This window comes from Danio aesculapii, chromosome 24, assembly GCF_903798145.1.
Source record: "Danio aesculapii chromosome 24, fDanAes4.1, whole genome shotgun sequence".
NCBI classification, from domain to species: Eukaryota; Metazoa; Chordata; class Actinopteri; order Cypriniformes; family Danionidae; genus Danio; species Danio aesculapii.
Genome location: NC_079458.1, coordinates 20,238,742 through 20,310,830, shown reverse-complemented (window position 1 = coordinate 20,310,830; position 72,089 = coordinate 20,238,742). Strand labels below are relative to the sequence as shown.

Here is a 72,089-nt window from a genome sequence, read left to right as displayed (position 1 = left end):
GAGTGGCAGGAAAAAAATCTAAATCTCTGAACTCTGATTCAAAGTGCATTTTAATGATTCCTCTCTAAACATCAAGCTCTTGCTGCTCATAATAAAAAATAACTCATAAAAACCCAGTAGGAGACACAATAATAACTATGTTCCACTTGATGAGCCCAACACACACACACAAAACTAAAACCACATCATTATTTTTTGCAATCAGCCTGCAAATGAAAACACCACCTTTCCATGAGAAAAAAATCCAGAGGTCAATAACACAGGTTAAGTCCAGGCCAGAGCGGGTCACTGTGAAACGCTCCCCCATTCCCTTGCTTTGCGTCTAGTGGAGCGACGCTGGGATTTGAACGGCTCCACGTCCAATTACTGCAGTCGGCAGCATCTGGAGCAAGTTAACAGACCGATCCAATCCAACCGCGCCACGCCAACACACGCCCCAGTTTTGACGACACAAGGAATAATAACAATAAAAGCATATCACACACACATACACACATACACTCTTCCATCCAGAAAAATAATAACAGCAATAATACAGCAGGAAATGAAGAGTCGTAGAGGCCAGGGCACAGGATCACATGGCTTTACTGTGGATGTACCAGCATGAAATGTGTTTTGTCAAAAGTTTTGCTGAGAGGATTGTGATTTATATGTTTTAGTAGTGTAGTAGTGTTTAGTAGTATTATGTTCCTTTGGCTTAGTCCTTTATTTATCAGGGGTCGCCACAGCGGAATGAACCACCAACTATTCTGACATATATGTTTTATACAGAGGACTCCCTTCCAGTCGCAACCCAGTACTAGGAAGCACCCATAAACTCTTACATTCACCTACGCACTCATACTCTGCGGACAATTTTGTTTACCCATTTCAGCTATGGACCATTTCAATGTGGTGATGTCATTGGTCCATGAACATTTCCTGATTGCTGTCAAACTATTTTTATAACTGTAACAAGAGGCAATTAAATCATAACTTCATGTTAAAACAGCTGTGATAACATTATTTATCAATGTGTGGCTCTTTTTAGATTCTCAGAAGCTATAGAAATTAAAAATGCAAAACAGGAAATATGTTGGAAACATTGTTATTGTTTACATCCATCAAAATGGTCTATATCGCATGTCTTTGGACTGTGGGGGAAACTGGAGCACCTGCAGGAAATCCGAAGAAACACGGGGAGAACATGCAAACTCCATGCAGGAATGCCAACTGACCCAGCCGGGACTCAAACCAGTGACCTTCTTGCTGTGATGTGACAGCGCAAACCACTGAGCCACCGTGCAGCCTATTTTGCTGTATGTTTAAATCAAATACAGCATTGGTGAACATAATCCAAACCTTTAACCTACAGTTGAAGTCAGAATTATTAGCCCCCCTTTGAATTTTTTTTTCTTTTTTAAGTTTTTGTCAAATGATGTTTAACAGAGTGGCGGCGCAGTAAGTAGTGCTGTCACCTCACAGCAAGAAGGTTGCTGGTTCGAGCCTCGGCTGGGTCAATTGGCATTTCTGTGTGGAGTTTGCATGTTCTCCCTGCGTTTGCGTGGGTTTCCTCCGGGTGCTCCGGTTTCCCCCACAGTTCGAAGACATGCAGTACAGGTGAATTGGGAAGGCTTTTTGTCCGTAGTGTATGTGTGTGAATGAGTGTGTATGGATGTTTTCCAGAGATGGGTTGCAACTGGAAGAGCATCTGCTGCATAAAACATGTGCTGGATAAGTTGGCGGTTCATTCCGCTGTGGCGATCCCGGATTAATATAGGGACTAAGCTGAAAAGAAAATGAATGAATGTTTAACAAAGCAAGTAAATTTTCACAGTATGTCTGATAATATTTTTTCTTCTGAAGAAAGTCTTATTTGTTTTATTCCGGCTAGAATAAAAGCAGTTTTTAATTTTTTAAAAGTCATTTTAAGGTAAAAATTATTAGCCCTTTTAAGCTATATATTTTTTTGACAGTCTACAGAACAAACCATCTTACACAATAACTTGCCTAATTACCCTATCCTGCCTAGTTAACCTAATTAACCTAGTTAAGCCTTTAAATGTCACTTTAAGCTGTATAGAAGTGTCTTGAAAAATATCTAGTCAAATATTATTTACTGTCATTATGGCAAAGATAAAATAAATCAGTTATTAGAAATGAGTTATTAAAACTATTATGTTTAGAAATGTGTTGAAAAAAAAATCTTAGACAGAAATTAAACAGAAATTGGGGAAAAAATAAACAGGGGGGCGAATAATTCAGGGGGTCTAATAATTCTGACTCCAACTGTATATTGCGTCTGATGTAATAATTAAGTGTATATGATTATTGCAGACATGGGATTTCATTTTTTAAATTTAGAATGGTCTTTTTACAAGTTATTAATTAATCAGATTTGGTTTTCGGAGTCAGAAAGAATAGCAATTTTAATTCAAAAGAAAAATGGAAATGTTTTTTTTTATTTACAATCTAAATAGGAAGAAAAATCCAACAAAAAAATAGTTAATCACATGTTCTTATGTATTTAATTATTTTGTAATTAATCTCATGTTGAAAATCTTATGCAATTAACTATTTAAGAAAGATCATGTGTGCGTGTAAATGACACAGACCTATAATAGCCAGCCTGATTTCATGAGGAAACATAAGTACACCGAACCCCACCCTTAACCCCAACTGTCTTTGGGTGATGAGCAAATCGTACTAAATTGTACGAAATAGATCGTATGAATTCATCCGAATTAACCACTAAATCAAAAAGTTACGAATTGCCGTGAGATTGCGTTGTAATAGCTCATAGTAACGTGTGTTAGCTACCTCAAATATTTTTGTATATATTGGTTAATTGATCCCCATCGGAAGCTCATGTCTGTGTTCCAAAGATTACACAGATGAATAAGGGGTCCGACAACTGTGACTTGGTTACTATGGTTACTATTAATGTTTGAGGGTACACTGTAAAAAATGGCAGATTTTAATGCTAAAAAACTGTACAGTAAAAAGCTGTAACCTGGTTAACAGTAGATGTCCTTCATTGTGAACTGTAAATTGACTGTTAAAGAATTCCCTGCATGAATTTGTGATTTTTGCTGGTTCTTTTAGTATTTTTCTAAATAAAATTATGTAAATAAGGTTTTTTGCAAAACGTTAATTATGTGTTATCATGATGGTGTTTAGTTGTGTAACGGACACTGAGCGCCTTCTGTGTATATATATATATATACACCACTGGTCAAAAGTTTGGGGTCAGTAGGATTTTGAAATGTTTTAAAATAAGCTTCTCCTGCTCACCAAAGCTGCATTTATTTAATCGAAAATACAGTACAAATTTTACAATTATGAAATGTTATTGCACTATAAAATAAGTGTTCAAAAGTAGTTTATCATTTAATTTAATAATTTATTCTAGTGATTTTAATGATGAATTTTCAGCTTCATTACTCCAGTTTCTCTAATATGAATTATTATTATTATTATTTTTTTATTATTATTAATAATGGTAATAGTAATAAAAGCAATACCTGGAGTAATAATTCCATTTGAAACTACATACAATAAGTAATAAATAAATATTTAATAAATAAGTATTTAACAATGGAACATTTTTTTTCATTTAATAAAAGCCGTCTTGATGAACAGAATAATTTTATTTTAAAAAATTTTAAAAACCCCGACCCCAGACCTGTGTATCTTTGCTTGTGGATAAGCGGTTTGTGATGAGCATTGGTTCATTACATGACTTTCTCATTCCCACATGGTTGGGTTTTTGTTTGTTTGTATCAAGACTACGATGTGTAGATGTTAGTACTATAAATGACTGAAATACGACAGTTCATCATACAATTGGGAAATTCTTTTGGTAAAAATTCTGGAAACCACAACTGGCAGTTTTTTTTTTACTGTTTTATTTTTTGTATTATTTATTTAGTTTATTATTTTTTTACAGTGTAGCTCATTTATTTTGAACTGTGATTGAAACTGACTGGGACTTATACCAGAGAAGAATATTATGAGAATATTATCTAATAAGAATATTATCTTATACCATGCTCAAAGAAGAATATTGCTTGATTGGAAATCAACTAAACCACCTTTAGTTTCACTTAATGATCTCATACATTGAAAAAGGCATAACACTTCCCCCAAAACTAAAACTAATAAGGAAATTAAAAGGTCTATGCTTAAAAGGTTAATGCAATCAAACTTATTGGGCAAACATTGATGCTAAATACTTCCTCACTGCACTATGTGCAAAACTCTGTGACCATGTAAATATTTTATTTATCAAACTTTTTTTTTTTGAAGGGAAAAAATGTAACAAAAAAGTCTTGTCAAATCTTTGAATGTACTATTTTACCTTGTCCTTCCTTTAATAAAATACAATTTTACAATACAATTGTAAATACAATTTCCTCCATTTGGAAATCTTAATTTTGACATTTTTACATAGGCAGGTTGAAATTCTTGATTCTGATTGGTTGAAAGGTATGTGATAGTTTGTGTGTGATTTATCAAAATTTTAAAATAAAGGTGGAAGAACCAAGCTGGATTTTCCCAGTGATGCCATAGAAGAACAATATTTTTCATAGAATCACTTTGTACATCAAGCAAAAAAGCATGTTCTAAAGAGCAGTTTTCCACTGTGAAGAACCTTTTGTGGAATGAAAAGCCAGTGAAGAAACTTTATTTTCACGAGTACAATCGTGTAAGTCATTTGTAACAGGATCTTACTATAGTCGCTCTGAGGAAGTGGCACAGCTGGTGAGGTCAGCAGTAGATGCGATGCCCGCGGGTCATTGTCACGGCAGCCATTTCCATTTCGAGTAATAAAATAAAACCCTGAGACTCTTAACATTCCTCCAAAGACACACGTGTACACACATGCACCCGAATGCTTAACACACTTTTACCAGACAAAACTGCCTTACACTGCAGTGCTTTGAGCGACGAGTGTGAAAAGCCTCAGGCCACAAGAGGCCTGCTATTTTAAACACATCCTCTATAATCACTGCAATCATCTACATATCAATCCGGTGGCCTTTATTATAAAGCTGTGAAGTTGATGGAGGTATTGGTGAGAGGGGAGCAGTGCATGCTGGGAACGGTGCACGCTGGGCCAGAGGCATTCTGGGAGGCCGCTCTCCTGCAGGCTCGGCCAATGAAACAGCAGCATGGTTAATGGCCCTTTCATGGCAAGGCCACAAAAGCTTTTGTCCGTGCCTAATTCAGCCTATGGTGCACAGGGCAAGGAGGGAAAGTGGCACCCGGGGCCTAAAATCCTCCTTTCTTTATCCACTTGTTAAGTCTGGTGTCACGTGTCACAGTTTCCGGGTTTAAATACTCTATCGGATTATTTATATTAAATGCTGGGTTATTGTAACCCAACATCTGGTTATAAAGCGTCATTTAAAATTACTTTTAAAAATGAGCCTAACATTGGGTTGTTTGTGTTTGTCCCAACTCTGGGTTACAACAGCCAAGCATTTTTTACATTGTATTAATATACATTCACAATCAATGTTGGGTAAGTTACTTCAAAAAAGTAATTAATTATTGATCACATCTTTATAATTGAATATCAATTGCTTTTCTAATTACTTTATTGTAGGGATATTTCACAGTTTGAACTCAAAAATGACCAGTCTGTCAGATGAAGACGAGCCGGAGTCAGAGATTCAATTAATATGAAAGTTTACTGAAGATAGTTTGCAGTTTCATCAAGCAGAGGCCAGCTTTAGCGCTCGCAATGAGTTCGAAGGCCGCTCTGCTTTACAATCTCAAAACATCAACAAGTATATTCTCACATAACATCATTAACTGCATCATACATATAGGTGTTTAACCTGATTAGTTAAAACACAGATAGATATAGAAAATTTCCATGTGTGTGTGTACAATATCTCAATATCTCAAGCATACAGATGTCAGAAAGCCCCTTAAGAGATGACCCCTGACCTGTGAAATGATCCAAAATAGAACATGAAATGAATAGAACACACACATACAAGGTACAATCTATTTCTTACCCAAGGCTGAGTGTACTCTCAGCAGTCAGCTTATCAAAACTGGCTAAAAACCGGTACAATCTACATCCAAACTGGCAGCTTACACACAAAGGAATTAACTTTAAAAGATTTAACACTTAAAATGGCACATAACTCAGAAAACAGTTGTATCCAATTCCTCAAATCTCCAGGTCCACTCAAGAGGTCTCCATGATCTCTGACCTGGCTGGGTAAATTCTGAGGAAACAAATCATTTGGCATACAGAAAAGCAATCACACGCATATTATTTCAGTTTTACTCTGAAGTCGGATGACACTAAGGTGATCATATAGACCATTTTGAGCAATGTAAACAATAACAATGGTCCTAATGTATTTCCTGTTTTACATTTATAATTAGCATAGTTTCAAAGGATCCAAAAAGGTCCAGATATTGATAAATAATGTTATGATAGCTGTTTTAACATGTAAATAGGATTGAATTGACTCTTGTTAGAGTTATGAAATAGTATGATAACAAGCGGTAAATGTTCATGGGCCAATGACATGACCACATTGAAATGGTCTATAACAGGGATAGGCAAACTCGATCCTGGAGGGCCGGTGTCCTGCATATTTTTGCACCAACTCTAATCAAACACACCTGCTTGTAGCTTTCTAGTGATCTTGAAGACACTAATTAGGGTGTTCAGGTGTGTTTGATTAGTGTTGGAGCAAAACTCTGCAGGGACACCGGCCCTCGAGGATCGAGTTTGCCCATGCCTGGTCTATAATCTATGTTCTTAAACATTCAACCTTATTAACAATCATGAAGACATAAGAAAGGATATGTTACTCCATCGTGGAGCAGACATCCATCAGAAAATCTATGCTATTAATATCTGCAAAGTACTCCATACTAAAAATCCCAACACCATCTCACGGTAATTCGTAACTTTTTGATTCAGTTGCTAATTCGCATGAAGTCCTACAATCTCATTCATACAATTTAGTACAATTTACTCATCCCCAATAATGGTTGGGTTAAGGGGCGGGGTTGGGTGCCACGCCTCTTTTTAAAATCGGACGTTTTCATATGACTGAATTCGTACGAATTAGCCACTAAAATGACAAGACGTAAAAGAGTTACGCGTCCTCGTGAGATCAGGCTGAAAAATCCCTATAAATCTTAATGCATAGACAATATAAAATAAACTCAATTTAATAAGTCAAACGTGGCCTTTATTAAACAATTAACAATTAAACATTTTAATAACAAACATTATTTAGTTAGTAAATAGAATTACTCTGCAAAAAAACAACAACTAAAAAAACAAAACTGTACATTTCACTCCAGCGACCTCATTTTATTATTATTATTATTCATTCATTTCTTTTATTTTCAGCTTAGTCCCTTTATTAATCAGGGGTCACCACAGTGCAATGAACCGCCTATCATTATTCCCTTTACTTAAAAAAACAAAAAAACAAAAAACATGCAATATTTTAAAAATAAACGTACTAATTTAATAACATATATTGTCATTAATTTCTTACTCGACTCATTCTTCGGTTATTTTACACAAAAGTAACCTTGTTTAGTCAAAGAATATATTTATTCTGCAAAATATCTGAATAACTACCAACAAAAACACAACTACTCTGCTTCTCTGAATTTATTCACAATAATCCGTTGTTTCTTGAGTTTGTACAATCTGCTTAATGAATATAACCTTAAATCGAAATTTTTATTAAATTGAAATCATTTTGTAGTACAAATAATTGAAATAGGTGGCTCAGTGGTTATTACTGTCACCTAACCGCAAAAGGGTCACTGGTTCGAGTCCCAGCTGGGCCAGTTGGCATTTCTGTGTGGAGTTTGCATGTTCTCCACCTGTTTGTGTGGGTTACCTCCAGGTGCTCCAGTTTCCCTTAGAGTCCAAAGACATGCGCTATAGGTGAATTGAATAAACTAAATTAAACATATGAGTGTGTGTGAATGCGAGAGTGTGGGTGTATGGGTACTGGGTTGTGGCTGGAAGGGCAGTCGCTGCGTAAAAACATGCTGGAATGGTTGGCGGTTCATTCCGCTGTGGCGACCCCTAATAAATAAGGGACTAAACCACAGGAAAATGAATGAATAAATAAAATATATGCTGCTTCTCTGATCTGTCTGATGCACAACTGTTGAATTTGGTTACATAATTTAAGGCAAGAGCTTTATACCAGTAATTAAATGACCTAAAGATAAAGAGTAACCCATTACTTTTTTCAGTCTATAAGTAATTTAATTGCAGTAACTAATTACTTTGTAAGTCATTACTCTCAAGACTCTTCACAGTTTGCTGTGAAACCATTAAAAATCTTGATCGTGATGTTCAATGTTTAATCTCAGATGCTCAGACAGTGATTCATCTCTTTATAAATCATTAAAATATTGCTGTCTCTGCCACAGCAAGTCCAGAGACACCATGTGCACATCATGGTTTTTATAATAGACGTAATTACAGTGGTCATAAATGGCTATTGATGTTTGTTTTTTTTTCATTCTAATGAGTAATAGTTTTAGTTTTTGCTACTGGAATTGATGTACATGTTGCTGAATATATAATAAATATGTTGCATTTTACTAATAAATATATAGGATTTGTGTGTACGGCAGCACATATACAAATGCTGAATTCTTTTGAGTAAACAGTCCCAGGCCACAGATGCACCCACATATATTTGCACTGTGACTGAAGCCGCGCATGCCGAACGTGAACCATAAATTCCAGCATAACGTACACACTTCCAAACATCCGCAGCTCCGTCGTCAGAGAGCCAAACCGTGTACATCACCTATAAACTTCAGAAAAACCACAAAAGACAAGCCACAGACATCGCCTTCTTCTGCTGCCACTCAGTTGTGGAATTATTTGAGTAAAAACAAACATTACAGCTTATTATAGTCTATATCAGATATCACTTATTAAAAGTTACCTGAAACGCATCTAATTAGTCAAACAGGACAGGTAGTTTGTTATCATGGTACGCCAAAATGCTGATTACAGTAATGATGCTTTTTTCACGTAAATGTTTGATTGAAAACTGTTTTCAATTGACACAAAAGACTCCAGTGATTTAAATAAAATTATTTTATTTATTTATTTTTTTTTATTAATTTTTTATCTTATTATTTTTATTTTATTTTATTTATCATTTTTGTTTTGTTTATTTATTTTTATTTTTATTTATTTTATTTTATTTTATTTTATTTTATTTTATTTTATTTTATTTTATTTTATTTTATTTTATTTTATTTATTATTTTCTTATTTTGTATTATATTATTTATTTATTTATTTTTTTTTTTTTTATATTTTTTACAATTTTATTTTATTTATAATTTTTTATTTTATTTTATTTATTTATTTCTTATTTAATTTAATTTATTTTCAATTTAGTTTAATTTAATTTAATTTTTTATTTAATTTAATTTAATTTATATTCTATTTTATTTTACTTTATTTATTATTTTAATTTTTTTTATTTTTTATTTTTTATTTATTTCTTATTTAATTTTATTTATTTTCTATTTAATTTTATTTTATTTTCTGTTTAATTTAATTTAATTTAATTTAATTTAATTTTAATTGATTTTATTTATTATTTATTATTTGATTTTATTTTATTTTGATTAGTAAGAGTTTTCAAATGACACCAAAGCCTCAAGTGATTAAAATAAAATATATTCATTTATTATTTATGTATTTTTTTTTTAATAATTTTTGAAAAATTATTTTTTGTTTAATTTAATTTAATTTTATTTGGTTTAAATTAAATTAAATTAAAAATATTGGTTTTGTTTATTTTTTTATTTTATTTTATTATCAATATAACATGCAACAATGTTTACATGTTGTTCCATCCATATTGCTGGTGTTTTCTTGATTTATGTTAATCGATCAATGAAAAAATTCTAGTCTTAAAAAAAATATTAGAATTTATTATTTAAAGTAAAAAACTACTGTTACTACAACTACTTATGATGATGATGATGATGATGATAATAATAATAATAATAATAATAATAATAATAATAATAATAATAATAATAATAATAATACTGCAAAATTATATTTGCATTTCAGATTCTACAGTTACAGTAATGTTCTTTATTAAACTTCCTTTAAAATGAAAATCAAGAGTTGACTAAACAAATAGTTTGCCTGGATTTCATGGCAGAGTAATTTATATCTTTATAATATTTTTTATATTAGCGTTAATAGCTTAGACCCACCTGCATACTAAGACTGATGACATAATTGAACAATGAGCAGTATTGAGGTTACTCTAATTACCGGAGCAATTACAGCATGTGTGCATGCCAGCAGTGTGTCTCTGTGTGTGTTTGTGTATGCGTGTGTGTGGTTGTGTGTGCGTGTGTGTAAATTGGAGAGGGTCTGATTGTTGGTGTGTCAACTGCAGCTGTGTCCACATGGGCAGAGAGCCTGCACAACTAATAAGCATGGAAGTCTAATTCATCCACTGCTATAACATCAGCTCTCATGCCAAGCAAACCAAAAGAAAAACATGTGGCTCTGACATGGCATGCAAAAAAACCAGGCAAGAGCAACCACACACATCGCCATACAGCAGACTCACACACACATCAAGCTTTCACCTGAGGAGCAACAGGTGACACACAAACACAGAGAACATTTTTATTTAGAAGTTAGTCTCGTACTGGTATATGTTTTAATGAGACTAGAACATATTTGCATGCTACAAATAGCGAATAAAACTGACAAAAACATAGTAAAATGTCTGATTCACTTAAATTTAAACTGATTTTTTTTGTATAACTGATTCAGACTAGTAATCAAAGACTACACATTAAAATAACACTGCTAGGTAGTGATTATTATTATTATTAGAGTCTGATTAATTGCAAGTAAATCAATGAAGGTGTAGACCTTTAGCACAATAGAAATCAGTAAAGAAATCCTGGTTGCCTTAAGTTGTTAAGCTGAATCAAATGACCTTATGAGTCCATTGAACTTATATTATGCTAAACTGACTTAAAACAGCTTGCGTAACTTAGAAAATTAAGTTAAAACATGATTAACTGGAGACTGGAGTACTGGAGAATGCCTTACAGGAAATCGGTAAAAACATTACTACTTTAAGAAGACGAAGTGGTAAAAAACTAACAAGATGTGGTATTATTATAGCTGGAAGTAAGGAAAGCTGTGCAGGTAACTAATAAAGAATAAATATTTGTACTTAAGGAAATAGGAAATATTAGGAAGTAGTGTTAGTACAGTATAGAGACTACTAGTAGTAGTCAAGAAAACTAATAGAAATACATTTTTGGTATAGAAAGATAAAGAGCAAGTAAGCAATAGGAAGTGATATTAGAACAGAAGCAATATATTGGTAGTAAAGGAAGCGGTAGAAATTGGTTTTACAAAATTAGGAAAAAACTACTGAGAAAACTACAGGAAATGTAGAGTAAACTGTTTAGTAGATTTCGTATTACAGTTGGAAATCAATAGGAAGTAATATTAGTAGACTAGGTTGTATTGCCTTGGCAGGAAGTGAAGAAAGGAATACATGAAAGGACTAAAGGCTAATTTATACTTCTGCATCAAGCGCACATGTATGCTCCGGCGCAGCCTATGCATGGTTGCATAGCCCTTGACGTGCTGTCACAACAACGCAAACTCTGTCACTCTAGCGCAAACTCTGTGATTGGTCGGCTTAGTAGCTGTGACGAGTGTGGCTAGTGCTTAAAGCCGCGAGCCCTACGGAGCGAGTGTTTACAAAGGTCAAGTCGCACGAAGGAGCTCCAGATGGAGACTTTTGCTTTGTGTTTATCTTATGATTAAAGTTGTTGCGCGTCTGCCGGTTCCACCTCTGAATGAGTTTGAGCTTCTTGTAGCGTTCAGAACAAGCAAAACACCCACGAAGAAACTTGACACAGAGGAACATGACCTACTGCCAGCTAGTGTTTCGGAAGTGTTATCGCAGAGCAACACAAACAGCACGCAGAAGTATAAATGCATGGCTACGGTCAAGGCAGGCGCCATGGCTCTTGCCAATCACTCAACGCAGAAGTATAAACCAATATAGTTGTTTAATTACAGTAGAAAACCAATAGAAAGTGGTGTTAGTACAGGAAGTAGAAGCAGTAGTAAAGGAAACTAACAGGAAGTACTTTTTAGTTTAGTATAAAGTGGACTAATTAGCATATGAAACTAATTAAAAGTATTAGTACAGCAGGAAACACTAAATATCCAACTGATAAGGAAGTAAGGTACAAAAGAAGAACAGAAGTAGAAGTAAAGGAGACTAAAATGAAGAATTGTTTTTGTATGAAAGAGACTAAGTAGTACAGAAAACTATTAAGATAGTATTATAGTAGGAAATCAATAGGAAGTAATATTAGTAGACGAGGATGTATTATTTGGTATGGCAGGAACTGAAGAAAGCCATACAGGAAACTAATAAGTATTATTACAGTAGAAAAATAACACAAAGTAGTGTTGGTACAGGAAGTAAAAGCAGTAGTAAAGGAAACTAACAGGAAGTACTTTTTAGTTTAGTATGAAGTGGACTAATTAGTATATGAAACTAATTAAAAGTATTAGTACAGCAGGAAACACTGTAAATATCTAACTCATAATCAAGTAAAATACAAAAGAAGAGCGGAAGCATTAGTAAAGCAGACTAATATGAAGAATTTGTAAAGTATGAAGGAGAAGTAGGACAGAAAACTATTAAGATAGTATTAAGGGATCACACACCGGATGCGCTGCTCGGCGCCGCAACACGGCGTGCACATGACAGTTGAAAGTATCACACACCAGATGCGCACATTTGCATGCTATTTAAAATTAAACTAATCAGATGGCGCTCTGTGGCGCGGCAGAAATATGAACTGTCCTGAGTCGTGGCTGGGCGCCGCCGACATGCAGCACCGGAGTGTGTACCCTGATAGAGACCTATGTTTAGAATTGTAAAATGCATGGCGCTGTGTGGCGCGTCGCCGAGCGGTGCTTCTGGTGTGTGACACCCTTTACAGTAGGAAATCAATAGCAAGTAATATTAGTAGAATAGGAAGTTGTATTGGTATGACAGGAAGTGAAGAAAACAATACAGAAAACAAATAAGTAGTATAATTACAATACAAAACCAACAGGAAGTAGTTTTAGTACAGAAAGTAGAAGAAGTAGTAAAGGAAACTTATAGGAAGTACTTTTTAGTATAGTATGAAGTGGACTAATTAGTATATGAGACTAGAAGTATTAGTAGAAGAGCAGAAGTAGTAGTAAAGGAGACTAATAGGAACAATTAGTAAAGTATGAAGGAGACTAAGTAGTACAGAAAACTATTAAGATAGTATTATAGTAGGAAATCAATAGGAAGTGATATTAGTAGACTAGGATGCATCAATGGTATGGCAGGAACTGAAGAAAGTCATACAGGAAACTAATAAGTATTATTACAGTAGAAAACCCATAAAAATAGTATTAGTATGGTGAAAAAAAAGTGGCAGTATGGAAAATAATAGAAAGTATTTTGAATGTAACAAAGAACACAGTACTACACAGTAGGAAACCAATAGGAAGTAATATTAGTACTGCAGGAAGCAGATAAACAAGTGCATGAAACTAATAGGAAGTTGTGTTTGCATAGTAGGAAAATCAGGAAGTAATAGTTTTAGTATAGTATGAGCAGTATTGGAATAGTTCGTAGGCCTAACTAAAAAGTACAGGTTGGCTTACTGATTTTATGCAAAAATATTAAATATAAATAAATAACAAATATTAATTATTGACAACGATATTAATAATAGTAATAACAACAATAATAATTAATACAAACTGTAATAATTGCGTTAGTAATTTATTTGAAATAAACTGCTGGTGTTTTTACACTTAAATAATTGTTCAGGTAAATAATGGGAGGTCTTTTACCTCCGACCGTGTCTGTAATGGTAAGATCTGTACAGAATAGGGGGTTATTGATGAACCTGGTGGCTCTGAGAGACACATGCAGGGGTCCTCATGGTGAGCTTTTCCCCGCACAACACACTGCACAGCTGCGCCTGCGGGACTGTCTCTTCAATAGACGGGGGTCAATGCAAGCCCTGCGGGGACGAGCGCATACCAAATCGGGGGAGAACCGCGAGGGGGAGGGGCTGCGGGTCCTGCGCACGTAACTTTGGGAACGTTCCGTTTTCGCACGCAAAATAGCGCAAAAGAAGTTCTCGTCACGAACGCACCACTCCAGCTCCAAAGCGCATTTCTTTTGGCGAGACAAGCGTGAACTGCGCTGAGATTTGGGAAGGAATCTTTATTGTTCAGATCCCTCCTCCTTCTTGGGAAGTGGGAGGACCCGAAAAGTTCCTCGCAAAAGGGAGAATTGTTCCAGGGCTCAGTCATCCAAAAACGTCCTTTCAATGCAAGAAGTTGGGGAGCCGAAGAAAATGTCGGTGCTGCTGCAGCAGTAAATTACTGAAGCAGTAGCGGTTTGAGGGAAAAAAGAGGAATTGGAGTTTTCTTGGATTAAATAGTGAGAAACGTTGGGAAAAGTCGAACTCCGAGAAACTGGTGGATTCAACTCCAAACCACTGCACGTTTTTGGTGAGTCTCTCTCTCCTCCCCCCAAAACATCTCTTGTTTTTAAGGAACCCCACCATGCTATTCTAAAAACTTTACTCTAGTTTGCATTACACTTCTTATTATTTACTGCACATTTGTGCTTTTACGAGAGCACATCATGTAGAAAGTATTGCGTGTTTTTCATCTCGCGAAAAATCCTTGTTTTATATTTGGTTAAATGATGCGGGTGTTAGCTAACTAGCTATTCTGTTTCGACGGACTCTTATCAGACTGCTGTAAAAGATTCACGATTTTGTGTTTGCTGTTTCTTTTTTTCTGTCAAAACTTTCTTTTAAGTTTATGACGGTATTAACGTTAGTATAAGGGAGTTAAATGCGGTTTGGGTGCGGGTGCGAGGTTCATTTGTCCCCTAATGCTAAACACAGGCAAAATTAAAATGCGCTTTAATTTATGAGATCAGATTGCGTGCTCATATCTATGTTTCACGTATATAGTGTCATTAAATATGTTTGATGTGCAAAAGCATCTTTAAGAAGCATTTTGGGATGATTTAACAGGCCTCATTCAGCCAGTAGGTGACATTACTATCCTCTACACAAAAATAAATCATTTTATATGTGTATTTGCATCATATTAATAGTTAGATTTCAGCTTTTTTATCTACTAAAAGTTGGTCGTTAGAAAATTGTGGCCTAAATATTAGTTTGTTTGAAGTTACAAAGCAGTGTTGTAGCTGTTGCATAAAATTTACATACTTAATAGGCTGTTTGCTTTTACTTTATGAGGGCAAAACTAGCTTTAGTTTTTTATTCACGCATTTTCTTGTTAGTCAATTATCTGCTTTAGAACAAAAATGAACCATTTACTTCGTAGATCAATGTAATCCATAATAAATAAATCATAATGCATAATAAAGTGACAGCAATAACAAAACAGCAATCTTTTCTTTATAATTCGCATTATGTATGGTTCTATGATTCAGTTATTAGACAAATTAAGTTAATAAAGACTTAACTATGATCTGTAAGATATATTTTGCTCACAAATTACAAAAACAAAAGCCTAACTAATGTATATTTGAGATCTAGATTGTCTGTGCACCCATCTTCTGCTTTATACAATCTATCAGGGTTGTTACGTAGTCATAACATGGTAATTCCATTACCTAATGGCAATTATCAGCACAGCACTGAGCACCAACAAAAAATGTTTGATCCCAGGTGCTGCATTGTTCTCCAAAAAGAAGAAAACAAGCCAACTGAGAGGAATGCTGCTGGCTGACCTTGCATTTGTTTCAAACTAGTTGATAGATTCTTGCGAGCCAGATCGCCGTACTCGGATGCCAAGAATTCAATCCGAGGAAAAACTGTGGTAGCTGGTTTTTGCTCAAGATGATTGGTGGTCGGGTGGATCAAAGTTGTTCCATAATTGATTCCAGTCTGATTATCTTGTTGGCTTTCAAACTGTTCTGACCTTATTTGGTGATAATGCTGGGAAGGCCTATTAGCTATGCACAGATGGATGCACAGATTTCAGATGACATGCCCTCACTGCTCCGCATTCTTTCAGTGTAACAGGTATCCCATAGCTGAGCCAGAGAGGCCCGTCTGGGATTTGGAGAGGGTGATAAAGGCATATTAGATGGGAGGGATGAGGCTGATCGGGTATCAGTGTGGTAGAGATGTCAGGGATGCAACATATGTCTGTTTTTGAATGAGAAAAACATAGATAAGGCTGATGGCATCAGCATAATTAATAGATTTTTAGTGTGCGACCAACAGAGAGCTGATTAGAGTTGGATATGGAGGTTCTTGTTGCCTCAGAAATTTTTGGACAGGCTTTTGTTTTCTTAAAGGGTGTAACTTTGTTAATTTGCAAAGGCTGCGTAATAAGAAGTAAAAAAAACCTCCAGGTCGGCTTTCAAGTTTGTTTCAGCGGGTATGTTCATGTAGTCATAACACCCTAAAGGCAACAATCTGCGGGTTTGTGTGTGTGTGCGGGTAAAAGATGCTCTCCAATCAGGATTATCTTCTCATAGTGGAATGCACAGTGTGTCAGTCTGCTATTTCCAAACGCGCTCTGAATTATCCCAAGCTCAAAAGTATGGCAGCTGTCATGAGGCAATTTTTAGCCCGCAGTGAAGAATAATCGCCTCTAAAGTTTTAAGTCCCTGTTGGGAACGCACCTGGTGGAGGTAATTTAGTTTCGGAGCTTTCTCCATATCATTAGGCACGTGATAACACCTGGATATCCAGGTGGCTCACTCACTTTCTCTTGGTTGTTCTTAAAAATAATAGCTTCTTTATTGGAACTGATGGTTCCATGTAGAACCGTTAATTATCCATGAGATATCCACAGAAGGTTCTTAAAAATGGAGAAGAAGTCCTAAAATGTAGGGCTCTACGATTAATGGAAAAGTAATCGAAATTGACTTTCAGAACTTACAATGGATCTAGTTTTTTCAGGTCAATTTTTCAATTATCTTCCCGACCACTTGTGAAGTCACGTGAATGTTCATTTTAGGCAATGTGTGTTTTAATTTCAGTTGTTCAACGTTGATGTTCAGTAAATAATCATAGATAGTTGATAGTGTGTGTTTCCTTCAATTAATCAAGTAACGTACCCTTCATTCAAAACTCTCTCACTTGTAATATGTGAGGATATTTACTGTACAAAACTTGTCAGTGAACTATGAGGGCAAAAAAAAAAAAAATCGTTTATTAATCGTAATCGAGTTAAAATGTTCAATTAATGAATTAAAAGGTAGTTTCAAGATTCGATCCATGAAAGTTTCTTTGAGGAGATAAAAATGTTTCCTCTATGCAAACACAATGACCTTTTTTTTTTAAATGCTAAGTGTTAAAGGGTTAAAAAAGAATAGTTTACTCACCCTAATGTCTTTCCAAATCTGTGAGGTTTTCAAAACACAAATGAAGAAATTTGAAACCAAATTTGAGAGATCTTTGTTTCATAGTTGAAAAATCTGTTCACTAAAAGCAGAGATATTGTGAAACAAATCCATTCTAAACAATGTTTCATGATAAACAGATTTAGACTTTTATGTAGATGTAAGAGTTTGAGGCGAATAGGCTTTTGTTGGAGGGACAGGAATTTCTCAGATATCTATTAAACATCTTCATTTGTGTTCTAAAAATTGTGCTCTCAAAAATAACAGCTTCTTTATTGGAACTGATGGTGCCATGCAGAACATTTAATATCCATGAAATATTTTCCTCCACAGTAGGTTCTTAAAAACGGAAATTTTTTTTTTTTTAAATGTGCTTTCAAGATTTGATCCATGTAAGGTTCTGTGAGGAAATAAAAATCTTTTTTGTATGTGAATGCAGTGAAAACACCTTTAGAAATCATTTATTCATAAAATTGTTAAAGGGTTAAATACGAATAATTCACTCACCCAATGTCATCTGTAAGCTTTTCAGAGCACAAATGAAGATATTTTAACCAAATTTGAGAGACTTGTTTTTGAGATATTGGGAAATAAATCCATTTTAAAGTGCTTGATTCATCTAATCACTTTTCATGATTTACAGATTTAAGCTTTTATTTTTGATGTGAGAGTTTGAAGTGAATAGGCTTTCATTGGAGAGACAGAAATCTCTCAGATATTTATTAAAACGTCTTCATTTGTGTTCTGAAAATGAATAACAGTCCTGCGTATTTGGAATGATATGAGGGCCAATAAACAAAGACAGAACTGTCATGTCAGGTTTGGGTGAACTAACCTTTAAACTGCCTGTCGAAATATTTAATTGCACTCCAAAACCTGAGACGAACTCTCTAAAGTGTTACCATGTCACTTCACTGGTCATTGTGAGGACTGTATCATGTCAAGCGCACGTTTGACCAGAGTTGTCTGTGACATCAAGGAGACGCACAAACATAGCTGCGCGTTGCAGTTTGTGTCAGTGTGTCTATTGCAAGTCGGTGAGATCATTGATAAACTCCAGACCCTGGTAAGTAAGCAGCGACTGTTTGCAGACAAACAGCTCAGTGTGTGTAAAGCTGATATTTGTACAAAGATTAAGGACCGTTTGACAAGTGCAGAGTAATGGAGACGCTCTTGAAGACCGTTCACACTCTCTCGATAACTTGTCTTTAGAGAGCTATAGCTCGCTGTCAGTCACACACATGCCACCACCCCCCCACACACACTCTATTAGTTATCTTCATTGTCTGTCAAGTGCAGATTATATGACACTTTCAGGTTTTGACAATTGAAAGTTACAAAAATGTCTGGTATCAGGATTACAATGATTGTAACCATATGAAGACTTAACAAGAGCTGAATGATTATACTTTATATTTGACTTGCTATTTTCAGTACAATTCAAACATTTGGGGTGTGTATGATTTAAAGAATGTTTTTGATACACCTTTTCTCAACATGGCTGCAATTATTTTTCTAAAATAGACTAAGATGTCTGTTTTTAAGTTCAGTGTATAATACAGAACATTTTATTTATGCTTTGAGAGCTGAGTTTGAAGCGCTTGTCTGCAATCTTCAGTGTCACACGATCCTTCAGACGTCATTCTAATATGCTGATTTGATGCTCAGGAAACATTTCTTATTATCAAAGTTGAAGTTTACTTTTATGAAGCGAATGTTTAAGAGGATTTTATGATACTGAACACTTTCGAAATGTTTTACGGTCTCTTACCCAATGCTTTTGAATTGGGGTGAATATGAAGCTGGTGACATTTTGTAAACATCTGTCTGCAGCACTGCAGATTTGTTTAGTGTTTTGTTTATCTTTATGCTTTTTGGACACCATGACACTTTCAAAAGCCAAAGGCTACTGTATTGTTTTGCAGTTTAGGGTTTGTTTATTATGGGGTTGGCATTGCTTTTGATGTGTCCGCAAACTGTGTGGTCACGGATGATGCAGGTGTTTACAGCTGACAAGAGTTTCCTCTGCCAAAGCAAGACCTATGGCTCTAAAAGACCCAGTCGTTTGACCTTAACCACACTAAACCAGTTTTAAAGAACATTTTAGTCTCTTTTTCAGCACTTAACGTCTTATTTTGTTTGGTTTTGAAAAGTTTTGCTTGTATCTGTGCTGTTTAAAGTTATTTACTGAAGCAACAGAGCATTATGGCACAACTGCTTTACAAACATTTGATTTTTATTACATATTTTTTTCTCTCTTTTGCTGATCTTTGGCACTGGATCTTTGCTGGCGAGCACGAAGGCAGTCTAAGCTCACTGAGTTCATGTTGAATAATGTGGAGAAAATTGCTTTAGATTTATATTGGTTCCATTCACTATGATGGAAAGCTGCCAGAGCAGCAGGGGCCCCTCTGTCCTTCCTCTCTCTCTCTCTCTCTCTCTCCCTCCACTTCTTCTCCTTCAGACCGCTCATCTGCATGGGTTTAAAGCCATCTGATTTTACAAGAAAATATGTTTTGTATTAATATCTGTTCTTTATTGAGCTTTATAATGTTACATGTGTTTGGACCGTATGTCCTCCATTTGTGAAGTTTTTGTTCATGATTGGCACAGGCTTTAATTACACTTTTAAAATAAATGTTTCCAATGTTTCTTTTTTTCTTATTGTGAAGAACAGTTGTAACAATTGTAAAGAACTTTTGGGGAATGGAAAGCTTCTGCAAGGAACCATTAGTTCCTATGAAGACTCTCTTTAAGAATATGGCTGATTCCATAAAAAACTCAAAACATAAATACACATACAAAGTATACCTTACCACAATATTGACACATCTGTTTATATTTTCCAAAACAACTAACCACAAGTTATGGAATCAGAAAAATATCAATTTGTAAACATTTTTTATTCTTTAAATGAGGAAAATAAACATGCGTTATGGATGTGACAAAAAGTTTGCATGTTTACAATATACAACTTACTTTGTAGAAATTCTGTGAATTAACTGCACAACCCAACAGAAACAATGCTAATCAAACAGATGAGAGTTAGCTCACTATAGAACAAAACATGATTGATTTATTTTATTTGACATTTTTGCATTTATGAGAAAAAAAAATGTCATTGTGGATGTGACACTTTTCCGTTATGGATATGACAGCTGTGAAATTTCCACTTGTGTGATTTTGGCAAATTAAATATAATAGTTTGAAACACTGACAGATATATTTATGAGTATTTTTATAGCACTGTATAATACTTGCTTACACAAAAAATGTAGAAATGGTTTCTCTATTTTGGTGAAAACTTTTTTTTCATGGCAAGGTTGACATTTGCATGCAATTGCTCATATATATCAATATGTAGTATTTGAGCTGTTTGTTCTGAAAGTCAATATTTAGGCTGTGTTTGGTTAAGTTCTGATGCACTTAGCTCACTCTGTGATTTTTGGACCTCACCTAAAGATACAACAATGAAAAAATGAACAAAAATGATTTATTTTGCGATTTAACGTACCGAACTATGTGCTGGGACGTTTTTATAAACATAGTATACAAATAACAATACCTAGAATGTTTACATTCACAAAAAATAAACAAATAGATAGAAAATAATAATAGATAGAAATTATAATAATAAATAAATTATATTGACAGCTAAAAAAAAAAGATAATTCATTACATTAAAAAAAGTATAGTAGATAAACAAATAAATAATAAACTCAGATATAAAAACAATAACTACAACAAAGCCACTGACAGCATTTCAAATATCAAGTAAGTATATTTCGATTAATGCCCAGGTCTGTTGGAAAATATCTGATTTTACTGCAAATCTGCAGTCATTTTCTCAAATATATATATATATATATATATATATATATATATTATATATATATATATATATATATATCTATATATATATATATATCAGCCTGTTAACATCTCGTATTTGTATCCGTGTGAAGTCATTTTATCTGTTGAGAGCTCGTGAAGAGATTATAAAAAGTGTAAAGGAGTCAAAAAGCCTGAAGGGTTTTCATCACATACACCGAAATGTCTTTACTGACTGTATTGAAGTGTAGTGGTCAACATCACGACTATGACAAAATAAACCAAGTATGCTTAAGTCCTTTTTCTTTTTTATGCGTCACATAATGTGACATCATATCCTATTTTTGATTTGTTAATTTGGCCTTTGGCTTGTTCTGCATTCATATTTCAGTTGAACCGCACCCAAGCTTGTTTGGAAATGGATTGAGACCCATCTTTTTTAGCAGTGTGTGGTCCACTTGTTTGTTGTTCTCTAATGTGCCAGATGACAGCGTTTACACTTATTCAGATGAACTACACTAAATGCAATAGCACCAGATTGTGTTTTAATCAAACCAAATCTGTCAAGTGTGAACTTACTCTTAATTAGGTCCTTGCGAAATTGTTAATGCCTTTGATTTCTCTCTTCGAGAATAAAAGACTACCCACATGCTTCACCATATTACATTCTTTTGGAGCTGTTTGATCTTTTATTTATTCTGATATGTTTTTCATGGCATGTGTTCTTTCACGTTGGATCTGTAGTTTCACAACCAACTATCTTGTGAATCCCTCTTTTGAGCCAGTACTCTTTTTTTTTCCATATATAAAGCTGTGAGTGAGGTGATCTAAGCTCATTGAACCGGTTTACTGATTGCCTGACTTGACAATATTTTCCTAATAAGCTTCACCAGGCAGTCTTGTAATGGATTTTTGGTGAACTGAACCCTCTTATAATCCTGCCTTGGTGGGGAACAGCATGAAAACAGAGTCAGTCTAATCCTAACTGACAGTTCCCATCGTCTGACCGAACTGAGGTATGCAGTCATGTGACCATCCTCCTCAAAGTGCCCAAGCTCAATAATTAGCCTGTGGTAGTTAATGCAACCTTGTTATATGAATTATGCAAATATCAGGGTGCTTAATTGATCAGAGCCTCTTGGATTTGGCCCAATCTTTTGCTCGTTAATCCATTGAGTGGGTTTCATTATTGTATTTTTTTGGGCAGTGGTGGATGTCGCTCATTAATACACTGAAGGGTACGATGATGGCAGGGGGTATTGGCCTTGTTAGTGGTCCTTTTGATGTCTAATTTTCCGGCATGGGAACGACTGATGTCTCTGTGGTGAATTTGTGGGAGTCTAAGCGGCCACTGGAAATGATTCTACTTTGCTTACACCTGCTAATCTGTTCTGAGATCCATGAGAACGTTCCAGAAGATTAAGAGATGGTGAAGAGCCCTGAAGGTGAAGTCATGGCTGTGGCAGTAGGTGAATGCCCATAGATTTGGCTGGACCATGTATGAATATTCATGATTATTTTGATGGTTGAAATTTGAAACTGGGTAATTAAATGTATAAAGACTGTGCTATTAGATTACTTTAAAGTTTGTAGTATGTTTAGTTAATTTCTTCCCTGATTTAAACTTATATTTAAATTATTACAGTTTGATTCATCCCTGTGAAGTGATTCAATAAATCGATTCAAAACTGTGATCCAATTCATAATAAGAAAAAAAATCTGAGCACCAAACCATTATATTGTATGATTTGGTGTGTGCAATATATAGTGTCAATTCAATTCATCTTTGTTTCTATAGCACTTTTACTATGTAGATTGTGTCAAAGCAGCTTAACTTTGAAGTTTTAGCAAATTGAAACTGTGTCAGTCCAGTTTTCAGAGTTGAAGTTCAGTTTAGTTTAGTTCAGTTCAGTGTAGTTTAATTTTCACTGCTGAAAATCAAACACTGAAGAGCAAACCATCTATTTGCAGCTCCACGAGTCCCAAACCAAGCAAGCCAGTGGCGACAGTAGTGGGTAACAAACTTAACCAATTGACGAAAGTGAAGGGAAAAAATCTTGACTTTAACCAGGCTCAGTTGGGAATGACCATTTCTCCTCTGGCCAAACTTTTTGTGCAGAGCTGCGGTCTAGGCATCGGAGGCTGAGAACGCTGTGGACATCCATCGTGGAGTGTATATTGTATTTGTTGATTTAACGATTTGCCAAATCATAAAATCAAATATATGACTCATTTCAGTAAGCAATCAAAATGCTGCATGCTCACAAATTCACTGCGTGCTATGTATGTACTACTGTAGGGTGTGCATGCATTAGTGTTAGGCATGGGCAGGTTATAAGATTCTGACGGTATGATAACCTTGGATAAAAATATCACGGTTCCTGGTATCACGGTTTTTGTGCTCACTGCTCTAAATACATTCTCTTTGAATGTCTGGGTAAAAACGAAAACTTTTTTCCCGTTTAAACACAATAAATTTTGTTTTTGACACATTTATAATATTTTGGAGCAGTTAACATGTCAGGCTAATAATTCAAATAAATCACTGACTTCTGCTGTCTTCATTTGTTTCAAAAACCCAGGTTTCTTTACGATTTAAAACAGCATTTTTGGAGATCTTTTCTGCTGGAGATGCTGTTGTCCTAAGAAACTGCAAAAAAATGCAAATTAAAAATATTACACATATCTTAGCAATGGTATTGCAGAAAATTTTGACTTTTCCAAACTGCGGTATACCTTGAAAATGGTTATCGTCCCATGCCTTATTGGTGTAGCACAACAGATTATGGTGTTTGAGTAAAAAACAGAGGAGATATTTAAACATTAGGAATCTCACATTCCTTGCCGGATCTCATTCCTTGATGTAGATCATAGCTCTCCAAGAGGAATCAAAATCAACACCTAGTAACTCCAAATACTAAGGTCAAAATTCTAAATGGAATCTTTATATTTAAAATACAGTTTAGTTTAGCATCTCACATTACATTTCATCACTGCTGTCGGATATAACTTAATTGGAGTTTAATCTTCCTGATAATAATACAGCAGGTGTGGATAAACCCAAAGCACACACTTTAAATTGCAGGTTTCTGAGCGTAAAGCTGAAATGTTGTGCGTAATGTCAAAGTCCTTTTCTTTTAGTGATATGCTGATTGCTGTAATAGACTTTTGTTCAACTTTAAGTTAGACAACATTAACAATCTAAACTGAAGGTGAGTAAACTGTAAACACGCTCTATTACTTACTTTCACTTTAGATTGTGCGTGAACATTTTGGTGTGAGAATCAACTTACCATTATGTCCTTACTCTTGTTCTAGTGTCTCAGGTAAACAACTAGTTTTAGTTGTTTGTTTTACATTGAGGATGAACAGGCTACTACAGTCTATACAGTGCTATAAATGCATTGTTGTGTGCGCTTATAAGGCTTCTGTGCAATCGTAGATTCTTTCTTCACTGTTTAATTTTGCTTTATGCATCCCGGCAGATCGATACAACTGTAAAATGCCCACTGCCATTCACAGTGCAAGAATGACTGAAAATTTGGAATTGAAATGCAGACATCATATCGAATCCCTCTTCTTTATAATTTGAAACTGGTTCTTTATACACAACCAAGCATGCACACTGGAATAGTGCGTGTGGAGTGGAGGTGTGTGAATGAGAGAGAGAGAGAGATGATGATGATGCTGATGATGATAGACTCTCCTTCTTGAACTCTAAATGCGACCACAATTAAATAATATTATATAATGCACATGTAACTCGTGTTTAAAAATGTTTCCGTATAAATGAATACAACAACATACCACCCAGCCTTAAGCCACTCAATCTTAATTATAAATGATCATGATTTGGATCCTGGATCCTTCAATCAGCTCAGTATGTTCAAATCTGCATCTGACCAAGTCTTTAGTCTTCAACCAGCATTATAAATTCAATTGAATGGTTACAAACAATCAAATACCACAGAAGTACCGGAATAGCAGTTTATAGTTCAGGTATAAACACTGATGTTTTATGATAAAGTTACTGAATTTAAAAAAAAAAAAAAAAAAAAAAAATATATATATATATATATATATATATATATATATATATATTTAAATTACTTTATTTTAAGCTTCTATCTATCTATCTATCTATCTATCTATCTATCTATCTATCTATACATACATACATACATACATACATACATACATACACACATAAATACAGAACAAGAACAAACATTGGCTCGTACTTTAGACATACAAAAGACAGTATAAAAGAAAACAAAAAGAAAAGAGACAAAAAAAAAACTCACATCATAGTCACAAAACATACAATCAACTTGAGAGGGTGTATAACTTCAGAGGGGTCACTGGATTGCTCCTGAATTTAGGATATTGAAGTCACAGTTTATTGCAAGTTGATGCTCCAAAGGAAGGTTGTAGCAATAGCATAGTTATGCCAATATGTGGCGACAACCAACCATCAAAAAGAAATGTCATTAAACAAAGTTTTTATGAGTGAGTTGTTGAATCATTCATTGAGAATGAGATTAAATTATGAACATAATTATTTGTTGATGCTATTTTTGTTCACGATATTATACATTTACAATATTTTACATTTAGCATAATCAACAACATTAGCAATGGTTGTTTTTCTCTCATTTCACTTCAACATCTGAGTATTGATTATTGCATTTTATTTTTTGCTGGTTATTGCTTGAATTAATTCATAATTTATAAGTTGTTATTTTTTTGTTAAAAAAAGTTCCTTGCTGTACTGTTCTTGTAATAAACAAAAAGCATATACAATTTGGCTATTCCATCTTTTAATCCAAAAATGGTCCAATCCAAGACTCAACAACTGTAATGAGACCAAAATGGTGACATTAGTGATCTCTTGCACCACTATTCAAAAACAAATGAAGACTTGCTAAAGCATTGAGATACTCTCCCTCTGGCTCTATCTCTCTATTTTGGGCCAAATGGCCAGCAACCATCCACAATCTCAATCCCCCCTTCCCCTTCGGTCAATCACCAGTTGACATCCACTCTCTAATTTGGATCCCCAAAGCTTAGATCCCTCTCACCCTCCCCCACATCCACTAACTACTTTTGGCCATCCAACTCCCTCCCCAACCCAAAACTGCAGCCCTCACTTGTCCATTGAGCGGCCCCCATCAGCTCTTCCTCTGGCCCTTCTGAAAAACGTCTCTCCTTTCACAGGGGGCCGTGGGGTTATTGTCTGTGCACCGGCTCACTGCTTTACAATGACTCTCCACTCTATTAAGGTGCGTTCTGCCTGTTACCGTCGCCCAGAGCAACGGGCCTCCCGCATGGCAGATATGTGCTGCGGCATTGTGGGCCATGGGCCCGCGCAGGCAGTTGAACCCAGCACTCCTCACACTTGCCACCGGCATGTGTTTATCTAAAGGGGGGGTATTGTGATGTTTGGAGAATCGAGGATGGGTCGGGGGGGGTCTGAAGGACATAAATAGGATGAGGGGAGCGGGGTGATAAATATTCAGAAGGAGCTAAACCCCACCTCCTCCCCGTTACTCTTCTCCTCCCTCTGTGTGGAAAAGCAGATGGAATGTGGATGGTACGAGGGAGGCCCACGGGCGGCCGAGAGCGGTTTTATCCAATTAGTAGGGTTGTCAAAATGAATTTCACACAGGCTGGAGGACAATGGTGACCAGAGTGGCCCTAGAAGAAAGGACTCCTTTTAGTGACAAAGAGGCATTATGAAGTCACTTCAGTATTATGCTTTTTGTCTTCCTTTCACTTATAAACGCACATGCCTTTGTACAGATGCTTAGATCAATGCGATCTCTACTCTCTAAAAAGGTCACGTACTTCTAGCTCAGCGTGTTTTTGGTTTTACAGTATCGTTTGTCTCCCGCTGTGTCTTTGGTAAAGAAGTAAAAAAAAGAAATGGCACTGCTGCGAATGATTTTCCACTGCAGTTGTGACTTGATATGAATGTGCGGTGTTTGCCCCAGAGCCGATGACATGAGCTGGATTGCGCATATGTGTCTGAATAAAGCGTGTGTGTTCAAGGGGATAACTTCTGACGCCTGAGACAGGTGCTTTGACAGCCAAGGAGAGACTATTGCCGCCTTTCCAAACCTATTGGGCAGCTGTCCTGTTCATGTTGACAGCACAGCTTTGTTGGGTGCAGCAAGCCCAGAAGTCTGTGTAGATGCAGTCTTTTTTTTCCGACGCATCTAGTCACAATTTAGAGAAAGAATCTTAGGTTGGTTAACAATCTCTGTTGTCTAATTGAATCAGTTTGCATGTGTTATTTTTATGCAGTGCAAACATTAGTTTGTAATTTTGTATACTTTTTTCAAATGTACTTCTTGACTGCTATAAAATGTGAGGTTGTGGCAAAGTTGTCTACCTGACTAACTAACATTTTGCTAAAATTATTTAAGAATAGTTTGCTATTACATTGTAAGTACTTAGTTGAACAGTCTGAAAGAAGTCTAATGTTTTGCACAGGTTTTTGTTCACTGGAAGTCTGTTGAAAAATGTAGGTTAGAGTATTTTCAATATTTTATTTGCTCGATTCATACACGTAGGCAACAGTGACTGGTGATTTAAATGGATAGTTTACTTAAAAATTAAAATGGACCTACTCCCGTTTTTTTATAATAAAATTTTATAATAAAATAATTAAATTTTTAATACGCAGTTAAGCTTTGTTCAATCATTACTTTGAGCAGCTTTGAAAATATCAATAATTTAAAGAGAAAAATATATTAATTTTATTAATTATAATTTATTAATTATTAATTTTAACTTTATAATCTCCAAAATTGTTGAAACATTTTTAAAGTTGTTTGTCTGTGCCAGTTAAATATTTTTATGCCAATGAATAATCTGCAGTTCTGATCTGGAGGAATCAGAAAAAGAGTAAAGTAGCTTGCTGCACTGTTGGAGAAACTTAGATTTCCTATTTTACACAACCGTTGCTCGAACCCTATTTGTTATAACCAGGGCTCCACAATAAATTTTGAGATCAATGGCACAAAGTTCTAAAGATGGTGGCACCAACACCTTTGGTAGCTCTGCACATAAGTTTCTTTTTTTCTTTCAGAAGTACATACCTCTGCAGGCACAGGACGTCAACATGACGTCATATTGACATTGTACCCCAACGTACCCAAATGTATTAGGGACATTGGATTTTGTTTGGAAATTAAAATTGGGTTGTCGTCAGAACCCAACGTCGGGCTGACGTCAGTGTCCAACATCCAACCTAAAATCAACCAAATATCAACGTCTAATCATGTTACACCTTGACGTTGTGTGGACGTGACCACTATGACATCTATCAGACGTTGGATTTTGGTCACTTTCCAACACAACCTATCAATGTAATTTGATGTCTTTATTGGACGTCTAAATAACATTGTCCTTAGACGCTGGCTACACATTGAACTTTGGTCACCTGACGTCATGACCTAAATCTAACCTAATATTAACGTCTTATGATGTTGTGTGCCTGCTGGGACATGACAGTACCTTGAGTTGAGAGAGGAAGGACCTTGATTCAGATATAAATGTCCATATTTAAAGATCATGATATTCATAAGTATAAAACCTCAATAGTAAATAGTTGCTATTTCCATCTTATTCCTATGCCTTATTAGCACGAAGCTTTGTTTATTACCACAGGTTGAGAGCTACAGTTCATAAGTTTATGATTATTATTCATTTAAAATGTCTGTTTTTGCAACTATCGACTCAAGAAGCAATGAATCATTCAGTGTTTCATTCACTTGTTGACCATAGTAGGCTAACGATGCTTTTCGGTCTTGTAGCAACAAATACTATTTTAATGAGTGCTCCCATTTTATTATTTTTATTATAATTTTTTTTTAAGTTTCCAGGTTCTACAAGTTGTAATATGCCGAATTTTGCTTGTCAATCTTAAGCCAATTGCATGGTTTCTGCTTCATTCATTCTTTCCATGGCGGGGCGCCACACCAAAATTAATTCCTGCCACGGCTACATTACAGCTTCTCATTCAAAACATTCAGCCGTTTTTAAAATAGCGGGTTATAATCGCACCAAAGTGTATTAAAAGGTGAAGGAATTATAACAATTATACAGAACTTTTCTGTAACCGTAGTAGTGCTGTGCGTTATTTGTTTAGCCTAACATTTAAGGTGACATGCTGACTGACTGATGCGTGATGCGTGAGGCCAGCATACGCGACGTAGCTTTTAGTTATGATGACCACAGTTTCCATAATTATATTGTATTATAGTTAAAGGTCTGTGGCTCTGCATACAATGACTTTATCTAGCTGGAGTTTATAGCCGTTTCAGTTTACTTCAGTTTACTTGCCGCTCTGTAGGTCTATTGGAGACATTCATAAATATTCCTAGCAAATCTAATAAATGTTGGAGACATACTCGTTACATAAACGCACTAAATCTGCACTTCAGCAGCGTTTTATTTGAGGCAGCACAAGAAAATCTGCACTTGAGCAGCGCATATTTGAGGGCGCGCAAGAAAATCTGCACTTGAGCAGCGTAAATTTGAGGGCGCGCAATAAGTTTTGTGCAGGAAATCAGCACTCGAGCACAGAGATTCACATGCTCGTATTAAATGAATGCGATCTCAACTTGTAATACTGCGCTCACCACATTTGTCAATTAAATAACGCCACAGGGAGTTGTGTAAACGGCCCAATAGAGTCTGCCGCCACAGCTGGCAAAAAATCCTAGAGGAAACACTTCAATTGTAATGGTTTGATGTGGTTGAATTTTGAATTTCCCCAACCAGCGCAGAGCCCGGGGAACCAGAGTGAGTGCTCCAACTTGGCCCCCTGGTCCTGCTACCAATGATTTTGCGAGGATCCATTAAAAGTTTTTTGAACGATTTATTTCCTTTGTTGTTTTCATTGATTGAGTGATGGTTATAGTCAAAACACATCTGAAAACAATCCTCTTTGCCTGTAGTAGTTGTAGTAATGGATGCAGTTATAGTATTAATAGAAGTGTCAGCAGTTGTAATATGGTAGTAAATCATTCATTTTAGAAGTAAAAAGACCAACAACAAGAGCCAATCATTGACCTGATTAAAGCTGATGAATCACAGAGCTTTTAACTAAACATTGAGATCTTGACTAAGTGTTCGCTTAATGTGGTAGAAGCTAGTTGTTGTTGGCTAGCTCATCAAGTTGAGTGTTTGCTTAGGTCAGGATGATCTTAGCTACATAGAGAGGTTCGCCTATGTGCCTGGAACCAGCGTCAAGCCATTTCCACTTCAGAGATGAGAAACAAACAAGCTAATGTTGTAGCAGTCAACGACATCCATCAGCGTTTTAGCACATAAGCTAATTAAAATGATGAGTCCAGCATTTCCAAATCAGTCCCAGTAAATAACATCTCTCTCTGCAGCGTTACACAGACAGCATGACTTGTTTATTTCTGGTGCTGGAAATGGAAAAACATTTATTTAGGGCCAACCCCAAAGTCTGTAAATGGCACACATTCTGTTCCGTCAGCAGAGTTTGGCTAATAGCTAATGGCTATGTACCTACCAGCTCCAGAAAAACAACTCAGAACGTCCCAAGACTCAGACTTCATTTATTTTTGCAGAGTTTTTCCATTTTTTTCCCTGAGAGTTGCGTTGTGCGGTTCCTCCCATGTTTGAGCTCTCAATCTTTCTGTGAGGCTTCATTAATCATTACTTACAATTGATGGGAGTAGAGTTGCGTGTGTTTGTGTATGAGTGTGTGTGTGTGAGAGAGAGAGAGAGATTTGCAGTCTGGGAGCAATGGACCACCCTCCTCCTCCTGACGGGAAGTTGTTAGTTTAACCTGACAGGAAAGAATTCGGGAAACTTGGCAGTGAGAGTCGAGGGAGAGAAACGCTCCCTTTCCTGCATTAACTGTTAATACACTAACCATTACTCTTTTTCTCTCTCTCTCTCTGCTCTCACTCTGTTTTCCCCTTGGTTTGTGACTTCGCTGGGATCACATTACGCTACTCAGTATTTCCAGAAAATACAAATGATATCACCCCCATTGTTCTTTGTGCAAGTTTTTTGCTTTTAAAGTCGCCTGTATCAGTTACACCTGAGTGAGGGGACTCAGATTTCCCCCTAGTCTTATCCGGGCACCCGTCTCAACAGCTCGACCCACTGGATGGGGGTTCAAGCGGATGTGTGTTTCAGCATGTGCTCTGTGAACATGTAAGAGAGGATTGTTTCAGGAGTAGCAGAATGCCATTTTTGAGTCTTAAAGAGGATCATGAGAAGGGGACGCTACTCATGAGGTTTAAATAAAAAAAAGGTGTAGGACAGTTGTTACACTGAAGTTTATGATCACTTGCTCTGTAGTAGACATGGGTATAAGATTCTGATGGTATGATAATCTTGGATAAAAATATCTCTGTTTCATGGTATTGTGACTACTGCTCTAAAGTAAGTTCTTTTAAATGTCTGGGTAAAAAAACGTAAACTTTTTCCCCTTATTGTACAAAATATATTTCATTTGAACCCTTTAACTGCCACACCAAGAAAAAACATTGGATTGGATTTCTTAACTCTTAATGTCGCTAGTTAACACACTCAATGCATTTTTTTTTTCAACACATCCCATAATTTCAAAATAAAACATTTTTGAACACTAAATCCTCTTTATTTTTTTAAGTATGCCGTAAAATATTTCAGATTCTCATTTAACACTGTACTGTGTGTGTAAACCATTATTTAAAATAGTCAAAATATAGTTAACCATTTGGTAGAGCGTGCAGTTATAGGGAAACATTTAGATTTTTTTGGAACAGTAAACATGTCAGGCTAAATAATAAAATAAAATCATTGACTTTTGGTGTCTTTATTAGTTTTAAAAACAGATTTTTTTTTTATGATTTAAAAAAGGCATCTTTGGATACCTTTTTTTTGTTTGGACATAAAGTAAGCCACTGCACTGTTCAGGCATGGTTGGATGTTGGTGCATTCGTGAAATACTTCGATATACCACAGGAACATTCATTCATTCATCATTCATTCATTTTATTTTCGGCTTAGTCCCTCTTTCAATCTGGGGTCGCCACAGGGGAATGAACCACCAATCTATCCAGCATCTGTTTTATGCAGCAGATGCCCTTCCAGCTGCAACCCATCACTGGGAAACACATACACACTTATTCACACACACACATACACTACGTACAATTTAGCCTACCCAATTCACCTGTACCACATGTCTTTGGACTGTGGGGGATACCGGAGCACCCGGAGGAAACCCACGCGAACACAGGGAGAACATGCAAACTCTATACAGAAACGCCAACTGACCCAGCTGAGGCTCGAACCAGCGACCTTCTTGCAGTGAGGCGACAGCACTACCTACTGCACCACTGCGTAGCTCCTACCACAGTACAATATAGCAAAAAATGAATCAGTTTTAAAGCCTTGGCTTTTCCAAACCGCAGTAAACCTTGAAACGGGTTATTGTCCGATGCCCACTCTGTAGTGATATTCATCTAGAATTTTTGAGACCTTACTAAGATATTTTCTATACTTTACACACTAAAGTACTTGGTTTTTACAGAGGTTTTTTAGAGGTTGCAATGGCGAAATGAACCGTCAACTACTCCGGCATACATTTTATGCAGCGGATGCTGTAAACTAGTTCTAGGAAACATCCATACACACTTATACTAAGGCCAAATTAGTTTGTTCAATTCACCTATACTGCATGTCTTTGGACTGTGGGGGAAACCTGAGCACCTGGAGAAAACCCGGAACAAGGGGAGAATATGCAAACTCCACACAGATACACCAACTGACCCAGCCACGACTCGAACCAGCGACCTTCTTGTTGTGAGGCGACAGTGCTAACCACTGAGCCTCCATGCCACCCTTGGTTTTTACTACTATTCATTGTTATAAAGACCTAGAGGAAATATTTAGCATTTTTTGTTTGTTTGTTTGTACAACGATCTTAACTGATATAAACTTTTCTGATTTAGTAAGTGAACTTCAATGAAATCATCTGTATTTAATTAAAATATATTTCGATATATGCAAGATTAGAAAGTTGTCTTTTATTCTCATCAACTCTGCATTTACCTAATGAAAACTATTTATACACACACTCAATAAACGTGTGTTATTATCACTGTAGAAAATGTGCTGCTGGATGTTTTTACATTAATCAGTGCATTTTGTTTCTGGATTAGTTGCATGAAATATTTTTTAAAAACTGCATTTATTTGAAATAGAAGTATCTGGTAACATTACAAATGTCTTTGATGTCCCTTCTGATCATTTGAATGCATCCTAGATGAACAATAGAACAATAAGAAAACAATAAGAAAACTTAGTGATGCCAAACATTCAGGCATCTTGAATAAGTCTTCATTTACTCTACATGCTTCTTTTTAAAAGCATTAACTTTGTATTAAATAGTGTGTTATGTTTCTACCTTACAAAGGGATGTGGGGTTACAGCTTGTGTGTATGCTAGCTCACATTTATATTTACAAAATGCACAATTTAAAGTTGAGCTAACCTAATTTTTCTCTTTTTCTCTCTCTCTTTCTGATAGGGGTAGTGTATGGAAGATGTCTGGGACGTTGGATTGGATTCCCTGGGAAAGAAAGCGGAAGATTCGAGTACTCTGTTCTCTGTGTGTGCTGCTGTTCTGCCTGCAGGATAGTACTGCTGTTACAGGTGGGTTTGGTTCTTCTCCATCAAGACCTGTTCCCAGCAAAACATCATAAAGCTGGCTGCTTTTTAACCGGAGCAAACTGGATTCAGATCCGGCGCCAATTATAGATGTTTGTTTTGGATAGCCGATATATTTATCCTCCATTATTCTGTCCCGTTTTCTCTTCTAGATGACGTCCCAGTGTTCACCGAGGAGCCGTTCTCGGTGGTACAGAAACTGGGGGGCAGTGTGACCCTGCGCTGCAGTGCCCTGCCTGACCATGTCAACATCAGCTGGCATCTGAATGGCAGAGAGCTGCCAGCTGGGGGCGACGAGGAGCTTGGAGTGCTGGTGCGGCCCGGTTCTCTTTACATCCCCTCCCTTACAAACCTCACCGTGGGCAGATACCAGTGTGTGGCCACCACCAGCGTCGGGTCCTGCGCGAGTGTGCCGGCCAACGTTACTGCAGCGAGTGAGTACACCAGCGCTTTTGTAAACATCAGTCACTTGTTGTATACATGTTTACAGACAGTGGTGTGAACTTTGAAGCTTTTCTGTACAGAGGGTGTTTGTGTGTGTGTGGTGTGTGTATGTGTTTGCCTCATGTTAGTCAGTGTTGGAGCACAGAAAGGGGCGTGTGATGTGACCCACCATAATGCCTGCACAAGTAAACCACTGGCCCCATTAGTGAAGGGCCTCCTCCCTGTTCTTCATGGCTTTTCTTTGCATATGTAGAGACGTAGAGAAACAGAAACAGCGAGTTAAATTTGAGAGCGTTCAATTATTAGTACATTGAGTTGAGTCCAGGGTTTTTATATAATTTTATACTTCTATTTGGGGTCTGTTTATTTTATTATTTATTTGAAGATTTTCTGGTTTTCGTCAGCATTAGTTTGTTTTATCACATCTTAAATGTTTATTAAAAATACTTTTACAAGTTACAGGTTACAAGTAAATAATTTTTAAGTATTCATTAAAGAATCCTGGAAAATGTATCAAGGTTTCCAGTAAAACTTTAAGCAGAAAAGCTCCTTTAAACACTTTTATAATAAAGAATGTTACTTTATTGCCAGATCAGCATTTTATAATGATTTCTGAAGGAGTTTGATGACTGAAATAATGAAGAGAGAAATAAAAAATATCTAAACAGCCTCTTTTGACAAATATGGGTGATATGAAGTTCATCGTCATTTAGCTGATATTTGTATTTTGACCTATATTTATTAAAAATAAATAAATGTATATTAAAAATGATTGCACTATTTTCAATTATTAAAAAAACGTGCTCACAGATAGGTTAAACATATTTGTTTTAAGGTTATTGGCAAAGTATAAAGATTTAAATTCCAATTTAACTAGTATTTTGATCCTAGTATTTGTGATAATATCAAATATTTTTTTGTTCTAAATGTGTTTGACAAGATTTAGTATATAAACTTGTTACACTGAAAGACATTTTATAGGTCAGTGTTCAATCCTAAGGATTTTTTCTACTGGCCTGATCAGATTTTTACTTGCCCTGCCAAAATTGTCAGTGGCCCCACCAAAAAAAAGAAGTTGATAGCTTTTTCTTAGCCACATATTTTAAATGATGTGTCAAAAGCCAAACATAATTGTATACATACACATTTTATTCAGCATAACTTTTCTTTAAAAACACTGACAATTTAAAATTGGGATGTAAAAAATAAAATAAAATAAGTAAATAAATGAAAAAATCAGATGAAGCGAGACTGCAGTCAGATCATGAAGCAGATCAATGTTCTTTCGAGTTGTCAGAGCAGAAATGAACAAAACAACAGGCTTAATATGGAATATTATAAGATTAAAATATGGAAAAATTATTAGATGTCAGTTTTCTTAACTGATAAACAGCACTCTAATATTTCAGCACGCTTTCACTTTCGTATTCGACATGAAGCGCACAATTGCCGATAGGAAAGACATCTTGCCCTACTCTTATTTCTCTCTTCATATAGCTGTATCTAAGGCTATTACATAACCATGATACACTGTGACATAGCCTGGCACTGTGTTATAGCCTGCTTCGTTAGTTTGTTGGGTCATTTTGCTTTCTCACTACAATCAATCCTCTTCAGAGTTCATTTCAATCGAGCCAAGACCACCTCATTCGGGTGATCTCGGACCGATTGTTTTGGCGCAGATCCGAGTGCGATTGCGGGATTCACATATGTCAATCGAACCGTGCTAAACGGGCAAATGAGACAGTTGTAAAACAAATGTCTAGTTGTGAAAGCAAGACTGTATTTGCACGCAATTGACCTAATTAAACTGATCGTGCCAGTAACAATCCTGTCTACTGTCCCTAGCGTCTCGCACCCTGTAGGTGTCTATTATAAATGGTAAAAATGTAGGATAGTTTTTATATTTTGCTTAGAAAACCAGAAAGGACCCAAGAAAAAGTAAAACAATGTACTACTATTTTCATCTTTCAATAAAAAATGTCAAAATCCTAAATCTTTCATTTGATCTAGTTTTAAATTGGATCCCAGATTTCCAGATTTCTGTGAATATGTGGCACACACACACACGAGAGACTCTGATGTGCCGTGTGTGCATGCATGCATGTTTGTGTGATAGTGTGAGTAGTGTAGGTTTGGCGGGACTAGTCGAGGCAGGATCTTCTGTCAAGATGAGACGTGACATGAGATTCTTGACACCATCTTCACCTCCATGAAACAGGCATGCTTTACATCATCCACCCCCCCGACTCCACTCACAAACTCGCAGCATTTAATGGTGCATTGGATTTCAGTCCTTTCTCAAAGCTCATTTATTTCGTTCGAACTTTCAGCCTCCCTCGTTTTACTTTGACTCTTGTACATGAGCAAGATGTAATTGATAAGGTCTCCAAGTGTAGAAGGCAAGAGCTAGGGGCGCACAGATGCAAGCTCTTAACTGGGGCCCCCCTGTCTCTGAAGATCCCACGTCGGCCCCTCGCTCTAATTTAATAAAGACCTCCTCCTTCGGTCTGCCAGGGGTTGGACGGCTCCTCGGGGAGGCCGCTGCGTGTGATCGCGAGCCTGAAGTTGTCTCACGTCTCCATATTTCAAAGCTCTGCCCATTTGTTTTTGCTTTGTGAAAGAGCTTGGCTCTCCCTGGTATCCGTCTCTGTAGGAATCCTGTCTGAAGCATCTCCCAATGGGGAGGCCGTTGCCTGCCTGAGCATTATTTCAAACTCTCCTCTTGAATTCCTCCACAGACAAGCGAGCCTCCCGTGTCTTTCCAGCCAAGAAACATTCCTTCGGTTCTCTCTCTCTCTCTCTCTCTCACTCTCTCTCTCTTTCCTCTTCTCCCTCACACAAAAAACACACCTCTTCACATATGTTTTTAATACATGGTGTAACAAATTCTCAAACTCTTAGACGAACTTGTTTTTCTTTGTCGTCTTTAAGGGCTACACGCAGTCTGGCCAACCGTATTCCACACAATAGTTACTGTATCATCTCAGTGTGAGTTTGAAACGTCATACAAACCCATCACACACTGGCTCCGTGGCCCCAGACATAAAAATGATGAATGCTAAGTAACCGTGCAGCATGTATGAAAGCTTCGCCAAGTGAAGTTGGAAACTCGTCTGATCTGTTTTATAAATACTATTAATCCTGCGCGGCTCCCAGCATTCCCTGCTCTCCAGGCCTCCAGGAGTTTTCGAATGTACCGCCCGCATGCAAACAAATCCCACATTCATCTTTTACCTCCTCACGCGCACATACAAACATATTAGAAGCATATAAACATTTGTTTCACAGTTTCTACTTGTAGTCTGCCACTGGTCTTTCAGACTTCGTTCACCATTAATGCAGTCTGTGCAACATGTGGGCTAAATTTCAGGTCTACTGATGTTATATGATCGCTTTGTGTGAGAAACAGACTGAAATAAAGGATTTATATTAGGGCTGCACAAGACATCATTTCAGCATTGATATCGCAATGTGTGAATCTGAAATAGTCACATCGTAGGATCTGCAGTATCGAGTTGGGATTATAATTAACCCAAAGTTTAACTCTAATAGTGAAATACGAATTTAAACCGTTTGGGCACTAGCAATTTTACAATTTCTAGCATTAACGATTAATTGTATTTAATTATTTCTACTACGGGGATTAGAAGTAGGGCTGCACTAGGGCTGCACGATTCTGGCAAAAATGTAAATCACGATTTTTTTTTTGCTTAAAATCAAGATCACAATTTTCTCACGATTCTGTAAATGTAAAATAAAGGTTCATATGATTAGTCTATTATTATTGTTAATTCTTAAACATATGGTAAAACAACAATAATAATATTAGACCAATGTGTAGGTATACTATTGCTTAAAATGCTAAATTTTGTATAGTCATTATTGTGGACTTGAACAGACTTTCAATATGTCCTGTTTGTTCATTCACAGTAAAATGATGACATCAGAAAATAACTATTTATAATTATAAAGTCAATTTATTATGTTTAAGACATGTGCTTGTGATCTGCCATTGACAACATTATTAGACCATTTTATTTCACTGGTAAAATTTGAATTTTGTCATCATCAGATTCCTTCTTGCATTATATTCAACATTATATATAGGCTAGGGCTTGTTATACTGACAGTAAACATTTATTTTTATGCACAACACTTTTGCTATGAAAGAAAAAAACAAAACATATCAAATGCTTTTCGTAATCATAACTCTAAAATGCGATGTGATCATTTAAATGATGTGCGCACCGGTTTCACTTTCACTTCCGAGTGCGGCTCCTGACTGCTGTCACTAAGAGAAAAAACACATACATGCAAATCAAACCTTGCGCACGGCCCTCAAACGATCGTTCTGTGCAACAAACTGAATGTTATTTACAACTTCATTACCTGTTATTCACAGCCTAAGCAGGTTCTGTTCACTAAAGTAGGCGTCATTCGCGTGCACGTGCGTGTTCTCGGCAGTAAACAAACAGCTGACGGTCAGCTCACGTGTGATTTCGCGGCCGCAAATACATCATTACATGAAGACAGAAATGACATTTATGGATGAATTATACCTTATAAATACAGTATGTGACACTTTTAACACCTTTTGAAGGTTCCCATGTTGCTGAGCAATGTATATAAAACAATGTGAAGACTTGTGTGTCCGCCTTTACGCTTCTCTCATGACCTTGAAAATATAATTGACTGAATAGTAGAAAAGCTGAATTAAGACTGCGTGTAGGGTTGAATCGAGATCGCAATCTTTATTCGATTGATCATGCCATCCTAAATAGAAGTGTTTAAAAAAAGTTAAGTCTTAAGATAAGAACAGATGTTGGAGAACCGTTTTTTTTGTCAACTTTAAAGAGAGCTTTGATTTCTACTTCTAACGTTCAAATCTTATTTTCTGTTTAATTAGTGATTATCTTTGTTCTATTTTATTAATTTATGCTTGTAATTTGTCTATTATATTTTATGCAGATTCAATCTCCTACAATCAATGTCAACAGTCAATGTAAAATGATGTATTCTTTCCAGTTATAAGTCATATTGTGAAATTATATTCATATCACAATGTATATCGCATAAAATCTAAATATCGCAATTCAGTTTTTTCCAATATCATGCAGCTCTAATTAACGATTGAAGTCAGAATTATTAGCTCCCCTTTGAATTATTTTTCTTTTTTAAATATTTCCCAAATGATGTTTAACAGAGCAAGGAAACGTTCACAGTATGTCTGATAATATTTTTACTTCTAGAGAAAGTCTTATTTGTTTTATTTCAGCCAGAATAAATGCCGTTTTTATTTTTTAAACACCATTTTAAGGTCAATATTATTAGCCCCTTTAAGCTGTATATTTTTTCCATAGTCTACAGAACAAACTATCGTTATACAATAACTTGCCTAAATACCCTAACCTGCCTAGTTAACCTAATTATCCTAGTTAATCTAAATGTCACTTTTTAAGCTGTATAGAAGTTATTAGAAATTAGTTATTAAAACTGTAATGTTTAGAAATGTGTTGAAAAAAAATCTTTTCCATGTTAAACAGAAATTCAGGAAATAAACAGGTGGGCTAATAATTCTGACTTAAGCTGTATATGCTAGTGTCCTCAGCTGAAGAAGCTCTAGCCTATGTGTAAAGCTATTGTAAAGGCTTTATTAGACTGGAAACATAGAGTTATGTTGACTTTTTACACTATATTCACATTTATTCATTTAACAGACGCCTTTAGCCAAAGCGACTTGCGTGCACCAAAATAAAAAAATGCTATGATAAGTTTCAGTTAGTTTACAATTTCTTTTTTTTCTCCTCGTGTCCTACAGGTGGTTTGTCAAGCCTACTCACCTGTGTAGAGTGCACTTAGAATTGCACAATGTTGTCTAAGAAGTATGGGGTGTTTATTGAAAGGTGCCTGGCACACATGGAGAGGAGAGAGTGTCTCCTACGGGTGGTTTATCAAGCCCACTCACCTGTGTGGAGCAAACTCAAGAGTTACACAATCTTTCCCAGAAATAATAGATTGTTTAAAAGAAAGTGTCTGGTGTAAATTGAAAGTGCTGTTGTGGAACAATTAAATAATGAAGTATTAATGAGATCAGATGTTTTCCTTTGACTTTTTACCGTTTCATGGTATGTTATGATTATGGTGCATTTTTGTTGTCTTTTTGAGCTTTACAGCCCCTGGTCATATACAATGCTTTGATGTTTTTGAACAGAAATGTTATTCTCACCAAGGCTACATTTAGTTACAAATTCAAGAAAAAACAGTATTAGAAATGAGAACTGGTTTATGTGCTGTAAAATATTTGTACACTTTTGTAGAATAAAAAAATAGAGGAGTCAAAGAACACTTAATTTAAGTTGACTTTTATTATCAGCATGCACTATCCTTGCTGGACACAATTTTTCCATTTTTATTCTTTCAAAGAATTATTACTCTTCAAACTTTTAACTACACCCTTAATGTTTTCCCCCTTTTTCTCTCCTTCCCTCACACACCTGAGGGAATCCTGCAGGAGAAACGCTTTGAGGAGAGGGAGTCAGCCAGAGGAGGGGTTAAAGGTGTGCAGTCAGGAATTTAGGAGAGGTGTGGGGCAGTGGGGGATGCTGGCAGGGGTGGGCTGTAAAAAGAGCCTGATTGATTTAGCAAATGGATTGTTTTTTTCCTCCTAAAACATTCTCCACCCTGCTCTCAGCCTCATATCCTGGGATTCTCATCTCCCAAAGAAATGACTCGAAAAAATCATTTGACTTCAAAAAATCAGACGATGACTACTTTTCAGAGTGCAGATGTAGAGAGTTTATCAGATCCTGATTATTTAAGTGCTCATCTCATTCGTCATTGTATATCTTTGCTTCCAGGAATACTCAACAAAGAGCTGTTTTAATCTTTACCTCACAGATCATTTGGCTCTGTTGTACATAACTTAGAGACACGTCAGACGCCAAGGAATATAACTAAACTCTGGAGAACAATGAAACGGTTTGATTTGTGAGAGGAGTAATGAACAGTCGGGGAGATATTTGATTAAGTTCGGGGGTTTTTCAGGACAACGCTGTGCAGTTTTCCCCCGTCCGCCTTTGGAAAATATTTCCTTCACACAGCGACTCGCTTAGGCAGAGTTATTCTGTTTTATTGCAATCCAAACAGCTTGTCCTCTCTTGAAACTAAAGAGATGGGGCGACCTTTAGCCTTTGACCTCATTTTAGCCTGGGCTGACTTGGGCTTAAGGAAGCTAGACTTTCTGTCTCTGTTTTTCAGAGCTATTGGGTGTCTGCCCACTTGATATCCCAGTAAAAGTCCTAAGCATATGCACTCTAAAGCTTCTCGGTTTCCTGAACGGAATACAAAGAGCCTTTCAACTTCGAAATGCTCAAAACCGACTCTTGGATGTTCAAGATTTCTGTTGCTTTTCTGTTTTTCTATTGAGAAAGTTTTCACGATCATTGTTATGTGTTTGTGTGCAGAACTGCGTGATTTTGAGCCTGATGACCAGCAGGAGATTGAGGTGGATGAAGGGAACACGGCAGTAATCGAGTGTCATCTGCCTGAGAGTCAGCCTAAAGCTCAAGTCCGCTACAGTGTCAAACAGGAATGGCTAGAGACATCTAAAGGTGCGTTTTACTGCTTTCTCTATCCCATCTTTCTGTCTCCCAGTGACCCACTAGAGGACCTCAGTAAACTTTCAAGGAGGGTAAAGTATGGCTTAAAATTATTAACTTAACACTATTAAGTTTTACAGGCTTTCTGCAGGCATTAAAAAGAATTTTCCTTTCTATTGTTCAAGTGCTTTTGTCAGACCTGAATATCTTGCAATTTGCAATCACCGCAAAATATATATAAATAAATGTACAGTGCTCAGCATATATGAGTACACCCCTCACATATCTCTCTTTTTAATTCATATTTTTAATAGGAAGCTATACAATATTATATTTATGCAAATACATTAGATTAGTCAGTACTAAAGCCAATTCTGGAGCTTATCTAACAAAGTAACTCACGATAACGGTCCAAAAACTAGTACAGCCAAATTTATGTTACAGAAAAATACTAAATACAAATTTAAAAAAGAGGAAAAATCTAGAGAAGCAAAAAAAAATAGAAAAATTTAGTTGAAATTTTGTAGTTTATAATTGTTTTGCAATCTTTTGCTTGAATTTAATTGTCTTTCATATTGTCTTTCAATTTCTAAATATGTTTGGTGACTAAAATATTATTTTAATAAATGTATCTGTTTAATAAATCTGTTTTGTTTAAATGCACCAAAATACATTGCCTATATTGACTGAGAAATGGATAAACGTATTCATTTTTAAAATGGGGTGTACTCAGTTATGCTGAGCACTGTATGTAAACTGTATATATCTTTAAATCGAGATACATTTACTAGATACAATATGAAGAAATCAAGTCAACTAATTTCTCTGAAACATGAGTTAATGCTAAAATAAGAATCTGTCACAGGGTATCACAATTATTTTTCAGTTTGATGTTTATTCTTGTTTTAATCATAGAACTGATTCATTTTTAGCAGTTTACCAGAAAGCAAGATTCCTTATCAAAGTTATTGTTCTTCCCAAGCAAATGTTAAAAAGAAAATACAAAACAAAAATTAAGTCATTCAATTTACTGTATGTTAGTCATCAAAAATACAAAACCATAAGAACATTTAGTAACTGTCAGTGGTTATTTTATAACAAATTTCTATATCTAGATTGTATTAATAAGTTTAAAAATGAACAGCTTTGTCGTTTTATTAAAGCATCAGAAATGTTTAAGAGGGTCTTCAGATGTTTTTTAGAGAATGAGAGATTTGGATTTGAGACAAACTTCTCTGTTCATGGTATAAAAATGCAGATGCTCAAAGATACCGATAGACTTTCTGAAATGTCAGATTATAATAAAAAGTGCAATGTAATGGCCGGTTTCCACTGAGTGGTACAGTACGGTTCGGTTCGGTACACTTTTATGGCCATTTCCACGGTCAAAAGGTTCCAAAAAGTGAACTGTACCTTACTATTTTTTTGGGTACTTTTCGAAAGGGTTCCTAGGACAACAAATGGGTACTAAAAGGCGGAGCCAGACACGCAGCTGAATGCTATTGGTTTACAGAGATACATCACTAGCTCGTGCACAAGCCAGAAGAATGAAAATAATGGAAGCAGCATTTTTAAATAATATATACATATAATAACGAGCCATGGTCCATCCTTCTTCTCATAAGAAGAGCAGAATCTGCCCTGTGCCCCGTAGTTGTTTAGAAGGCCATCTAAAGTGTGATCGGTTTCACTTTCTCGAGAGAGAGAGAGAGAGAGAGAGAGAGAGAGAGAGAGAGAGAGAGAGAGAGCGAGCTCACTTTGCATCTATATTTGAAGATTTTAAATAACGAACTTCTTGAGCTGATGATAATAACGTGCGCATCATTATTAAAGTGCTTCTGACATCCAATCCTTTCAAAAACGGAAAACGAGAGAGTGAAGCGTGAAAAAACTAATGAAAAGCTGGAAAAAACAAAGGAGCAAATGATTCTTTCAGCAACCTAAAAGATAACCGCCATGTTTAACTAATATCATTATCACCTTCTGGACTAATATGAACTCGGATTGATGGAATTACTTTCTAAGAAGAGGTCACATGTGCTGGTGAAGATCAAAGATACAGATGAGAGGTTTACACTGACTGTGGGCTACATGTTGCGTGTTGTTTTTGTACCCAAATAAGGACTAAATGTATGTTGTGTGCAGTTTTTCTGTTATTGGTAACATATCGGAGACTGTAATGGTCTGTATGTGTTCATATATGTTGCATTAATTTAATTATTTTATATAGTTGCCAACGTTACAGTAGACTATTATGTACATTCATTAATCTGCAGTTATAATCAAATCACGTTTATAGAAAGGTTAGTAAGGAACATTTATACACCAATACACCACACCCAACATTGGTACCCTTTTGGCAGTGGAAATGCAAGACTGATAAATGTGACCCATACTGACCCGAACTGTACTGTACCACTCAGTGGAAACGGTCCATAAGAGTGTACTTTCCTGCCGTTGCCACAAGAGGTCCTACTAGCCATTAATGCTTGTTTGTAGAAACTGCTGCTCTTAGTTCCTGAAGACAATCTTGCTGAGCAAATTAGTTTAACATGTTTCTAATAGCTACTTTAGTAGCTCAGTTGTACTCCTCTCACCTAGTAGCCTGGTACTGATATTTATTAGTAACTATAGTAAATATTTAAGCACTCTTTCATCTAAGCCATCATTAGATCTCTTTACAAGCCACATAACTTGAAGCCAAATACTGATGTGCTTCAATTATTTCAGCCATATTTGAAAGGAATATGAGCTGATTCTGGTATTTGGGCGTTTGACAGCTCCTGTCTTGTTGAGAGTCATCAAGTCTTTGTGTGTTGTCTGGTCTTGTCCACTCAACAAAGCACTGCCTGTTAGCACGATTGTCTTTTGTTGCAATTACTCCTGCTGTTCAAGTATCCAGTTTAATGATGGTGAAGAAAATTGCCTTAAGGAATGTTCTAGATTGTCGAATCAGATTCTGTTGTTGAATCTGTTTATACTCGCCTATCCTGAAGATGCTAATCATCGGTTCTCTGTTTGTGCCCTAGGAAATTACCTGATCATGCCTTCAGGAAATCTGCAAATAGCCAATGCTACACGGGACGACGAGGGCCCGTATATTTGTGCTGCTTACAACCCTGTCACGCAGGAAATAAAAACTTCCACCTCTACCGACCGTCTAAGAATACGACGTAAGTTTGGTTGCAGCTAAAAAGGCTATTGTCTGTAAATGTCTTCAGACTAACCTTCTCACTTTAGGAGAATGGAACGCAATTGTCATAGAAATTTGAAAGATGGAAACCCTTCCTTTTTTTCTTTAAAAATAAAATATAAAGTAGCTATTTTATGGAGTAAGTGGAAACTTAACATTGCTGAAATAAATGTATAATATTTTACCTTATCTGTTAATGTAACTAAGGTCACCTTTAGATTGTTCTATACCAGGCATGGGCAAACTTGATCCTCGAGGGCCGGTGTCCCTGCAGAGTTTTGCTCCAACACTAATCAAACACACCTGAACATCCTAATTAGTGTCTTTAAGATCACTAGAAAGCTACAAGCAGGTGTGTTTGATTTGGGTTGGAGCAAAACTATGCAGGGACACCGGCCCTCCAGGATCGAGTTTGCCCATCCCTGTTCTATACCCTACTGTTCTTTTTAAATTATAGTTTTTTTTTTTTTCTTTCTTTTTTTTGTCTCCTTTTTCTCCTTTGGTAATATAAGCTTTCTTTTTTTAGTTTAGTTAAGTTTATTTGTTTACATGGTCAATGCACGTTAATAAACATTACTGTAAAATGTGCCAGAATTAGCCACGTTGGCTGTTTTCCATCTGTAGACCCTTGACTTCACGTTAGGTTTTATAAGTTACAAAACCGTATCTTGAAATGTTCAGGAAGTCAGATGAACTCTTTTTTTTATGCGTAATTATGTAAATCATAAAGAATTCTGTATTGCAACTTGACAACTCCCTTGACACCAAAAAAAGAAGAAAGAATATGACGCAAGTAAATACAAAGAACAAACATGTTTAGTAATTTTTACATTCACATTCATACATTTTGCTCCCACTTTTATCCATTTGTTACATTTGCTTTGAATCTAAATATGCCGTCATTCCTGGGAATCAAACACATAACCATAGCATTGTTAGCATCACGCTCTACCTTTTGAGCTACAGAAAAAAGCGGTATATCTTTGCTTTATATGTTTGCTGACATAAGAAAAATGTCTTGTGCTTTCTAGGATCAACCTCTGAAGCGGCTCGTATCATCTATCCTCCTGCATCACGCTCCATTATGGTGAATAAAGGCCAGCGGCTTGTGCTGGAGTGTGTGGCCAGCGGGATTCCCACTCCACAGGTCACATGGGCTAAAGACGGCCTGGACTTGAGGAATCTTAACAACACCAGATTCTTGCTCAGCAACTTGTTGATTGATGCTGCAAGCGAGAGCGACTCAGGCACCTACGTGTGTCTCGCTGATAACGGCATCGGCTCCGCCAGCTCTGCTCAAGTGCTGTACGACGTGCAGGTGTTTGGTGAGTTTCAGACTATGGGGACTTCAAGAGTTTATTAGTTATTTGGGGGTCAAAGACGAGATGTTGTTATTTTTGTGTCTGCATCAAATAAATTGAAAGCTTTTTAAAAGAAATTGAAACTAAAATAAAATAAAAGTGTTTCAGCTTCATTCATAATATTCTAACCTGCACTTAAAAATTAAGTTCTAAAAATTATAAGGGATGATATAAGATATTTATTGTTTCAAATGTTAAAAAAATTTATTTAAGTAATCCTTTCAGTTTAGTGGCAAAGGTTATAGATTTAAAATGACAATTAATTAGTATTATATTATTCATATCAGTAATAATGGTTGTTATTATTGTTTTTCTGTGTTTTATCGTTAAAGTGAATAAAATGATTACCGTAAAAATCTATTTAACTATTTAAAAACATTTGAACAATTACATTCACATTTTATCAGTTTTATTCATGTTTGCTAAATAAAAGTGTTTAAAACTCTTTTTAATAGCAGTATATTATATCTCATAATAATTCATATTAAAAAAAACCTATTTAGGTTAGCAAACTTTAAAATAAAAGATGCAAATTGATACCAAGTTCATTAACTAATGTTGTTCCCATGTCATCGCTCTCCACCTACAGTTACTTTTCCAGTGGATTGTAGTTTCTCCAATAACTGTGTATGGTTATATTTTGTGTTATATAAATTATTAATGTTAGTTATAACCATTAAACTAACCCTCAGTGGAGAACATCTCTGGGCTGTTTGTTCAAATGAAATGTGCTTTGGAAAGCAGAAACAGGGCCCTGATGGAACATCTTATGTGTGTGGTGGCACAGTGTCAATTTCCAGTCATTTAACGCTACTTTGAGCTAATAAGCATTTATCAGACCTGAGGTAATTAGAGAACACACTTGACAGTCAGCATCAAGATGAACCCACAGTACATTTACTGAACAGAAAGAGCTTGTATGTGTGTGTGTAGGATTGAGTTTCTCAGACATTGATGAGCTTGTTTTTGTGGGCTCGGCTCACGGCAGCTGTGATTAATTAAGCCACTCTTGCTGTTCCGCTAATGAGCTCGAGCTGATTCACTAGCAGCCAACCATCAAATTTTGGAAAAGGGTGAGAGAACCCAGTGTATCCCAGACTCCTCTGCGGCAGTGTGCCCTCACAAACAGAACTCAGGCTTCGTGCTGCTAAGGCAAGACACTACAGGTGGATAGGATAAAACAAATAATAACAACTAATAAGGATCGATCTCAGTTTATTGATCTTTATTTTTTTGTATTACAAGTTTTTTTAAATGTCAAATGAGACATATAAATATGCAAATGTTAAATATTTTATTAACAGTCAATAATGTTAAATTAGTATCTAATTTGCATAAATGTTCAACACAAAAATATAAACACTGGATGAAGGCAAGGTCAAAGTTTTTGGGAATCACTTCATAATTTAGCCAGAAATAAATATTTTCCCATATTTTGTAGATTACAGTACTGTATATAATCTAGCAAATTATTTATGAACAAATTCCTCTGTAATAAAACATCATATTTTATATATTAGGGTTTATACGGGGTGCTGGAAATCCTTGAAAATGCTATTTTAGTGTTTTGAATGTTTGAAGAACTGCTTATATTTTGGATAAAGTGCTTGAAACTGTTTGAAAATTTAACTGTTGCTTTCATTATAATTTATCTTACTAATATGCAATAATTATTAAATATTTAAATCAAACAAAACAGTAAATGACTATAATAATTCAATGTTGGGCTATCTAAATAAAATCTAAATTTCCTCTTCGAATACTGTACTATACTATAGAATACTGTAACAAATAGCATATGATATAATGTAATGAAGTATGTGCAGTATATGTATGTGAAAAAGTAATTTGCCACACTAAAAGTGCTGGAAAAGTTTGTAAATGCACCTGGAAAGGGCTTGAAAAGTGCGTAAATTTGACTTTAAAAAGGCATAAGAACTTTTTATTTATGATTATCTATTAGATTTGTGACTGCTGAAGAAAAATGTTGAGAAAACTGCCTTCAAATATTCTGATTGAAATCTACAAGACAGAAATTGACAAAATAAAAACTTCAAATATGTATTTTGGATATTGTCTTTAGAGTCGACTAAAAAGCACTTTCCGTAATCTTAAAATGGACAGATGCATGAAGAATGTTTGTGCCTGCGGTGTCTTATCTTAAAGCTTCAGTGTGTGTTGGTTTCAGCTGTTCAGAGTTTGTTCATATTTCTTCTCTTGTGTTTCAGAGCCTCCTCAGGTACGTGTGGAGCTGCAGCAGCAGGACGTGGCGTGGGGGGATACGGTGCGCTTCAGCTGTCAGGTGAGGGGCAAACCTGCGCCCACTGTGGTTTGGCTCTACAACGCTCAGCCACTGAGCCCATCGCCCCGCCATAGGGTGTCTGCACAGGTGCTGCGCGTGCTCAATGTCGGCCCACAAGACAATGGCATGTACCAGTGCATGGCGGAGAACGGCGTGGGCAGCTCACAGGCAGCTATACGACTCCTCACTGTGCCTACAGGTAGAAAACACTCATGATAATAGTGATGAAAATTATGTTGGTTTTTACTGTATCATTATTCTCAAATGTATAATTCATCAAAAATTATTAATTTAAGAAATAAAACGATTCATTTATTAATTTCATTGACATCAGTGACATTCATTGATGTTAATGATGATAGTGATGATGATTATTATTGTTTTTATGCATTGTTAGGCTTTATTTTTTCAATAAAATTATGTAAAATAATTAGGTTTTTTTAAATAGTAAAAGTCTTAACTAAGTAAATATATTATATATAATATATATTATAAACTAAAAATTCTGACTTCAACTGTATATAAATAAATATATATATATATATACATATACACACATGTATATATATATGTAATTAATTATATATATATATATATAATTAATTATAACCTAATTATATATATATATATGTGTGTATATATATATATATATATATATATATATATATATATATATATATATATATATATATATATGTATATATGTATATATATGTATATATATATATATATATATATATATATATATATATATATATGTGTGTGTATATATATATATGTGTGTGTGTGTGTGTGTGTGTGTGTGTGTGTGTGTGTGTATTAAAGAGCCCATATTGTAGATGAAATAGGGTCATATTTAGGTTGTAAGGGTCTCCAACAACAGTCTAATATGCATGCAAGGTCAAACAACACTTTGATGGTCTTATAATATGCATTTATTTTTACCTAGTTATCCCAGCGACTCCCATATGAATCGTTCAGCGATTCATTTGTACCCAAACCCCTCCTCAGCGCGAAGCTAATCTGCGCTGATTGGACCAATGACAGGCTGCTGCGATTGGTCGACAACACTGACAGGCTTCAGGGCGAGACAGAGTGAAATGCCCAGCAGATTATCAACAATATAAAAGTAGTCACAGTGTACACACGCTTCATAGTGGATTTTGGCTGCCAGTGGGTGAATGTAAATACAGACGATGGACTAGAAAATACTGACGACTAACTATTTTATCAAGCAAAAAGTCCAAGAACTGGCGAGGATATGTCCTAGCAGTCTACTTGCTCTTTTTACACACACGCACACACAGGGCCGGCGCGTCCAGAATAGAGACGGCGCGGCGGCGACACCTCCCTCCCCCTCCGCGTCCTCAGTTACATCCGCGATTACAACCCTAAGATTTCAACCGCGACACCCCCTAAAGTCCTCACTTTACAAACGGGTCCCTTTGATCACCCTTTGCCTAGAGCTTTACCCTATTCAGAGACACGCACACACACACATCAACCTCCTAAGAGGAGACACTCACACAAACGACCGTCCTCAGAGGAGCCACACACACACACACACACACATAGCTGACTATCCATAAACAAAGCGGCACGCGTCGCGTTTTCAACGTAGCTTTACACGCGATATGAGAATATAATGAGTTAACCTGATACAGTACACGCGGTTACAAGTAACAAAACACAACTAAATGCATAATTTGCAAGCTAGAGTAAACGAGGCAACAATTTTAATCGTATGTACTTACACTGGTGAAATGGGGGAAGAAACTGATTCATGATCCACTGATCCTTGTTCTGACAGTCTTTACTGATCCTTCCTTTAACAAACTGAAGAAGTCTTCTTTGTAAACAGGTAGTTTCCAGAGGCTCTCGATCTGCTCAAGGCTAGGCTATATGCTAAGGTTTCATCTTTGGGTGAACTGTCAATAATCTCCATCTGCACAGCGTGACTTCATTCTACCGGTGTCTGTGTGTGTCTCTGTGTGTCTGTGTGTCTGTGTGTGTCTCTGTGTGTGTGTGTGAGTGACTTTTTTCTGTTAGTGGGCGGAGCCGCAGGTTTCAAATCTCCCGGGCTTGCGCGTGCAACTACTTGTGTTTCGTAGCTGCGTCATCGCGAAACACCTAATAACTCGTTATCAAGACGACTCGTTTGAAGCACTATGAGTCGACTCTTTTATAGATGAATCAATAGTTTTAAACACTGTACACTTACAGATTTAAGCCTTAGCTGGATATTTCACTTCACTTAGAGCTGTGTGACACACTACATGGAAGGGCATTTTCAAAAACCCATAATATGGGCTCTTTAAATGATTTTAATTAGATTTCTATCTGTACAAATATTATTTATTACTAGTTGCTGTGGAATACTGATATTATTGATTTATTATTATTGTAATTAATATTATCATCATTTCTATGTGTCTTTTGGTGTTATATTTTTAAAATAAAAGTAAAACATTTTATTGATACTTAAATTGTATTTATTATAAACTTCTATTTAACTGTTAATCAATTTTAAAATAACATAATATTTTTGTATCACTGTTCATTTTTGAAAATATCAGCAAATTATAATAACATTTTTGTTGTTATTATTAAAAATAACATTATATTTTTGTATTACTGTCTATCTTAATAATAGCAACAACAACTATTTTATTATAATTTGTTTAAATGTGTCTTTAAAAATAAAAGTGAATAAAAGATTACTTTATAAAATGAATCAAAGTTATTAAATATTATATATAACACCTATTAAAAGATTATGATTATTATATTTCTAAGTAATTGTTCATAGTTATAGATTTTATCATTTATTGTATGAAGTCATACTTTCTATTATTATTAGTTCACTTTTGTTTTATTAATTTATATCCATTTCTATAATGCATGCCTTTAACATATAAATAGTTTCAGTGTTTTCCACTTTATTTATTCAATTTTCTGCTGCTGTGCTGTGTGTGCTTTCAGTGCCCTCTCGAAAGCTCCCCATGATTCGTCCTTTGAGTCCGGATAAGGTGTTGCGTGAGCAGCCACCGCTGAAGCCACCAGTGTCCACCAGTGTGGTGCTGCCCTTCGACTGCTCTGAGGTGCGAGTCTCTCCTGCTGAAGCTCCAGTCATCCTCAGTCAGCCGCGCACAGGCAAAGCAGATTACTATGAGCTGACCTGGAAACCCCGTCATGACGGAGGAGCGCCTGTGCTGGAGTACATCATCAAGTACAGAAAGGTACAACACTGCTCCGCTCACTTCTTCTATACTCTGTATTCCAGTGCTTTTCTAAGTTTGCTTTCTAACAGCATGTCAGGGGAAGAGCTGGAGAAATATAATATCGGCAATTCACAGAGATTTTTCAGTTAGTTTATTTGTAATTATGTTTGTGCCACAGCACTGCTTATAAACAATAGATAAGCAAAAAAATGCATTTGATGAGACGTAAAAAACATGAAAGAGACTGAATTGTAGGAATAAACATTTAAGTGTCGAAATGCCAATCTTGCTGAGTATTTAATTATGTCTAAAGTGAAAACAACATTGAAATGATATCTGTTCTGTGTATAATATTGTAAAGTGACAGCAGCCTAATATTTGTAATATTTTAATGAAATAAACAGTGTATATTTATGCCATAAAAAGGTATCAAATAACAAAAAAGCATTCGCTGCTCCTCGCTAAATATGTCGATTTAGAGTTTACTCACCCACACGCAGTCCTAGTTTGTATATACAGTATATCTTAGTATGACATTCTTCTTTCACTCAAATTTAGTTTATTTATGTCTTGGCCTTTTCTATCTCTACAGTAGCAACAGTCGGCTGATTTTAATCAGCAGAAAAAATCCAATAATTTTACAATATCTTGAGTGTAAAGAGTATGGGCAGTTGAAATGAACACAGTAGCTGTGAAGAAAGACACAACACAGTCCTATCCAGCTGATGGCGCTAATGTAAAAGAAATGCACCTCAATAGAAGGAGAAGAAAAAGACAGATTACACTCCAAAATAATATATGAACGATAATCATTTTAAATAATGGACATTTTTTTACAAAAACACTTGGATTCACTAAAGAATACTAATATTTACTCTCTGGATTCATGTGAAGTACATTTTATTATGGATTGATTCACATTTATAGGACACTTTTTTGCATTGCTGATAAAATATATAAAGAAAAACTGTTGCCATTATAGAGCTGGAAAGGAATTTTAGAAAAACTGGATGTGACTGAAAGAAGAAAGTCATATCATATAGGATACCTTAAGTGTGAGTAATTCCTGGGATCATGTTAATTTTTGGGTTAAATAACCTTTTATTGAACCCATGCAACTGAAAAAGTGTTCACTGATCATATTTAGAAAAAAATCTATATTGTTTGTTTTAAATCTGTATGGACTGAATCAAATTAAGAATCAAATCAACAATAAATCAAATAGGAATGTTCTGAATCAGGATTAAATAGAATCGAGTGTGTGTAGTATGAAACACAAACCCTCTCCTCTTATTGATTGTGTGTGTGTTTTTTTCATCTATCTCAGGCTGGAGAGTCTCCTGGAGAGTGGACCACCAACACTATTTCAGGGTCTCAGCACAAGCTCACACTGACCAAACTGCAACCAGCCAGTCTCTATGAAGTGGAAATGGCTGCTAAGAACTGCGCTGGACTCGGCCAGCCCGCCATGATGACCTTCAGGACAGGCAAATGTATGCAGCCTTACAGCTAGTTCAGAAATAACCTTACTTCTTTAAATGGATAGTTCAGACAAAATGAAAATGTACTCGCCTTCAAAGAGTTCCAAACCTTCATGGGTTTCTTTTTTTCTGTTGAACACAAATGAAGAATGTCTGAAACAGATAGGCTTGAAAATTTCATTTAAATGAAACAACTAATAGATTCAATAAAAAAAATCACCATGTAATGTCATGACTGAACAACTAGAATTAGGGCTGCACAATATATCGTTACTCTACCATACAGTACTGCGGCCAGTGGTAACGCATGCCAGTAAAACATGGGTATTGAGTACTGGGGACGAACGACTTCATAACGTGTGGGAGTGGAAGATCCTAAGGAGGACTTATGGACCAAAGTGTGACCAAGGTGAATGGCGAATAAGGAATAATGCAGAAGTGGCAGACATGTATGCGAAGCCAAGCCTGGTCACAGAAATAAAGAGGAACCATATAAGATGGATGGTCCACTAAGAGAGACTTAAATAGCTGTTAAAAGAGCTAGAAGGAAGGAGACGTCCTGGTAGGCCACGGAAGAGGTGGTTAGATGACGTAGAAGATGATCTACGTTCCCTAAGGGTGCATGCTTGGAGAAAGCAGGCTTTGGATCGGGAAGGCTAGAGAGGAGTGATGGAAGAAGCCAGGGCTCTACACGGGCCTAGCACCGCCGTAAGAAGAATATATAGTTTCAGCCTCTATATTATAAAAGTCACATCAAAGGATATAAAATGTCCAGTTCAGTTTCAGTTAATACATCCCTTAGGAAATCTGATGAAATTATAGTTGTAATGTAGAGACTGTACAATTTCAAGTGTATTTAAACCATTTGTGTATAAGAAATGATAACATTTGCAGTTTTATTAAAGATTATTTGTACTTTAATGTAGTGAAGACTACGCAGTGTTATTTATTTACATAAAAAAATCAAATGCTGTGTGTTTCATTTATGCTGATTAACTGTCCTATGAATTCATCTCAATCGATAAGAAATGATGAATTCTTGACAAATTGAGTTGTTCAAGTCTTCTGAATTTATATGCATATCGCAATATATGTCACAGAAAAGCAAAAAGGATCAAGTGTTTCTTTTTTTAAACAAATATTGAGTATTTAGGTAATACTATGAAACAATGCTGATGTTTTGCCTGCTTGTTCTGCAGGGCGAAGAGGGGGACCAATAGGCCCTCCAAAAACCCCAGTGGTGCAGCCTCGTCTCTCTCGTAAGTATACATTCCCTCCTCTGATGATGACAGAAGGACTTTAGTATATTTTTTTGATACCTGCAATACACAATTACAAGTATTTTGGTACTATAACATTATACATTTAACAAATGAGGCTAACACTACTGTTCTCTTGATCTCTTACACTCCTAAATGAAGGATGATGACAGTAAGTGTGTGTGGTGTGTTAGTGAATGTACGTGTGCTGGTGTTTTTGTTCTGTCACTGATCATCTGTTTTTGTATCCGCAGCTCCAGAAGCTCCGGATAGACCCACGGTGTCGATGGCCACTGAGACCTCGGCTTACGTGACGTGGATCCCTCGAGGGAACCGGGGTTTCCCCATTCAGTCTTTCCGTGTGGAGCACAAGAAGCTGAGGAAGGGCAGTGGAGATTGGGAGGTGGCGGTGAACAACATCCCTCCGTCCCGACTCTCGGTGGAGGTCACCGGCCTGGAGAAAGGTCTGCTTCATATCATACCTGCTTATCAGTGTGTGTAGTTCTTGATTTTGATGTTAGGATTGTCTCTTCTGAAGAAACACTGATCAAGTTATTAATTTTAAAATGTATATGAATAGTTCAGATGCAAAAACCTCCTGTCCTTTCTGTAAAATTCCTCTAAAATTAGCCTTTTTCCCAACCTCCTGTTTATTTTCAGTTATTTCACTTTAGGCATGGGCCGGTATAAGATTCTGACAGTATGATAACCTTTTAAAAATAACACGGTTTCACTGGATCACGGGATTATGATTACTTCTCTAAAATAAGCTCTTTTTAAATGTCTGGGTAAAAAACTAAATCTTTTTTCCCCTTTGAATACGATATATTTTATTTTGTGAAAGATTTAAAATATTTTGGAGCAGTAAACACATCAGGCTAAATAATTGAAATGAATCATTGACTTCTGCTGTCTTCATTAGTTTCAAAAATTGAAAAAACTGATTTCTTTACAATTTAAAACAATCTTCTGCTGGAGAGACTGTTGTCCTAAAAACAAAAAAAAACATTTCACATACCTTAGGAAGAGTATTAAAGAAAACTTTGGCGGTTTTAAAACCTTGACTTTTCCACACCCGGGTATATCTTGAAAAGCCCATCCTATGACGATTTCACTTTAAAGGCAACTAAAATAGCAAATTTTTGCACTAAGAATAAAATTACTGAAACTACACACAACAGCCTGAGAAAAATGCTAGTTTTAGATGAATGTCAAACGGCACTTAGAGGTTTTTGCATCTAAACTCTTCATATGTAAATCAAACAATAATAAATCAATTATTAAAAAATTCAAATGGTTTAATATTAAAATGCATGTTTTTTTACTGTAATGCTAGGTGTAGCAGTTAAATAAATGGCTGATGCAAATGGATTTAATGTGATGTAAAGTGATCAAATGAGTTTATAGTGATCTAGGATTTTTATTTAAAAAACAAAGAAACAATTATCAATAAGGTGATATAGTGATCTAGGATTGTCATTTTTAAACATGAAAAAGTTTTCTTTTTTTATTAAAAATTCATCAGTCAAAATAAATCAATTTTGGGGGGAAAAATTGATACATTATTAAAGTGAGCTAGAATTGTAACCTGGAAAAACAAAAACAAAGTCAAAAACAAAAGTTCTAAAGAATATTTAGGTTTTTACAGAGTGTCTGCTGTTTTAAATTTCAAAAACGAGTTCACTGAGATATGGTAATGTAAGTTTTAGATGATTTTCGATGGGTCTTAAAGCTACCCTGTCAAGCAAACAACCAACAATTAACCTTAATAAATGTAAAAGTTACATTTATTTTCCAATATGGTTTAATCATCCTCCTTACATTCTTACAATAACATTTGTTTAAAGTTGCTAAAGAGCTACCTGGTGAGGACTCTGACCTGGACAGACTGTTGTGCATCAATTGAGTTTAGTATAGTTTTTAAAACTATAGGAGTTTTTTTACAGAAAAGTTATGCTGAAAAACATTTATGTATACAACTAGAGTTAGCTTGTTTTTAATTTAAAACAGTGGTCTCAAACTCAATTCCTGGAGGGCCACAGTTCTGCAGATTTTAGCTCCAACCACCTCAAAATCACATCTGCTTAATAGTCTCTTGTAGTCTTGAACACCTTGATTAGTTGGATAATCTGTGTTCTATAGGGTTGGAGCAAAACATTGCAGAGCTGCGGCCCTCAAGGAATTGAGTTTGAGACCCATGATTTAAAGTATGTGGCTAAGAAATAACTAAATTAGAACTTTTTGTAATGGGGCAAGTAAAAATCTTTGCTACTGGCCAGTAAAAAGAATTTATATTGTTTTCCATGTGTATATCTAAAATTTCCTTCATAATAGTCTTAAAAGGTCTTTAAAAGTCTTAAATTTGACTTGCAGAAGCTCTGTGTTTATTTCAACAGAAAAACAATTAAGAAATCATTTTGACGTACAGTTGTTTAAATGTAGTTATTTAAATAAACTTGTGTTTAAGAAGCAGCAAAATAAACCTTTCAGTTCAGATTAAGCAAAAATCAATATTTAAACCAGTTAACCTGTTAGATTAAGATTTTATGCAGCTAAAAAGCCTGTTATAAACACATTGGCCAAGCTCTTTATCTAAATAAGTAAAGTTAAATATCATGTTATTCAGTGACATTGACATATGGCATATTGTAAACATGTTTAGTTGTGATGATCTTCACTGTCCCCTTATTCTTTCTATTGTTTCTCTACAGGAACATCATACAAGTTCAGAGTTTTGGCTGTTAATGTGTTGGGAGCGAGTCCACCCAGCGCCCCCTCCAAAGCCTACACAGTGGTGGGCAGCGGGCCTCCAAACAGACGTCCCATTGACGGACCCTACATCACCTACAACGAGGCCATCAATGAGACCACAATCATCCTCAAATGGACGGTAAGCACTTCCTCACCAAACACTTTCATATGGTCAAATGTTTGTCGTCACAATGGGCTTATCTAAATAAAAGCATCTCTGTTGCCTCTACAGTACACACCACTCAACAACACCCCAATTTATGGCTTCTACATCTTCTACCGGCCCACCGATAGCGACAACGACAGCGACTACAAAAAAGATGTAGTGGAAGGTCAGTCTTGTTTAACTCTTTTGCCTCCTTATGGACTATTTTTGTGTGTATGTGTGAGATCATTTTGTCTGTTAATGGACCACATGCACAGCAAGTGTTTTTCAGCCAATGATAGACTTCCAGTGAATGATTAATGCGACTGTTTTCAATTTTGTAAGGTTCCTTTTACAGCATCGATGTTGTAATGTTTGTTGTAATTAAAATACATCCAGTTAAATAGATTAAGGCATTCATTTAGTGAAACAAGATGAAAGACTGTGTAAACGCTAGCGCCATCAGTAGCAGCAGGTTAGCGCAGAAACTCCATTAAAATACTGAGGTAAAATAAATTTCCATATTTTAAAGACATAGCGAGGGAAATGGAATTTAATGCAGTGCTTCTTGTCCGGTCTAAGACTCACTTTATATCGTATATCTATCAGGCAGTGAAGTTCTGTGAATTTTAAACAAATCAGACCTTAAACATTGCGTTTTTGTAATGGAGAGTTCACTGGAAGCGCTTGGGCTGGCTGACGAACAATTAAAAGGCCATGTGCACATTCACCATTTAAGCAACACAAATCTGGGCAAAAATTGTAATATTTGACACTCATTTTATTTCATAAATCTATTTTACACTTGGTACAAAAAGCATTGAAGATTTCATGACAAAAGTCAGCAATTGTTTTGACATGTTTGTTTCCCAACCCTGTTCCTGGATGCACCCCAACAGTACATATTTTGGATGTCTCCAGTATCTGAGCCATTCATTTCAGGTTTTGGAGTCTACTCTTATGTTCTGATGAGTTGATTGAGATGTGTTTGATTAGGATGAGGTTGAAAATGTGTACTGTTGGAGTACCTTCAGGTACAGGGTTGGGAAACACTTCTCTATAGACGTGTCTGTATTTTTAAAAACAATCTACCTACGTAATTACATCTTAAAGGAATGTAAACATATTGTCTTTGTGCTCTTTTTAGGTGACCGCTATTGGCACTCCATCACCGATCTACAACCCGAAACAGCTTATGACATTAAGATGCAGTGTTTCAATGAAGGAGGAGAGAGCGAGTTCGGCAATGTCGTCATTTTAGAAACGAAAGGTTTGCTTGCTTTTCCTCACATTATGAATCAAACCTCAGTCAATGTCTTACACAAAGCTCTCTTCTGAACATCTTCTGAAGTGTGTGAACTTCTGTCTATATTTTCAGCTCGGCCTCACCAGAGGACCACACCTCCGGAGACCGCATCATCCAGACCCGAACATCCAGGAAACCCTGTTCCCCGGCCTGGAGATCTGCCTTACCTCATAGTGGGTGTTGTGCTCGGAGCGTTCGTTTTCATCATCGTGGCATTCATCCCAATCTGCCTGTGGAGAGTCTGGGCTAAACAAAGTGAGTCCAGCTTCACGTTTACTCAACTATTTGTATTATTTAAGTTATAAGTTGCAGCAGTCTTTTCCGTTCTATTGTGGGTGACTTCTCCGATAGGGCTGCACAATATTGGAAAAATCGAACATTGCGATATTATTGTGATTTATGTATTCTGATATGAATACAGTTTCACTAGATGACTTGATTATCTGTTGCAAAGAATTTTTTCAGTTTCGATTGATAGGGATGTTTCTGCAGGGGAGAGCATCTGCATAAAATATAAGTAACATTACAAAGAAAGATAAATTAATTATAGAAACAGATACAAATTAAATAAACCGCTTTTTTTTTTTTTGAGGAGTCTAACAGTATTCAGGTATACAGTAATTGAATAATCAAATGTAAAAATGACTGCATACTACAATTCAATAAAAGTAATCGTTATTAAAGTTACAAACGGTACAATTTGTTATGCCTGAATGCTTTTAAATCCTCATAGAGTCACAGGCTTCAATAAACACTTACAAAACGGTCAGTTATAATCCAGACTCAACATTGCACATCTGTGTGATGTGACTATTGCAAATGATCACTGCAATACCGATGCTGTAATGATAAATCGTGCAGCTTTATTTTATCCATCAAAATGAGGATTTAGGGGTGTGCCATATTTATGGTGTGTGATAACATTTGTAATGGTTGTTTTAATAATGTGCATGTTTAAGGGGCGCTACTGAGCAGGCAATGGAGTAAGGTAAAAGTTGGGTGAGCTCTGCAAAAAACGTAATATAACTCATAAATCTAACCCGCTTTCATCGAAAATTTGAGATGCTTCATCTGTCTAAGACTTTATTACTTCACATAAAACAGCTGGATTCCTTATAAATCCATATGGCGGGCAAATTACGTAAATATAAGTACACGGGGAAAACCGCTGCTAATCAAGAGGATGCTAATATACCTAGCATGATGTCCAAGCCAGCCGAACACACTGACATTTTGGAGATTAAAGCTGAGCTAATTTCATCTATCAAAACGGAAATGTGCATGTTTAAATGATCATATATGTGACTCAATAATTTCACTCACTGTACAATGAATATCAACACAAGGGAGATCCCAAATATGCTGTGGATGAGATCGTTTTCCAGCTATTTTTAGTGTCGTGTTTATATGTCAATGACAGAAGAAAACGTACTTCGCAAATATTAATCAATTATCTTAATCGCCATAAATATTACGACATCATTTTTTTGTTGTCAGTATAACACATCCATTCATTTGTTAATTCATGAAAAATGTAAACACTTTATTTGATGTTATGCTTACAAATTTAATTTAAAGGGCACATAGTTTACCTCTTTTTTATGATTTAATATTAATATTATGGTTCTTCTGAGTGTGCCAGTTTAGGTTCAGTTTAAAACACAATTCAGATTTTTTTATTATAATGTGTTAAAAAGTGTCATGTTGGGGACGTGTCCACAGTTCGCTGATTTATGGGTGTGTTGCTTCACATGTAGATTAGTTTCGGCTTCCCGCCCAACGTAACAAGAGGGCGGGGCCATGACCCGCTCTGTGTTTACAACACAGACAGGCAGATTGAAAGGAGGATGAGAGGATCAGCATGTTGTACATGTACATGTACATGTACATGTACAATTCGGACACAGACCAAGCAAAATCATTTGTTTCTTTGTACAGTTTTACAGCCAACTGTGTGCTAGTTTCAAGTGCCGAGCTTGTACACAGAAACTAATAACCACGCACACTGAATTAACTTTGACTGAGGCACCGGATGCGCCGCTCGAAGCCGCGACACGGCACACCAGACACTCTCTGTGGTGCACCAGAAACATGAAGTGTCCCGAATCGTCGCGCCACGCAGTTTTGAATTCTAAACATAGGTTTCTGCTGCGGTCCGTGGCGCCCAGCCGTCGACTTGAGTGTACCCTGATAGAAACCTATGTTTAGAATTCTAAAACGCATGCTAGTTAAGATCACAGGGAGCTTCTGGGATCGCGAGAAATGCAAACGGCTGAAGTATAAGGTAGACTCAATGAGAAGTACACATGTTTGCAAACCCACCTAAAGATACAAACAATAATTCTGATTAGAGCGAGAATGTGGAGAATATTGCTCTTGTGTTGAGCCCAATGAGCCTTGCATCTAAAAATAGAGCTAGCGTGTTCCTTTAGTGATATCGCTTCGACTCACGCTGAAAATGGCGGACGTGAATCAACAAACTGAGGATATGATGACGCGCCTGTCAATCAATATTGGTGGGCGAGGGGACCGCACTCCTACGTAAAGTTGCGGTCGGTTTGAAAACAGCTCCAATTGGTCCACCGTTTTTTATGTTGTTAAATAGAAAAAAAGCACTGGGTGTGCTTATATCACCCCAATATGACGGTTTATACACCATACATGCACATATGTCTGTCCAAACAGCTTGAAAAGTAGATTTTTTACCATAGGTGCCCTTTAAAATTAAATAAATAATAATAGCGCTATAACATAGTAAAGTAGGAGTGACATCTGAAAAAAGGAACAATGGGTCGACGTGATAGAGGAACAACATATAGTGCTCCAGGCGTCTCCAGTTCAAATCTCAGCTTGTGGATCTTACCTGATCTCAATCCACTTTCTGTCCTGTAAAATAAAAGCAAAATACCGAAAAATAAAACTTTAAATATGTATATATAATGGCCAGTTACCATTAACACAGTTACCATCAAAATTCATTGGGGATTATTATTCATAAGTCATTTTAGTTGTCAATATTACATCACATAATTGGATGATTGGGTCATTGTTCGGTTGATCTCATGCGAGTAACAGGTTGTACCCTTTCATCAGAGTAGAGGTGTTTTTGAAAGGAGAGATAGAATGGATTAATTTCCAGTTAAATCACTGGTAGATTATTAATCTAAATGCTATTTGTGTTTTTCAGAACAAACATTAGACATGCGCTTTCCAACTCTGGCAGCTACGGTTTCTCCATGCCAGTACACCATGGTCCCCCTGCAGGGATTGGCTCTTGGTCGAGCCTGTCCTGTAGACCCTCATCTGAGCCCGTCCCACACCGTATACGCTCCTAAAGCAGAATACATTCCCAATGGAAAACATGCCGCTCAGCGCCTGCCACCTGGACACCAGGTATGACCACACACCACGTTGACCAATAAACAGACAGTTCATCCAAAACTATAAGTTTAGTCGCCCTCTAGTGGTTGCAAACTTTTCTGCATTAACTTGAAGAATGTTGGAAACTGGCAGCTGTTGACTTCCATAGTAAGAAAAAGAAATACTGTGGAGGTCAGTGAGTTCCAACATTCTTCAAAATATCTTCTTTTGTGTTCAACATAATAGGTATTAAACCTCAGCGAATGTTAATGTTGAATCTATTTGATAACAGGAGGATCCCAACTATGAGCTGGAGTGTGATGCACTGCTGCCTCAGAGCCTTCCCAATCAGCAACAAAGCCTCCACCATTACTGTAACGGGTAAGAGCTTTTTATTTTGTTAGAATTAAGAACAGCCCACTTTTATAGTGCCAGTGTTACTTTTATACAAACATTTATTTATTGTTGTTGTGATGGTGAAGTGATTTTGTCTTTTTGACCTTTATAGTCTGAAAAAATCCATTCAGGAAATAAGATGGTAGTTGACAGTAGAGATGTGGGGGAAAATAGTTTGAGAAATCTGTTTAGTATCGATTGTGACGTTATCAAAAACGTGCATCATGATTCTCTCTAGCATTGATACATTTATAACAGCAGATGGCGCTGTACTCTGTTTGAATCCTTATTGCTCACTTACTATTACAGCTTGAACCTAAAATAATTAGCTGGCAAATAGCTCTCTGCAACTCTCACATGATCGCCCACTGAAGCTAAGCAGTGCTGAGCCTGGTCGGTACCTGGATGGGAGACCACAGGGGAAAGCTAGGTTGCTGGCAGAAGTGGTGTTAGTGAGACCAGCAGGGGGTGCTCAACCTGCAGTCTGTGTGAGTCCTAATGCCTCTATACCTAACTAAGACTTTCTCTAGGAGAAAGAGAAGGGGTTTAACCCTGGCATCCTGGCCAAATTTGCCCATCATGGCCTCATAACCATCCCCATATCATAATTGGCTTCATTATTCTGTTTCCTCCCCACCAATCAGCTGGTGTGCGGTCTGGCGGTGGATGAGGAAAACAAGTAAAGCGCTGTGAGTGAGCTATGTAAATGTAAGGAATTATTATAGTCATTAAGTGTTGATAGTGAGCTGTGTTTACAATAAAGCTATGACATTAAAGCCAACTCACACGGCTGAGCGGAGCACACAAGCTGTCTTCCTCCTGAGCCTTTGAAGTTAAAAAGTAGCCTAGAGCGCCATCTGCTGTTAACAACTAAACTCAGAATTGATTCAGTAGAGAAACGTAATGTATTTTAAAAATCTCTGAATTGATTTCTCATCAACAGTAAGTAACATGAGCATGTGCTAAACTACAGCCTTAATGGAAACAGACAGCATGCTGTGTTTGTCTGACAAATATGCAAACAAGGATGATTTGACCATTGGAGATTGATTGATTGTTAATGTGTCACATTAAGGAAATAAAAAGGTTTTGAGTGAGGAGGCGCTGAACTGGAAGTTCTGGGTTAAAACCTGAAATTCAGAACGCACTTGGCTGAAAAATGAAATCAAAATGACTTCATTTATTTTAGATCTTTTCTTTCAGGGGGGGGGGGGGGGTTGATTGTAGGGCTGGGCGATTAATCGAAAAGTCATCAAAATCAATATTCAGAACCTATAATTGATCAAATTTTTCCAGGTTCATTTTTTCAATTTCTTTCCTCACCCACTCTGTTTACACTTCTGCATGGAGCGCAGCGTATGGTCTGGGCTGGCGCAGCCTTCACGAGTTGGCATACCCTTTGCCGTGACTGACGCCGATGCTGACCTCTCAAAAATGTAACTACACGTCGTGATGACATATAGCACAAGCTCTGTGATTGGTCGGCTTGGTAACGTTGACGAGTGTGAAGAGGGTCAAAAATGTAAATGAATAAATAAAATATTGGTTCCATTAATCATAATGTTGAGTTAAAATGTTGAATCAATGGAGATTTGGATTTTAGACCAATCGCCCAGCCCTGATTATATGATTATATTATTATTATTATTATTAGACTGTTTCATCTCATGAAAATTATTTGTACAATTCTTTTAGATCATATAATTTAATATCAGTTAATGTAACAACAACAGTTCTTATGAATGACACAAGCAGCAACCTCCCGCTCTCCCTCGGGAAGCCAATACGGAAGTAACTAAAACTGCAATTCATTAAAATTCCGCTAGTCCTGGCTCCATAATAGAGCAAATTGCAATTGAGCCCACTGCTAGAATGGCCAACTTTACAACAGAAAAAAGGTGTTTACAGCCTGGTACAAAGAACGATTTTGGTTCATATAACTATTATTACCCTCCATGACAACTGTGAGGGGGGTGAATTTTTCATTGAACTCATCCATTTCCTTTATTTTAGTTTGCATAATTAAGGGCGTGGCCACTTGAGTGACAGCTAGGTCTCGCTGGTCGCCGTCACTTCACCTCAGCTGAATCTGGCAGATTAGCCACTGATCTCGGCATATTCATCGTATTTTTGTTCTGTTTTATGTGGCTTTACACAGTCAGTTGCCTTTTGGACTTATTTCTTACAATTATCAGATGATATGGGATGCTGTGTGCACTTAATTGTGCTCACAAACCGTTCACGTGGCCTCGTTTCCCATGTGAATAAAGTTATATACTTGTATACCATCTCTATAAATGTGTGTTTTATTTAAGATCACTTATCATTTATAATGTTCTTTAGAGCTGTAAAGCACTCCAGAATGTGCCAGATTGATTAGCTGTAGGCTCTAGAACAGTCATCTGAAGCGTTATCAAACAGTGCTGTGGTCCTGGAGTTCATCAATAGTTTTGCATTCACTAACACAGACTATATCTGAAGTGTTTGGAAGTAATTTGCGTTTTCCTCCTGTTGAAAAAGGTCATAAGAACAATGTTTAGTGGCTCAATGTATTACTACAGTGTTTTTAACAGTCTAATCACTTTACTGATATAGTGTACAACCAAGCACATGTGGTCAGAACACAAACGAGTCGCAGTTAATAAAGTATCAAGCGTTTCTCTCAAAGTAAAGTCTGTCTGCCAGGTCTAAGCAAAGTGCCAGCAGGTGTCTGTAGCTCCGCTCACTCTCCGCCTCTTTGCCCTTGTTTGGTATCCCGCCGTGGTTGCGATGACTCGCAAACAAAATGGCGATGGTTGGCCACGCCTACTTGTAGCTTCTTTTGCAGTGTTCAGAAACCTATGGGTGACATCACGGATACTCCGTCCATATATTTTACAGTCTATGGAATGACATTAATGTTTGATTGTCCTTTCAGTTCTTTCAACAGTCAAATTGAACTGCTTCACAGGTTTACAAATAACAAAGCAGGAATGAAGAATCGAACTTACTTTAATCAATTATTTTAATGGAAAATAGCAGCACAAAACAAAAGTGCAGAATATATGGATAATCTGGATATCATGGATAATATCTGCCAGTGTTTCTTCCAGGATCATTTTATTTTAGTTCACTTTCAGCCAAAAACCGTTCAGTGTCTTCCTCATTAAGCCCCATCATCTGACCTAACCCTAACCCAACTTCACTTCTTCCAAACCAGTTTGAAGTCCTTCTTACTTTTTAAGTCCTTCTTCTCACAACAAAAGATCTACTGAAGAATGTTGGACAGTCATTGACTTCCATGATATTTTTAGCTCCTGCTTTTCCCTACCAACATTCTTCAGGGTGTCTTTGCTTTGTGTTCAACAGAAGAAAGAACTTCAAAATTGTTTTGAGCGTGAGTTAATGGTAAGGATTTTTAGGTGAAGAAACCCAGAACTGAGTTTGAACTCTGTGTGTTTGTGTTGTTCTCAGGGTTCCTGGCTGTCCTGAAGAGGGATTCTGCGTGTCTGATGATTCTCCTCTGCGGGTCTTCAGTCTGTCAGACGCTCCACAGCAGTCTCAGGACGATCACTCGCTCAACGAATGTGTTCACACAGAAGAAGAGCTCACTGCCGGTGCGTTCACTTCTGCTTTATACATCAAGACAAATGAACTGCAGATTGAAATCAAATCCTTATTAATAAATGTTGATTTTTCCCACAGATTTAACCCTGTTATCAATAGCCGAGGCCAGCATTAACCGGCTGCTCCAACAAGAAGAGGAAACAACTGAGAACACAAAGCAGCTTGAGGAACAAGAGACACATGATCCAGAAGATGGATGAAACTAAAATACTGAAAAAAAAAGGAGGATTAAAAAAGAGAAAGTATTTATTTTTGTATAACAGATGCTATATTTATATATTTATGTATTTGTACAGGTTTTTTTAGAATGTGTGTATATATAGCTTGTTTATATCAGATGATTTACATATTTTGGTATGATCGTCTGTTACCATCTGGACTTCTTATTTGTAATAAGCATGCTGTATAAATGATCCTCATGTGAGAAAAAGGAACAACCAGACACCTCAACAGCGTACAGACAGTATCTGAAATAAGCTGTAGATTTTCCACTGGTCTTTGAAGAACAGCTGGTGGGAAATGGAATGCTTTAAGGGCATTATGATAGTAATGATCCACTCATTAGGAATGTACCAATGGGGACGACTGACTGTTTAAAAACACTTTGCATCCATAAAGACCTATTTTAGTATGTGTACGGCTTATATGCACAGCATGTTGTATTCAAGTACATTTAAGGGCTACTGTGAGGATTAAACACACAATGAATAAACGGCCAGGAAAGTTTGTTGGTGCAGTGTTTTACAGCTGTGTACATATGTTACTAAGATTTATCTATTTTCATCATCATTAACATAAATGTTAACAAATATATGCAAAGTATATGCATTCTGTGTAGTAATATTCACTATGAGAGAGAGAGAGAGACCATATATTGTAGGTATTTATATATTTTGCTGTAGCCTGGATGCGAACACAAAAAAACACACATGCTGACCTGTGACATGCTGAGTTTTACAAATATTTGAAACTGGTTTGTAGTCCACTTGTAGTTGTACTTTTACTTTTGGAGAGTCGCCGTTCTCCTGCATCAGTGTTAGCTTCTTTCTGCTGTTATGAAAACATGAAGGAAACGATCAAGTCTCTGACATATCCCCCAAGTGTAGCTGCATGGTTACCTGGATTGAGCACTATTGCCTGTAAATAAAGCTAAAGAAATCAGATTTCCTGTTGTCATCTTTTGTTTCTGTGTCCAAACTGCCAGTACACTCAGTTTAAATAAAAAATAAACCCAAAGGCAATGGCAAAATCTTTAAAAGGTACTGACATCCAGAGGACTTCACATGCTTAAGCAAGCAATTTGCAGGTCAATCATTAGTCCCTTTATTAATTTGGGGTCGCCGCAGTGGAATGAACCACCAACTTACCCAGGATATGTTTTATGCTGTGGATGCCCTTCCAGCTGCAACCCATTACTGGGAAACATCCATACACTCTCATTCACATACACTACGAACAATTTAGCTTACCCAAGTTACCTGTAACGCATATCTTTGGACTGTGGAGTAAACCGGAGCACCTGGAGGAAACCCACGGCAACACTGGGAGAACATGCAAATTCCACACAAAAATGCCAACCGACCCAGCCCAGGCTCAAACCAGCGACCTCCTTGCTGTAAGACGAGAGTGCTACCCACTGCGGCACCATGCTGCCCTCTGCAGGTTTCATCGTCAAATTTTAGACCCTTTGAGATCATTATCAATGAAATTTTAGACTTACAGGACTAAACACTGGTTGGGCCAATAGAAAAAAAATCTAATGTAATTATTTTTAAATGACAAGTTTAATATAAAGTATATTTATTTTGGAGGTAATTACATAATCAAATATATATATATATATATATATATATATATATATATATCTATATATATCTGTTGGGTTTTGCTCCAAATTGATTGAGTATAACTTCTATTCAACCTAATGCGTTTCTGTTATAAAATCTTGTCTCATGATTATTTATAAAAATAATGTCTACTCCCCCTAATTCTGAAAATAGTTTTTGTAGAATGGAAAATAACGTAAAGGGATGCATTGCTCTGTTATTAGCATGAGGATCTGTGTAATTGTTTTTAGTTTTATTTCCCTGGGAATTGGGGAATTTAATTTGGAGTAACTGCTGTGCAAAATGTCTAACAGCTATTGTAAATTGTATCTCTTTGCAATAAAAAAAAAGCTCAAATATACACTTAAATGCATAAAAAGGGTTTAAGATGGATTGTTGGTGATTGGATCGATGTCGGCCTGATTGTGTAGCTTTACATGGACAGAGGAAAATGAAGACCTGTTAAAAATGATTTAAGAAACACAACACAATATTTCTGTGAATTTAAGCCTTTTAAAGGCCTAAAAAGTTTATTTGTTTTAATTTAAGACCTTGTGGACACCCTGAATTTGTAAAGTTCAAACATATTATTCATAGTTGAAGTCAGAATTATTAGCCCCCCTTTGAATTTAGATTTTTTTGTTTAACAGAGTAAGAAAGTTTTCACAGTATGTCTGATAATATTTTTTCTTCTGGAGAAAGTCTTATTTGCTTCGTTCCAGCTAGAATAAAAGCAGTTTAAAAAAACAAACAAAAACAAATTAAGGTCAATATTAGCCCCTTTAAGCTATATATATATTTTTGATAGTCTACAGAACAAACGATCTTATACAATAACTTGCCTAATTACCCTAACCTGCCTAGTTAACCTAATTAACCTAGTTAAGCATTTAAATGTCACTTTAAGCTCTACAGAAGTGTCTTGAAAAATATCTAGTCAAATATTATTTACTGTCATCATGGCAAAGATAAAATAAATGAGTTATTAGAGATGAGTTACTAAAACTATTATGTTTAGAAATGTGTTAAGAAAATCTCTGTTAAACAAAAAAATGGGGAAAAAATAAATGAACGAGAGCTAATAATTCATACTTGAACTGTATATTTATTTTAAAAAATGAATGAAGGAATCCAACATTACATTAGATAGAAACTTTAATAACTTCTCATTTTTACAAATATCTACAGAGCACATATCAATTTTTATAAATAAGTCAAAGTCCATCTGGAATGAGAGCATTTTAAAGAAGGAAAAATATTTTAAACATTTGAAAAACAACTGATATTTTACAAAACAGCTAGAATACTACCATATACTACTTTAGCATTGAATGCAAAATTATAACCTTTTTTGCTGTAACATTTCATTGTTGCTACAGAGTTAAACTCGCAGACCCATATGTCTCTGTTAAACAAACGGGAGCTGTTAGGAAAAATAAACAAGTTACACATCATGTAGAACCATGATAGTCCAAAGTATCAGCCAAAAGACCCAAGCGAATAAACCATCAAAAGCTAACAAACATAATGCAACATTTCACTCCCTCCCCCCATAGTTCAAGTGTGATCCTAACTTGGGAGCTTTATTTGCTTTTAAGGAATTAAAAGCCTCTATACCAGGGGTGCCCAAACTTAGTCCTGGAGGGCCGGTGTCCTGCATAGTTTAGCTCCAACTTCCTTCAACGCACCTGCCTGGAAGTTTCTAGTATACCTAGAAAGAGCTTGATTAGCTGGTTCAGGTGTGTTTAATTGGGGTTGTAACTAAAATATTTAAAACACCGGCCCTCCAGGACCGAGTTTACGCACCCCTGCTCTATACCATCACCATGGTAAAACCTATGGAAAGGTGAGTGCCTTTAATTCAAAAGTGTGTTTAAATGCTGTAACCTTAAACAGCAGAGGTGCCATCATGTCCCAGGATATGACTGATGTTGTGGGCTGGCCGATTGGATTGTTTATTTGAGTCTGAAGAAGTAGTGTTGGCAAGAGACAATAAAGGTGACATCGGCATCGAGGAGCCATCTGGAGGCATTGCTGTGGCAATTTCAGGGAACAAAGAGGTCAGGTTGAAGTTGGATAAATGAGGTGTGATGCCTGAAGAGTTTGCAATCGGCATTGGTGTTATATCTGTGAGAAGTGGGAAGCTGGCCTGTGCAAAACCCACAGGTCGAGGGGGAGAGAGAATTGAACCGAAGCGATTGTTCAGTGGTGCACTGCCGCTCTTGTCAGTGCTTGGACTTGTAAACATCTGGTTTGAAAAATACTGTAATGGAATCTCACTTGGAAGGCTAGGATGAGCTGCAGGGGAATATGAGGGATAAAATGAAGGCAACGTGTTTTGAGGTTCCACAGGAAGGAGGGCTGGGGTACGAGAGGCACTGGGCTGGGTGACCGGTGGGATGAAAGATGCGTTGGCATTAATGGGAGGTGGTGGATTCATTCCTCCTTCAGCAATAAAAGGAAAACCAAAGTTCTGGGTGAGATCGGACACTGCACAACGATCAGACCCCAAATTGTTGTCACTGCTAACTTGTGCACCATCTGCCATAAAACGCACAATGCTACTCCTTCTCGTTTCACTCCCTGTCTGTGTACGACCAAGGATTACTCCTCCACTTGATGGAAGAGGCAAGGTACTTTCGGGTTCAAAAGGATTGCCAGGTCTCAAGTTGCCTGACCTTGGTCGATCTCCTGGACGAATCTTTGTGCTTTGTGGATCTGGTCCAATATGATGAGGCCGTTGACTAACAGAGAGTGACCGGGTTGAGCCTTGAGTGCGTCCTGTGTCTGAACTGCTGTGTGGTGTTGAGGGATGGGGTGGACCTGTCCTCAGAGGTGGACCATGTAAATTTGTGCTGACCTGAGAAATATGGCCTTTGCTGTTGTCCCCTAGGCGTATAGGAGCAGATTTCTGTGCAGCGTGCAAATTAGGACTAGAAGATTTAGCCTGAAGATCTCCAGCAGAGGCCCCGGGAACACAACTGTATTCAACACTCACTGGAGTACAGCCCTGAACTGCCCTTTGGTGCACATTTTGTTCAGGAATGTGAGGTGCCAGAAGGCTTTGCATAAAGCTTTGGTGACATCCTTCCTGTTCTCTTGTCAATCCTGGTCCAAGGTGCACTCCTTGAGGAACTGAATATGTCCCACGTGAACGCCCATCCCCAGTAGGCCCTGCACCCATTCTGAAACCTGCTTGTGGCTGAGGACCCCTCTGGATTTGAGGTACAGACTTGCTGGACATGTCACCACTTCGAGACACTTGCACTTCGAAGTTACTTAGCTGATGGCCACTGACCAAAGCTTTGAAAGGTCCACAGTCAGGTATTCTTTGAATGTCTGTCGTATTAGTATGGTCAGGTGGTAGCCTACTTTGAGAATTGTGAGCGATGTTACCTTTACCACGTGATGAGTCTACATAGCCTCGTAATTCCGACTGGTCCTGTGTATTGTTTCGAGGTGCCTGCAGGTGTACACCCATACGTTGTTCACCAGTCACTGGAGTCTTCCCTATTAGAGCCTCAGCTGAGTAACTAGAGAGACGGTGACGCTCTTGACGTGATGAAGTGCAAGTAAGATCTGATGAACGAGAAACAGAATTGCTAGCCTGAGAGGTCAACTGCTGCTCCATTGAGCGAGACCCCATTAGTCTTTGCATAGTCCCATGATCTTGTCCAGGTGGACGCTCCTGCTGAACCAAGTGAGTGTTTTGATGTACCCTCTGACCTGCCTGTTGGGCCTCACAGTTTTTGTCCTGTCTAGCTCCAAAGTGCTGTTGCTGAATCTGCTGCTGAATGTGCTGATGACGAGAATG

At 36.6% G+C, this 72,089-nt stretch overlaps 2 protein-coding genes across 3 annotated transcripts in view; one reads left to right on the top strand and one right to left on the bottom strand.

The window, feature by feature from the left end:
- Window positions 1-14,262: 14,262 nt before the first annotated feature.
- boc (BOC cell adhesion associated, oncogene regulated) lies at window positions 14,263-67,612 on the top strand. The gene is made up of 19 exons (XM_056450281.1): window positions 14,263-14,598; window positions 33,884-34,008; window positions 34,176-34,457; window positions 41,934-42,080; window positions 45,098-45,241; window positions 46,293-46,586; window positions 48,851-49,123; window positions 51,907-52,163; window positions 53,473-53,638; window positions 54,826-54,885; window positions 55,140-55,349; window positions 57,597-57,775; window positions 57,869-57,968; window positions 58,929-59,051; window positions 59,160-59,342; window positions 62,275-62,480; window positions 62,740-62,828; window positions 66,297-66,439; window positions 66,528-67,612. The coding sequence occupies exons 2-19, from the start codon at window positions 33,900-33,902 to the stop codon at window positions 66,647-66,649; spliced, it is 3,087 nt and encodes a 1,028-aa protein (XP_056306256.1). The 5' UTR covers window positions 14,263-14,598; window positions 33,884-33,899; the 3' UTR covers window positions 66,650-67,612.
- A 1,800-nt stretch (window positions 67,613-69,412) lies between these two features.
- Window positions 69,413-72,089, bottom strand: part of LOC130218199 (basic helix-loop-helix domain-containing protein USF3) — a 13,482-nt gene continuing 10,805 nt past the window's right edge. For both annotated transcript variants that reach the window (XM_056450324.1, XM_056450323.1), the window contains exon 7: window positions 69,413-72,089. This exon is cut by the window's right edge and continues 4,946 nt beyond it. In XM_056450324.1, the coding sequence (XP_056306299.1) occupies window positions 70,164-72,089 (1,926 nt within the window). In that variant the 3' untranslated portion in view covers window positions 69,413-70,163.

Bases quoted from the DNA above. Each gene is read 5' to 3' on its own strand.
- boc (XM_056450281.1), top strand. From the start codon at position 33,900: ATGTCTGGGACGTTGGATTGGATTCCCTGGGAAAGAAAGCGGAAGATT. The intron at 57,969-58,928 runs GTCAGTCTTGTT...TGCTCTTTTTAG, and splicing joins CAAAAAAGATGTAGTGGAAG to GTGACCGCTATTGGCACTCC. The intron at 62,481-62,739 runs GTATGACCACAC...ATTTGATAACAG, and splicing joins GCCTGCCACCTGGACACCAG to GAGGATCCCAACTATGAGCT.